Here is a 54,673-nt window from a genome sequence, read left to right as displayed (position 1 = left end):
CCAACAATAATCATAATTTTTTTTTTAACGTTTATAGTTTAAGAAATTGTTCTAAAAAATCACATTAAAATTTGTGTTCCTTCCTTGAAAATGGATGTGAACAATTAACATTGAATTATATTTTTTAAACCCATCGGTCATAGTCTTAAAAATTCTACAAAAATAGTTGAAAAATCAAAAAAAAAAAAACTATTAATGGGATTATGATTTTTTAAATATATTTCTTAAAATGTATTTTTTTATATATATTTTAATATACATTTTATTGTATATTTTATAATGAAATATATATTTATAATCAGCAAATATTTCCATTCTTGTCCCACAAAATTTGCTTCGCAAAATTTATTTAATGGCCATCCGCTATTTAAGTCCGGCAATTTTTATTCAAAATTAACTAAAAAATTATATTAATTTTGCTGAAAAAAATTTACATGTTGCTCGACACCATCATAACTTGTTAACAGTTTGTTTTGTGAAAAGTCATGTTTTTATGCCACCCGCTGACATCATTTTTTAACCATTTTTTTTTTTGCATCAAAACATGCAACAATTTTTAAAGTTAAATGAACGACGAACAATCAGACGTTGTCATGTGAATGGGAATTTGTAAAAATTCGAAGAGAGGATAGCGTCCAACAAACTATTTACAATTTGCGAAAATAATTGTTGACAATGCCAGCGGGAACCGACAGAGAATTCATATAATTGGAATGATGATGGAAATATGCACATGTTTTTTTTTTCATTTATTTGTTGGCTACTGCCAACGACCCTTCAAATAATTTTAAAATGTTCATACCTGAATAAAATAAATTTGAAATATGTATAAATGTGTGTAAAATCTTTTTTATATGTTGTCCTGCCAATTTATATTATGCTCGGCTTCAACATAAAACTCATGTGCCACAGGGGTTATGTGTGGCGTATGACTATTGTTGGCCTTTGACTTAATTACACATGTAATATTAATAATACGCACGGTGGGGCAAGAAAATCAAGGGAGGTATGAAATTCAGATTTTTTTGGGTCCTTGTAAATTTCTTTATAAATTTCACATTTCTTCTTTTCCTTTATGGATCCTTGAAAATTCTTTATAAAAATCCACGTTTCTGGTCCTTTATGGATCCTTGAAAATTTCTTTATAAAATCCACGTGTTCTGGTCTTTAGGATCCTTGAAATTTCTTTATAAAATCCATGTTTTGGTCCTTTATGGATCCTTGAAAATTTCTTTATAAAATCCACGTTTCTGGTCCTTTATGGATCCTTGAAAATTTCTTTATAAAATCCACGTTTTCTGGTGCCTTTAGGGATCCTTGAAAATTCTTTATAAAATCCATGTTTCTGGTCCTTTATGGATCCTTGAAAATTCTTTATAAAATCCACGTTTCTGGTCCTTTATGGATCCTTGAAAATTTCTTTATAAAATCCACGTTTCTGGTCCTTTATGGATCCTTGAAAATTTCTTTATAAAATCCACGTTTCTGGTCCTTTATGGATCCTTGAAAATTTCTTTATAAAATCCACGTTTCTGGTCCTTTATGGATCCTTGAAAATTTCTTTATAAAATCCATGTTTCTGGTCCTTTATGGGATCCTTGAAAATTTCTTTATAAAATCCACGTTTTCTGGTCCTTTATGGATCCTTGAAAATTTCTTTATAAAATCCACGTTTTCTGGTCCTTTATGGATCCTTGAAATTTCTTTATAAAATCCACGTTTCTGGTCCTTTATGGATCCTTGAAATTTCTTTATAAAATCCACGTTTCTGGTCCTTTATGGATCCTTGAAAATTTCTTTATAAAATCCACGTTTCTGGTCCTTTATGGATCCTTGAAATTTCTTTATAAAATCCACGTTTCTGGTCCTTTATGGATCCTTGAAATTTCTTTATAAAATCCACGTTTCTGGTCCTTTATGGATCCTTGAAATTTCTTTATAAAATCCACGTTTGTGGCCCTAAAATGTCCTTGAAAATTTCTTTATAAAATCCCCGTTTATGGCCCTAAAATGATCCTTGAAAATTTCTTTATAAAATCCACGTTTCTGGTTCTTTATTGATTCCTGAAAATTTCTTTATAAAATCTACGTCTGAAGACCTTAACCAAGGACAATCAAGGGAGGTATAAAATTCAGATTTAGTTTTTATTTTTTTGGATCCTTGAATTTTTTTTATGAAATTCATAATTAATGTCCTTTTTGGATCCTTGAAAATTTCTTTATAAAATCCACGTCTGAAGACCTTAAAAGATCCTTGAAAATTTCTTTATAAAATCCACGTCTGAAGACCTTAAAGGATCCTTGAAAATTTCTTTATAAAATCCACGTCTGAAGACCTTAAAGGATCCTTGAAAATTTCTTTATAAAATCCACGTCTGAAGACCTTAAAGGATCCTTGAAAATTTCTTATAAAATCCAAGTCTGAAGACCTTAAAGGATCCTTGAAAATTTCTTTATAAAATCCACGTCTGAAGACCTTAAGGATTCTTGAAAATTTCTTTATAAAATCCACGTCTGAAGACCTTAAGGATTCTTGAAAATTTCTTTATAAAATCCACGTCTGAAGACCTTAAAGGATTCTTGAAAATTTCTTTATAAAATCCACGTCTGAAGACCTTAAAGGATTCTTGAAAATTTCTTTATAAAATCCACGTCTGAAGACCTTAAAGGATTCTTGAAAATTTCTTTATAAAATCCACGTCTGAAGACCTTAAAGGATTCTTGAATTAATCGTCTGAAGACCTTAAAGGATTCTTGAAATTCTTATAAATCCACGTCTGAAGACCTTAAAGGATTCTTGAAAATTTCTTTATAAAATCCACGTCTGAAGACCTTAAAGGATTCTTGAAAATTTCTTTATAAAATCCACGTCTGAAGACCTTAAAGGATTCTTGAAAATTTCTTTATAAAATCCACGTCTGAAGACCTTAAAGGATTCTTGAAAATTTCTTTATAAAATCCACGTCTGAAGACCTTAAAGGATTCTTGCAAATTTCTTTATAAAATCCACGTCTGAAGGACCTTAAAGGATTCTTGAAAATTTCTTTATAAAATCCACGTCTGAAGACCTTAAAGGATTCTTGAAAATTTCTTTATAAAATCCACGTCTGAAGACCTAAAGGATCCTTGAAAATTTCTTTATAAAATCCACGTCTGAAGACCTTAAAGGATCCTTGAAAATTTCTTTATAAAATCCTCTTCTGAAGACCTTAAAGGATCCTTGAAAATTCTTTATAAAATCCACGTCTGAAGACCTTAAAGGATCCTTGAAAATTTCTTTATAAAATCCTCTTCTGAAGACCTTAAAGGATTCTTGAAAATTTCTTCATAAAATCCACGTCTGAAGACCTTAAAGGATCCATGAAAATTTCTTTATAAAATCCACGTCTGAAGACTTTAAAGGATTTTTGAAAATTTCTTTATAAAATCCACGTCCGAAGACCTTAAAGTATCCTTGAAAATTTCTTTATAAAATCCACGTTTATGATCCTTAAAATATCCTTAAAAATTTCTTTATAAAATCGACGTCTGAAGACTTTAAAGGATTCTTGAAATTTCTTTATAAAATCCACGTCTGAAGACCTTAAAGGATTCTTGAAAATTTCTTTATAAAATCCACGTCTGAAGACCTTAAAGGATTCTTGAAAATTTCTTTATAAAATCCACGTCTGAAGACCTTAAAGGATTCTTGAAAATTTCTTTATAAAATCCACGTCTGAAGACCTTAAAGGATTCTTGAAAATTTCTTTATAAAATCCACGTCTGAAGACCTTAAAGGATTCTTGAAAATTTCTTTATAAAATCCACGTCTGAAGACCTTAAAGGATTCTTGAAAATTTCTTTATAAAATCCACGTCTGAAGACCTTAAAGGATTCTTGAAAATTTCTTTATAAAATCCACGTCTGAAGACCTTAAAGGATTCTTGAAAATTTCTTTATAAAATCCACGTCTGAAGACCTTAAAGGATTCTTGAAAATTTCTTTATAAATCCACGTCTGAGACCTTAAAGGATTCTTGAAAATTTCTTTATAAATCCACGTCTGAAGACCTTAAAGGATTCTTGAAAATTTCTTTATAAAATCCACGTCTGAAGACCTTAAAGGATTCTTGAAAATTTCTTTATAAAATCCACGTCTGAAGACCTTAAAGGATTCTTGAAAATTTCTTTATAAAATCCACGTCTGAAGACCTTAAAGGATTCTTGAAAATTTCTTTATAAAATCCACGTCTGAAGACCTTAAAGGATTCTTGAAAATTTCTTTATAAAATCCACGTCTGAAGACCTTAAAGGATTCTTGAAAATTTCTTTATAAATCCACGTCTGAAGACCTTAAAGGATTCTTGAAAATGTCTTTATAAAATCCACGTCTGAAGACCTTAAAGGATTCTTGAAAATGTCTTTATAAAATCCACGTCTGAAGACCTTAAAGGATTCTTGAAAATTTCTTTATAAAATCCACGTCTGAAGACCTTAAAGGATTCTTGAAAATTTCTTTATAAAATCCACGTCTGAAGACCTTAAAGGATTCTTGAAAATTTCTTTATAAAATCCACGTCTGAAGACCTTAAAGGATTCTTGAAAATTTCTTTATAAAATCCACGTCTGAAGACCTTAAAGGATTCTTGAAAATTTCTTTATAAAATCCACGTCTGAAGACCTTAAAGGATTCTTGAAAATTTCTTTATAAAATCCACGTCTGAAGACCTTAAAGGATTCTTGAAAATTTCTTTATAAAATCCACGTCTGAAGACCTTAAAGGATTCTTGAAAATTTCTTTATAAAATCCACGTCTGAAGACCTTAAAGGATTCTTGAAAATTTCTTTATAAAATCCACGTCTGAAGACCTTAAAGGATTCTTGAAAATTTCTTTATAAAATCCACGTCTGAAGACCTTAAAGGATTCTTGAAAATTTCTTTATAAAATCCACGTCTGAAGACCTTAAAGGATTCTTGAAAATTTCTTTATAAAATCCACGTCTGAAGACCTTAAAGGATTCTTGAAAATTTCTTTATAAAATCCACGTCTGAAGACCTTAAAGGATTCTTGAAAATTTCTTTATAAAATCCACGTCTGAAGACGTTTAAGGATCCTTGAAAATTTCTTTATAAAATCCACATCTGAAGACGTTTAAGGATCCTTGAAAATTTCTTTATAAAATCCACGTCTGAAGACCTTAAAGAATTCTGGAAAATTTCTTTATAAAATCCACGTCTGAAGACCGTAAAGGATTATTGAAAATTTCTTTATAAAATCCACGTCTGAAGACCTTAATGGATTCTGCAAAATTTCTTTATAAAATCCACGTCTGAAGACTTTAAAGGATTCTTGAAAATTTCTTTATGAAATCCACGTCTGAAGACCTTAAGGGATCCTTGAAAACTTCTTTATAAAATCCACGTCTGAAGACTTTAAAGGATTTTTGAAAATTTCTTTAAAAAACCCACGTTTATGGTCCTTTATGGATCCTTGAAAATTTCTTTATAAAATCCACGTTTATGGTCCTTTATGGATCCTTGAAATCCACTGTGGTGTCATTTTACAACATTCAACCTTCTCACCTACCTACATACACCTGCAGATTCGTGTTTGGTTACCAATGCACTTTATACTCATTATATTCATTACAATCATCATCGTCTCGCTGATGATGATCTCCATCACAATCATTGACATCATTATCATTATAGATATCATTATTGCCGCCGCCGCTGTTGTTGTATGGCTGGGCAATTTGTAAATTGCATAAATTAATAGGCCAGGTATCATGGCCGACAACAATAACAACATCGACGGTCGCAATGTGTATCAAATTTAAATACAAATTATCGACAACCGACTACTCTCCGGCATTATAATGATTTATGGCAAATCAGCCAGCAATCAATTTTAACACAATTCCATCAGGATCAATACATATTCATTCGTAGCTTGATTCATCAGACAGATAACCATTTGTGTGAAATCTGATGAGGGTGTTGGTGAGGAATGCAATTAAACATTGTCATAAACGCCAAATAAACGTTGATTTTTTAAAGAATATTTTTTCAAGGACCAAATAAACGTGGATTTTTTAAAGAATATTTTTTCAAGGACCAAATAAACGTGGATTTTTTAAAGAATATTTTTCCAAGGACCAAATAAATGTGGATTTTTTAAAGAATATTTTTTTGAAGGACCAAATAAACGTGGATTTTTTAAAGAATATTTTTTTGAAGGACCAAATAAACGTGGATTTTTTAAAGAATTTTTTTTTTGAAGTTCCAAATAAACGTGGATTTTTTAAAGAATATTTTTTTGAAGTTCCAAATAAACGTGGATTTTTTAAAGAATATTTTTTTGAAGGACCAAATAAACGTGGATTTCTTAAAGAATATTTTTTCAAGGACCAAAAGACAAATAAACGTGGATTTTTTAAAGAATATTTTTCAAGCATTAAATAAACGTGGATTTTTTAAAGAATATTTTTTCAAGGACCAAAAGACCAATAAACGTGGATTTTTTAAAGAATATTTTTTTAAGGACCTATAGAGGCGTGGATTTTTTAAAGAATATTTTTTCAAGGACCTATAGAGGCGTGGATTTTTTAAAGAATACTTTTTCCAGGACCTTCAACAAACGTGGATTTTTAAAGAATATTTTTTCAAGGACCTATAGAGGCGTGGATTTTTTAAAGAATACTTTTTCCAGGACCTTCAACAAACGTGGATTTTTAAAGAATATTTTTTCAAGGACCTATAGAGGCGTGGATTTTTTAAAGAATATTTTTTCAAGGGCCAAATAAACGTGGATTTTTTAAAGAATATTTTTTCAAGGACCAATAGAGACGTGGATTTTTTAAAGAATATTTTTTCAAGGACCAATAGAGACGTGGATTTTTTAAAGAATATTTTTTCAAGGACCAATAGAGACGTGGATTTTTTAAAGAATATTTTTTCAAGGACCTATAGAGGCGTGGATTTTTTAAAGAATACTTTTTCCAGGACCTTCAACAAACGTGGATTTTTAAAGAATATTTTTTCAAGGACCTATAGAGGCGTGGATTTTTTAAAGAATATTTTTTCCGCATCCCTTCTAAGGAATGTGGGAGAGATAGCCTATGCAAGTTACTATATTTCACCACGATTAACCTTCTACCCACCTGACATACACATACCTGATAGAGACGCCTGGGCCCATAACAACCCACCTTTCCGCGGCGTAGCTGTTTATACCGATGGTTCAATGATGGAGTGTGGTACGGAAACTGGTGTCTTCTGTGATACCCTTAATGGTCATGAATCCTACAAGCTTGGAAACAACTGTAGCGTATTTCAGGCGGAAATTTTTGTGGTCAAAAGGGCAATAGACCTGCTGGTCACGAGGAGCATTGAGGTCAGCGGTCCGGTGACTATATATGTCGATAGTCAAGCGGCACTGAAGGCCTTAAGTTCCTTTACTATCAAGTCCAGGGCTGTTCTCAATTGCAGGGAAGCTTTGGAAAACGCTGGGTTGTCCATCAAGCTCTGTTGGGTTCCTGACCATTATAACATCCCAGGTAACGAGACTGCAGACGAATTAGCCAGACTAGGATCCGAATCAAATACAATTGAAGTAGACAACTCGGTTAAACTACTACTGTGCCATTTTCTACGGGTTATTCGCAGACATTACTCTGAGAGAATCCAACAAAAATGGCTGGACGAAAAGGGATGCACCATCCCCAAAAGAACACTCAGAACACACTCTCAGAGAAGAGAACAAAGTCGCTGATGTCATTGTCAAGACCTGATTTAAAACTTATGGTGGGTATCATCACAGGTCATTGTAAGGTGAGGGCTATGACATCGAAATGGGACAGCGACGACATTGACTACTGTAGGATCTGTCAAGATGAAGAAGAAATCGAGACAGTGGAACACTTGCTCTGCCACTGCCCAGCACTAATTAATGTGAGATACAGGCTAGTCGGAGAACTAGTATCACATGACCTGTCTTCTTTTTCTAACACTGACCCTATAGTAATCCTTCAATTAGCCAGAAGATTCAAGTGGCTAAAGACGACACGGCAAACTCCTCTGCCGTAGATCACATTCTACAACTTTATCTTTTATCTTCACCTCTTCTACCAACCACTTCTTCCTCTTTTCTTAACATTCTTTTAGGATGAACACAATGGACCTATAGGTCTCCGAGTGGAGCGGTTGCCATATGGTAACCGCGCGTCCTTTAACCAAACCTAACCTTCCAAAACTTTTCCTTGTTTTTCGTCTGGGATATATTAAATATAACTTATATGACAAAAAAAATTTACACATGTGACGATCGTAAGCTCAATAGAAATGGAACCAGAGAATTATCTTGGAAATTTTTCTAAATCTTACAACCGCACTTATAATATTTTTCAAAGGCCTTTGGACCAATAAACGTGGATTTTTTAAAGAACCGTCTCTACGAATATTTTTCAGAGGACCTTTAAAAAAGGACCTTTTTCAAAGTACCATTCCTACAATCAACGTGGATTTTTATTTAAAGAATATTTTTTTAAGGACTAACTAAACGTAGATTTTTTTAAAAATATTTTTTCAAAGACCAATAAACGTGGATGCTTTAAGAAATGTTTTTTTCAAGGACCTTCTCAAGAGAAAATTTAGATTTTGTAAAGATTTTCTTTCAAAAGATCGTTCACCAATGAACGTGGATTTTTTAACGAGAATCTTTTCAAGGACTAAGAGACGAACAAATGTGGATTTTTTAAATAATATTTTTCAAGCACCCAATAAACGTGAATTTCTTAAAGAATTTTTTTTCAAAAGATCTTTACACCAATAAAAGTGAATTTTGTAAAGAGTATTTTTTCAAAGACTTTAAGACCAATAAATATGGTTTGTAGAGATTTTTTACTAGGACCAAAAGACCAATAATCCTGGAATTTGCAAAGAATTTTTTAAAGGACCCAATGACAAATAATCCTGCATTTTGCAGGATCCTTCCATCCATCCGTTTCAGAGACTATTCGAACAATAAGCTTTTACCTTTAAAGAATTACTTTAATATACTCGTTTTCCAGGGGACTTTTCAACAGGGACCTTCCCCACAAGAAACCTGGATTTTACAGAATTATTTTCAAGGAACATCTCAAATATAAATCTTGATTTCTTACAGATTTTTTTTTTCAAAGGACCAATCCATAAATTTGGTTTTTTTAAGGACCATCGCTAAAACCATCTTAGATATTTTAATAAATTATTATCAGGGTCTATTCCAACACCTTGGACTTTTAAAGGATTTTTTTTCTCAAGGACTATCGCCCCATTATACATACAATTTTTCCAAGGACCGTTCCAATAAAAAAAATATGATTTTTTAAAAAAATTAAATTTCAGCGCCATTCCATGTATGTGTCCTCTTAAGAACTTTAAAAACGTTCTCATTGAATTTTTTCCTGTCTGCTTTTTTAAAGTTGTCCTGCTTCTAATTTCAATATTTGTTTTTAAGGATCTTTACCATTTCCCCTTTCTTGGATTGTGGAAAGTGGTCCGTTTGGAAACTTTAAAATTTTCCTTATCCCTCTTTGATCAAATATGTCTTTCTGACATCAAGGATCAAAAACGTTTTTCAGCCCTTGGAAATTCCTAATAAAATTCATATTTTCGTCCTCGAAAATTTCATTTCAAAACTCACATTTATTGGCTTTTATGGATCCTTAAAAATGTCTTTATCAACTCCAAGCTCAGTTTCATTTACAAATCCCTAAAAATAGTTTAATTAAAGCCACGTGTATCGTCCCTTATTGATATTTGAAAATTTCTTTCTAAAACCCACGCTTATTCCTTAAATTGGTAATCGAAAGGCTTCCTATGAAATCCATGTTATGGACCTTCAAGGATCCTTACCAATTTCTTAATATATTTCTTTCGTGGAACTTTGAAAATTCCTTAATAATTCCAAGTTTATATTCCTTTATGAATCATTGAACATTTCTCCATAAAATACATGTATAAAGACATTTAAGCATCCTTCAAAAATGTCTTCCATCAAAAATTTTTTTATCAAATCCACGTTTGTTGTCCTTTAAGAATCCTTGAAAATTTCATGATCAAATTCAGTTTGGTTGTCCTTTAAGGGTCCTTGAAAATTTCACCATAAACTCAGGCTGGTTGTTCTCTTAGGATTTTTGAACATTTCCTGAAAATATTCACGTTTATTGTCCTTTAGGGGTCCTTGAAAATTTCTTATAAAATCCACGTTTCTTGTCCCTTATGGTCCTTGATAATTTCTTTTAAAATCCACGTTAGTCGTCCTTTATGGGTCCTTGAAAATTTCTTTATAACATCCACATTTCTAGTCCTTTTTGGAACCCTGAATTTTTTATGTCTATCTTCCTTCATGGCTCTTTTAGGATTTGTTTATTTAATACACGCTTATTGTCCTTTATGGATCCTTGAAAATTTCTTTATAAAAACCACGTTTATTGTCCTTCTAGGATCCTTGAATATTTCTTTATAAAATCCACGTTTATGGTCCTTTGAAGATCCTTGAAAATTTCTCTATAAAATCCACGTTTATGGTCCTTTGAAGATCCTTGAAAATTTCTCTATAAAATCCACGTTTATTGTCCTTCTAGGATCCTTGAAAATTTCTTTATAAAATCCACGTTTATGGTCCTTTGAAGATCCTTGAAAATTTCTCTATAAAATCCACCTTTATTGTCCTTCTAGGATCCTTGAATATTTCTCTATAAAATCCACGTTTATGGTCCTTTAGGGATCCTTGGAAATTTCTTTATAAAATCCACGATTATGGTCCTTTATGGATCCCTGAAAATTTCTTTATAAAATCCACGTTTATCGTCCTTCGCAGATCCTTAAAAATTTCTTTGTAAAATCCACGTTTCTGGTCCTTTATGGATCCTTGAAAATTTCTTTACAAAATCCACGTTTCTAGTCCTTCATGGAACCTTGAAAATTTCTTTATAAAATCCACGTTTTTGGTCCTTTATGGATCCTTAAAAATTTCTTATAAAATCCACGTTTATGATCCTTTATAGATCCTTGAACAAAATTTCTTTATAAAATCTATGTTTATTGTCCTTTATGGATGCTTAAAAATTTCTTTATAAAATCTATGTTTATTGTCCTTTATGGATCCTTAAAAATTTCTTATAAAATCCACGTTTATGATCCTTTATAGATCCTTGAACAAAATTTCTTTATAAAATCCACGTTTATAGTCCTTAAAATGTCCTTGAATATTTCTTTATAAAATCAACGTTTCTGGTCCTTTATGGATCCTTGAAAATTTCTTCAAAAAATCCGCATTTCTGGTCCTTTGTGGATTCTTGAAAATTTCTTTATAAAATCCACGTTTCTGTTCCTTTATGGATCCTTGAAAATTTCTTTTTAAAATCCACGTTTATGGTCCTTTATGGATCCTTCAAAATTTCTTTATAAAATCCATGGTTATTGTCCTTCGAGGGCCCTTACAATTTTCTTTATAAAATCCACGTTTATGGTCCTTTATGTATCCTCGAAAATTTCCTTATAAAATCCACGTTTATGGTCCTTAAAGGATCCTTGAAAATTTCTTCGTAAAATCTACCTTTATGTTTCTGTTTGATTTCTTAAATATTTCAATATTAATTCCTTGGAGACCATTGGCAGTCCTTGATTTTCTTTTTAAATCCTCAGTGGGTCCTTGAATTTTTAAACGTTGTTTTATAATTCCCCTCTTTAAATAAATAATTCCCTTTGCCTTAAATCTCCCTAAAATCATGGCTTTAATCCAAGTTTATTAGCTGCCTAGGCAAACTATATCCTTGCTGGTTACTGCAACATCGAACTACAGGCGTGTAACCAATTTACATTACCGACCACATCGGAAACTAAACAAACTTCCTAGCATGGCCCATGGCGACTAGAAACCAGCTCAACACACTCACACACCTACACACACACAGACACACCAACATCCGCAGAACTGCAGAAAGAAAGTCTGTCTTTGAAGTTTCGGTCGAACCACTAAATATTTTGAGTAAACATTTTCGTGGTTCCGTTAACCGGAAGGAAACTAATAGTGTAAATACTTTGGTATTAGTAAGCACGCTCTGCGAGAGTGTAAGTGTGTGTGTGTGTCGGTGTGTTGGTGTGTCTGACTGTTGATAGCTTTTGGTCCGTTCGTTCACCACTCGTTGTCGAAGTTTGGGATTTTGCACTTGTTTTCCGCTTTTTCTCACAGCTGGCTGTTGGCAACTTGTTTTACGCGCTGGCCTGTTTTTAATTGGAAAAACACTGACTAATCAAGTGTTTATGGCAGAGGGAAAAAAAACTTTGTGTTCTCCCAAGTGTTTGTGGGTGTGTGTGTGCATCATTGTCCGGGTGAAGTAGTTGCTACTTGAACTGAAATTTCTTCCAATGAACCGGATGAAATTCAGAGCCACGTTAAAGGGTCTTAACGATACTAATCAGACACACTAAACGTTCGCTGCCATTAAATGGCTCAGTTAAAGCTTTAAGCAATTTGTCGGACAAACGAATTTAAGAAATTTAAAACTAGCGACGAAAAAGGAATTTCCTTTGATTTGCATTTCCTTAAATTGCCAATGTCTTGCTGGCCGGAATGCCCCCAGCTTCCCACCCCCTGACACTCAACCATAAATTGAGTATTTCCCATGTATGCTATAAATTTATTGCAACATGTTGCATACGACATATGTATATGTTGTATGAGTATTCTGCGAACATGTCTCCTTGTCATACATGGCCCGCCAGAGATTTCGTGGCAACAAGAAAGATTTGTTCAGAATGCAATTGCATGCAGTGTCTGTGCAAAAGGGCCAATGCGAGACAGTAGTCGGAATAAAATTCATTAATATCATGACATGACAAAAGACATAAAGGCTTACGACATGTATGGCAGGGAATAAAATAAACAGTGGTTGTATATGTATTTGAAAGGGATTAATAAAAAATAAAAAAAATCTTCATAAAATCCACGTCTGAAGACCTTAAAGGATCCTTGAAAAATTCTTTATAAAATCCCCATCTGAAGACCTTAAAGGATCCTTGAAAATTTCTTCATAAAATCCACGTCTGAAGACCTCAAGGAATACTTGAAAATTTCTTTATAAAATCCACGTCTGAAGACCTCAAGGAATACTTGAAAATATCCTTATAAAATCCACGTCTGAAGACCTTAAAGTATCCTTGAAAATTTCTTTATAAAATCCACGTCTGAAGACCTTAAAGGAGCGTTGAAAATTTCTTTATAAAATCCACCTTTATGGTCCTTTATGGATCCTTGAAAATTTCTTTATAAAATCCACGTTTATGGTCCTTTATGGATCCTTGAAAATTTCTTTATAAAATCCACGTTTATGTTCCTTTATGGATCCTTGAAAATTTCTTTATAAAATCCACGTTTATGGTCCTTTATCGATCCTTGAAAATTTCTTTATAAAATCCACGTTTATGGTCCTTTATGGATCCTTGAAAATTTCTTTATAAAATCCACGTCTGAAGATCTTAAAGGCTCATTGAAAATTTCTTTATAAAATCCACGTCTGAAGATCTTAAAGGATCCTTAAAAATTTCTTTATAAAATCCACATCTGAAGACCTTAAAGGCTCATTGAAAATTTCTTTATAAAATCCACGTCTGAAGATCTTAAAGGATCCTTAAAAATTTCTTTATAAAATCCACATCTGAAGACCTTAAAGGTTCATTGAAAATTTCTTTATAAAATCCACGTTTATGGTCCTTTACGGATCCTTAAAAATTTCTTTATGAAATCCACGTTTATGGTCCATTACGGATCCTTGAAAATTTCTTTATAAAATCCTCGTCTGAAGACCTTAAAAATATCCTTGAAAATTTCTTTATAAAATCCACGTCTGAAGACCTTAAAAATATCCTTGAAAATTTCTTTATAAAATCCACGTCTGAAGACCTTAAAAATATCCTTGAAAATTTCTTTATAAAATCCACGCTTATGGCCCTCTATGGATCCTTGAAAATTTCTTTATAAAATCCACGTTTATGGTCCTTTATGGATCCTTGAAATTTCTTTATAAAATCCACGTCTGAAGACCTTAAAATATCCTTGAAAATTTCTTTATAAAATCCACGTTTATGGTCCTTTATGGATCCTTGAAATTTCTTTATAAAATCCACGTCTGAAGACCTTAAAAATATCCTTGAAAATTTCTTTATAAATCCACGTTTATGGTCCTTTATGGATCCTTGAAATTTCTTTATAAAATCCACGTCTGAAGACCTTAAAAATATCCTTGAAAATTTCTTTATAAAATCCACGTTTATGGTCCTTTATGGATCCTTGAAATTTTTTTTATAAAATCCACGTCTGAAGACCTTAAAAATATCCTTGAAAATTTCTTTATAAAATCCACGTTTATGACCCTTTATGGATCCTTGAAAATTTCTTTATAAAATCCACGTTTATGGCCCTTTATGGATCCTTGGAAATTTCTTTATAAAATCCACGTGTGTGGTCCTTTATGGACCCTTGAAAATTTCTTTATAAAATCCACGTTTATGGTCCTTTATGGATCCTTGAAAATTTCTTTATAAAATCCACGTTTATGGTCCTTTATGGATCCTTGAAAATTTCTTTATAAAATCCACGTTTATGGTCCTTTATGGATCCTTGAAAATTTCTTTATAAAATCCACGTTTATGGTCCTTTATGGATCCTTGAAAATTTCTTTATAAAATCCACGTTTATGGTCCTTAAAATATCCTTTAAAATTTCTTTATAAAATCCACGTTTATGGTCCTTTATGGATCCTTGAAAATTTCTTTATAAAATCCACGTTTATGGTCCTTAAAATATCCTTTAAAATTTCTTTATAAAATCCACGTTTATGGTCCTTTATGGATCCTTGAAAATTTCTTTATAAAATCCACGTTTATGGTCCTTAAAATATCCTTTAAAATTTCTTTATAAAATCCACGTTTATGGTCCTTTATGGATCCTTGAAAATTTCTTTATAAAATCCACGTTTATGGTCCTTTATGGATCCTTGAAAATTTCTTTATAAAATCCACGTTTATGGTCCTTAAAATATCCTTTAAAATTCTTTATAAAATCCACGTTTATGGTCCTTTATGGATCCTTGAAAATTTCTTTATAAAATCCACGTTTATGGTCCTTTATGGATCCTTGAAAATTTCTTTATAAAATCCACGTTTATGGTCCTTAAAATATCCTTTAAAATTTCTTTATAAAATCCACGTTTATGGTCCTTTATGGATCCTTGAAATTTCTTTATAAAATCCACGTTTATGGTCCTTTATGGATCCTTGAAAATTTCTTTATAAAATCCACGTTTATGGTCCTTAAAATATCCTTTAAAATTTCTTTATAAAATCCACGTTTATGGTCCTTTATGGATCCTTGAAAATTTCTTTATAAAATCCACGTTTATGGTCCTTTATGGATCCTTGAAAATTTCTTTATAAAATCCACGTTTATGGTCCTTTATGGATCCTTGAAAATTTCTTTATAAAATCCACGTTTATGGTCCTTAAAATATCCTTTAAAATTTCTTTATAAAATCCACGTTTATGGTCCTTTATGGATCCTTGAAAATTTCTTTATAAAATCCACGTTTATGGTCCTTTATGGATCCTTGAAAATTTCTTTATAAAATCCACGTTTATGGTCCTTTATGGATCCTTGAAAATTTCTTTATAAAATCCACGTTTATGGTCCTTAAAATATCCTTTAAAATTTCTTTATAAAATCCACGTTTATGGTCCTTTATGGATCCTTGAAAATTTCTTTATAAATCCACGTTTATGGTCCTTTATGGATCCTTGAAAATTTCTTTATAAAATCCACGTTTATGGTCCTTTATGGATCCTTGAAAATTTCTTTATAAAATCCACGTTTATGGTCCTTTATGGATCCTTGAAAATTTCTTTATAAAATCCACGTTTATGGTCCTTTATGGATCCTTGAAAATTTCTTTATAAAATCCACGTTTATGGTCCTTTATGGATCCTTGAAAATTTCTTTATAAAATCCACGTTTATGGTCCTTAAAATATCCTTTAAAATTTCTTTATAAAATCCACGTTTATGGTCCTTTATGGATCCTTGAAAATTTCTTTATAAAATCCACGTTTATGGTCCTTAAAATATCCTTTAAAATTTCTTTATAAAATCCACGTTTATGGTCCTTTATGGATCCTTGAAAATTTCTTTATAAAATCCACGTTTATGGTCCTTAAAATATCCTTTAAAATTTCTTTATAAAATCCACGTTTATGGTCCTTAAAATATCCTTTAAAATTTCTTTATAAAATCCACGTTTATGGTCCTTTATGGATCCTTGAAAATTTCTTTATAAAATCCACGTTTATGGTCCTTTATGGATCCTTGAAAATTTCTTTATAAAATCCACGTTTATGGTCCTTAAAATATCCTTTAAAATTTCTTTATAAAATCCACGTTTATGGTCCTTTATGGATCCTTGAAAATTTCTTTATAAAATCCACGTTTATGGTCCTTTATGGATCCTTGAAAATTTCTTTATAAAATCCACGTTTATGGTCCTTAAAATATCCTTTAAAATTTCTTTATAAAATCCACGTTTATGGTCCTTTATGGATCCTTGAAAATGTCTTTATAAAATCCACGTTAATGGTCCTTTATGTTAATGGATCCTTGAAAATTTCTTTATAAAATCCACGTTTATGGTCTTTTATGGAGCTTTAAAAAATTTCTTTATAAAATCCACGTTTATGGTCCTTAAAATATCCTTGAAAATTTCTTTATAAAATCCAAGTTTATGGTCTTTTATGGAGCTTTAAAAAATTTCTTTATAAAATCCACGTCTGAAGACCTTAAAGGATCCTTGAAAATTTCTTTATAAAATCCACGTTTATGGTCCTTTATGGATCCTTGAAAATTTCTTTCAAACCACTGTGACCTATCATCCGCAACAAGTTAAGAATAACTACGACATTATGCACTCAAAATAATTTCGGAAGTGTGCGTGTGTGTCTGTGTGCATATGTGTGAATGCGGAAAAAGTGCTTACCACAACCGTTAACGAATCCATGTTGAATATCCAAGGCAACAGACAAAAATGAAAAAAAAAAAACGAAGCCAACAACGGCAGGACTTAACAAAAAGGCGACGAGACACATTAAATTAAGTAAATGTTTGTAACTGAAGCAAGGATGAAATGGAGAATATTGTCATGGCCTGGCGTGAATTGAGAACTGAAATGGAGCAATAAAATGTTATCCTTATGAAATTGAACATTTCCCGAAATCCACTCGATCAGCGGTGGGTGGGGGGTTAAATAAAAGGAATTCCTTGCCGAAAATGCGAATACTGCGACAATAAAGTAGATTAAAATTTCCAACTGTATTGACAGTATTAAACATATTTTTTAATAAATAATCCTCTTCGATGGCAGGGTATTAAAAGGAGAGAGAGAGAAATTTCGAAACGGGAAAAAAGAAAATCTCTTTAAAAATTGGAAAATATTTTAATGGGGAGTGCGATATGACTGTGAAAGGTTTTAATATTTTAACTCGGTTTATTCACCAGTCAGAAAAGGAAGGTATTGAATATCGAGAACGATTAAAAATAAAATGAGAGGAAGAAAATTGAAAGGATCCATAAAGGACAATAAACGTGGATTTATAAAGAAATTTAAAGGATATTTTAAGGACCATAAAAGTGGATTTTATAACGAAATTTTCAAGGATCCATAAAGGACCATAAACGTGGATTTTATAAAGAAATTTTCAAGAATCCATAAAGGACAATAAACGAGGATTTTATAAAGAAATTTTCAAGGATCCGTTAAGGTCTTCAGACATGGATTTTATAAAGAAATTTTCAAGGGTCCGTAAAGGACCATAAACGTGGATTTTATAAAGAAATTTTCAAGGATCCATAAAGGACAATAAACGAGGATTTATAAAGAAATTTTCAAGGATCCATAAAGGACCAGAAACGTGGATTTTATAAAGAAATTTTCAAGGATCCATAAAGGACAATAAACGAGGATTTTATAAAGAAATTTTCAAGGATCCATAAAGGACCAGAAACGTGGATTTATAAAGAAATTTTCAAGGATCCATAAAGGACAATAAACGAGGATTTTATAAAGAAATTTTCAAGGATCCATAAAGGACCAGAAACGTGGATTTTATAAAGAAATTTTCAAGGATCCTTAAAAGACCATAAACGTGGATTTTATAAAGAAATTTTCAAGGATCGATAAAGGACCATTAACGTGGATTTTATAAAGAAATTTTCAAGGATATTTTAAGGACTATTAAAGTGGATTTTATAAAGAAATTTTCAAGGATCCTTTAAGGACTTCAGACGTGGATTTTATAAAGAAATTTTCAAGGATCCATAAAGGACCATAAACTTGGATTTTATAAAGAAATTTTCAAGGGTCCTTCAGGGTCTTCAGACGTGGATTTTATAAAGAAATTTCCAAGGATCCATAAAGGACCATAAAGGTGGATTTTATAAAGAAATTTTCAAGGATATTTTAAGGACTATTAAAGTGGATTTTATAAAGAAATTTTCAAGGGTCCATAAAGGACCATTAACGTGGATTTTATAAAGAAATTTTCAAGGATATTTTAAGGACTATTAAAGTGGATTTTATAAAGAAATTTTCAAGGATCCTTTAAGGACTTCAGACGTGGATTTTATAAAGAAATTTTCAAGGATCCATAAAGGACCATAAACTTGGATTTTATAAAGAAATTTTCAAGGGTCCTTCAGGGTCTTCAGACGTGGATTTTATAAAGAAATTTCCAAGGATCCATAAAGGACCATAAAGGTGGATTTTATAAAGAAATTTTCAAGGATATTTTAAGGACTATTAAAGTGGATTTTATAAAGAAATTTTCAAGGATACTTTAAGATCTTCAGACGTTAATTTTATAAAGAAATTTTCAAGTATCCCTTAAGGTCTTCAGAAGGGGATTTTATAAAGAAATTTTCAAGGATCCGATAAGGTCTTCGGACGTGGATTTTATAAAGAAATTTTCAAGGATCCTTAGGGGTCTTCAGACGTGAGTTTTATAAAGAAATTTTCAAGGATCCTTAGGGGTCTTCAGACGTGAATTTTATAAAGAAATTTTCAAGGATCCCTAGGGGTCTTCAGACGTGGATTTTATAAATAAATTTTCAAGGATCCTTAGGGGTCTTTAGACGTGGAGTTTATAAAGAAATTTTCAAGGATCCTTAGGGGTCTTTAGACGTGAATTTTATAAAGAAATTTTCAAGGATCCTTAGAGGTCTTCAGACGTGGAGTTTATAAAGAAATTTTCAAGGATCCTTAGGGGTCTTTAGACGTGGATTTTATAAAGAAATTTTCAAGGACCAAATATAAATTTATCCTAAACCCAGCATAATATTCTTGTCTTTTTCCAATATTGCTCCATCTGAAAATTTTAACGAAAATTTTTCAAAATAAATCTGCTTATACAAAAGCGATTGGAAACAATTTTCCATTTCCGATTATTGACACATTTTCATCTTTTCCGCAATTAATGCAAATAATTATCCAATAATTTTGCCAATAGCCCAGCATGACCCCAGGTAACTCTTTTAACCTCAACACAAAGCCTTTTGAAGCTTTGGCTTACAAATAACAACAGCAATAACACCAAAAAAACATTGCGTTAATGACATGAAAATTGATAAATTCCGAAATTGATTTCTCTTTTCATGAATTGAACGCAAAAAGAAAATAATTATCACAAACAGCAACTGCAAGCCGTTTTTAACGAATCGCATTGCAATAATTTCCCGCAACTGCTACAGTAACAACACCACGAGCGCTTGCAAGTATTAATTCTCTCAATTTCATTTACGATTCATTTCAATTCATGGGAAATTCGTTGCCTGCATGAATGGAGGCTACAGACATACATACATATGTACTACAGACACACATACCTACCTACATAAATGTGTAATTATGCGGCAAGACGCATAATAATAATTTACAATAACATGCCAAAAGTATTAATGAATGTATATCATTATCAGGATGTAATATGCCCATAAAAACCTGAATCGTTAATGTCAATACACTCAACAGAGCGAGAGAGAGAGAGAGAATGCGTGAGGGGAAGAGAGGTCAGAATGTGAAAAAAGTGAAAATTTCCGATTCATGTTGGAAATAAATACAAATAAAGTATCTGAAGTTTTAAAATTGGAAAAATATTGAATTTCAAAAAAAAAAAAAATGCAAGATATCAGTGAGATATTTTAAAGACAATAAGCGTAATTTTTATAAAGAAATTTTCAAGTATATATGAAGGACCACAAACGTGGATTTTACAAAGAAATTTTCAAGGACCTATAAAGGACTATAAACCTGAATTTTATAAAGAAAATTTCAAGGATCCATAAAGGACCATAAACGTGGATTTTATAAAGAATTTTTCAAGGATTTTTTAAGGACTATAAATGTGGATTTTATAAAGAAATGTTCAAGAATCCATAAAGGACCATAAACGTGGATTTTATAAAGAATTTTTCAAGGATTTTTTAAGGACCATAAACGTGGATGTTATAAAGAATTTTTCAAGGATCCCTAAAGGACCATAAACGTGGATTTTATAAAGAATTTTTCAAGGATCCCTAAAGGACCATAAACGTGGATTTTATAAAGAATTTTTCAAGGATCCCAAAGGACCATAAACGTGGATTTTATAAAGAATTTTCAAGGATCCCTAAAGGACCATAAACGTGGATTTTATAAAGAATTTTTCAAGGATCCCTAAAGGACCATAAACGTGGATTTTATAAAGAATTTTTCAAGGATCCCTAAAGGACCATAAACGTGGATTTTATAAAGAATTTTTCAAGGATCCCTAAAGGACCATAAACGTGGATGTTATAAAGATTTTTTTAAGGATCCCTAAAGGACCATAAACGTGGATGTTATAAAGAATTTTTCAAGGATCCCTAAAGGACCATAAACGTGGATGTTGTAAAGAATTTTTCAAGGATCCCTAAAGGACCATAAACGTGGATTTTATAAAGAATTTTTCAAGGATCCCTAAAGGACCATAATCGTGGATTTTATAAAGAATTTTTCAAGGATCCCTAAAGGACCATAAACGTGGATTTTATAAAGAATTTTTCAAGGATCCCTAAAGGACCATAAACGTGGATTTTATAAAGAATTTTTCAAGGATCCCTGAAGGACCATAAACGTGGATTTTATAAAGAATTTTTCAAGGATCCCTAAAGGACCATAAACGTGGATTTTATAAAGAATTTTTCAAGGATCCCTAAAGGACCATAAACGTGGATTTTATAAAGAATTTTCAAGGATCCCTAAAGGACCATAAACGTGGATTTTATAAAGAATTTTTCAAGGATCCCTAAAGGACCATAAACGTGGATTTTATAAAGAATTTTCAAGGATCCCTAAAGGACCATAAACGTGGATTTTATAAAGAATTTTTCAAGGATCCCTAAAGGACCATAATCGTGGATTTTATAAAGAAATTTTCAAGGATCCATAAAGGACCATAAACGCGGATTTTATAAAGAAATTTTCAAGGATCCTTTAAGGTCTTCAGGCGTGGATTTTATAAAGAAATGTTCAAGGATCCATGAAGGACCATAAACGTGAATTTTATATAGAAATGTTCAAGAAGCCATGAAGGACCATAGACGTGGATTTTATAAAGAAATGTTCAAGGAGCCATGAAGGACCATAAACGTGGATTTTATAAAGAAATGTTCAAGATGCCATGAAGGACCACAAATGTGGATTTTATAAAGAAATGTTTAAGGAGCCATAAAGGACCATAAACGTGTATTTTATAAAGAAATGTTCAAGATGCCATGAAGGACCACAAACGTGGATTTTATAAAGAAATGTTTAAGGAGCCATAAAGGACCATAAACGTGTATTTTATAAAGAATTTTTCAAGGATCTATGAAGGAGTACAAACGTGGATTTGGTAAAGAAACTTTTAAGGAACGATAAAGGACAACATACGTAAATTTTATAAAAAAAAGATTTTCGAGGATCGATAAGGGATAACAAAAGTAAATTTTATGAAGAAATTTTCAAGGATCGTTAAAGGATAACAAACGTAAATTTTATGAAGAAATTTTCAAGGATCATAAACGTGGCTTGAATAAAGAAATTTTCAAGAATCCATTAATCCAATTTTTAAGGATTTAAAAAGGACAATAAACGTGGAATTTAAAAATCAATTTTATATGATTAAAAATTTAAGAACAAACATGGATTTTGAAAGGAATTTTCAAGATTCCAAAATTTTCAATCAACGTATATTTTATAAAAGCAATTTTCATGGACCCAAAAGCTTCAATGAACGTGGATTTTATAAAGGAGTCTTCATCGATTTATGAAGGATTTTATAAATAACTTTTTTCAAGGACCCATAAATTACTAAAAACGTAGATTTTATATAGACATTTTCAAAAAGAATGTTTATAGATCCGTTAAAGACAATAAACGTGAATTTTTAAGTGGAATTTTCAAGGATCCTAGGAATTTCAGGGATAAAAGGAAAGAGGACATGAAACGTTGTTTTTATAAAGAAATTTGCAAGGATACTTAGAGTACCGGATTTTATAAGGAATTTTTCAAAATGAATTTTGAAAGAATTATAAGGACAATAAACATGGATTTTCAAGCGATATTTTCAAGGGTCCTTGCAATTTCTAGGATAAAAGGAAAAAGAGACAATAAACGTGGATTTTATAAAGAATTTTTTAAAAGGAATTTTGAAAGAATTTTAAGATCAATAAACATGAATTTTCAAGTGGTATTTTCAAGTATCCTTAGACTTTCTAGCATAAGAGAAAAAAGGGACAAAAAAAGTGGATTTTTTAAAGAAATTTTCAAGAATTTTTAAGGACACAAAACTTAACGTTTTACTTTTAAAAAATATCCAATTTCAAGGATCAGAAAAAAAACAAATTTAAACGAGACGCAGATGACAAATTTCAAGAACCCAAAAGAGGACGTTTCAAAGATCCAAAAGTATAATTTTCAAATAACCGACAGGACAAAATTCGAGGATGTAAAAAAACATATTGTTGGGATTTAAAAAGCACATTTTAAGGATGAATATCGGCAGGTTTTAAGCTCCCAAAAATATCCAATTTGAAGTATCCAAAAAAACCTAATTTCAAGAATCCAAAAACGACCAACTTAACAAATTCAAATATGATAAATTTTAACTATCGAAAAATGACAAATTTCAAGGATGAAATATCAAATTAGAAGGATTTCAAAAACATAGTTAAAAATAGCGTGTTCTATGTAAACCAATTTCAAATTATCGAAGAGGACAAATTTCAAGAACTGTAAAAGGATCCCAAACGACAAATTTATGGGATGCAAATAACAGATTGTAAAATTATGTAAAATGCCGATCTCGAGGATCCAAAAAGGACAAATTTCAAAGATCACAGATGACAATTTTAATAATAAATTAGGACCAGATTTAAAATAGAACGACAAACAACAAGGATGCGTAGAGAGCAAAACATTACGAATTCAAAGAGGACCAATTTCAAGTATCCCAAAAAGAGAAGTGTCAAGGATCCAAACATGACAAATTACTAATTACCAAGGAAGGTCAAATTTCGAAGATCTACATACCCAAATAATACATTTCTGAAATATTTAAAAATAGATTTCAGAAATTTTAAGCCCACAGGGGACAAATTTCAAAGATGGAGAAAGACACATTTCAAAATATTCAAAGAATATAATTCAAGAATCCAAACAGGACAATTCTTAAGAATCTAAAGTGGACTCATTTCAAATAATCCCAAAAGACAAATTTCATGAATTTCAAAAAGCCAAATTTTCAATGCCTTAAAAATTTATGCCAGAAATTCTAAAGAATAATTTTTAAAAGTTATATAAGGATCAAAAGAGGAATCGAAAAAATCTTACATAACTAAAAATTTAAAAAAGAAAACATTTCCATTGTTAGCAAGGTCCTTGATCCTTTAAAAAATCCAAGTTCCTTGGTCTTAACGTCCTTGTAAAATATTTATTAAAAATTCAAAGATTATTTGTTCGAAGGTCCTTGGAAAATTTTTCTTTATGAGATCTACGTAAATTAATCTAAAGGTTCTTGCAAAATATTCTTTAAAAATCCACAGTTTATTGGTCCAAATTGGGAATGTCCTTGAAAAATATTCTTTAAAAAAACCCCAGTTTATTGGTCCAAATTGGGAATGTCCTTGAAAAATATTCTTTAAAAAATCCACAGTTTATTGGTCCAAATTGGGAATGTCCTTGAAAAATATTCTTTCAAAAATCCACAGTTTATTGGTCCAAATTGGGAATGTCCTTGAAAAATATTCATTAAAAAATCCACAGTTTATTGGTCCGAATTGGGAATGTCCTTAAAAAATATTCTTTAAAAATCCACGTTTACTTCTGGAAAGGTCCTTGGAAAAATATTCTTTAAAAATCCACGTTTATTTATCTGAAGGTCCTTGGAAAAATATTCTTTAAAAAATCCACGTTTATAAATCTGAAGGTCCTTGGAAAAATATTCTTTAAAAAATCCACGTTTATTTATCTGAAGGTCCTTGGAAAAATATTCTTTAAAAATCCACGTTTATTTCTGGAAAGGTCCTTGGAAAAATATTCTTTAAAAATCCACGTTTATTTCTGGAAAGGTCCTTGGAAAATTATTCTTTAAAAATCCACGTTTATTTATCTGAAGGTCCTTGTAAAAATATTCTTTAAAAATCCACGTTTATTTATCTGAAGGTCCTTGGAAAAATATTCTTTAAAAATCCACGTTTATTTATCTGAAGGTCCTTGGAAAAAATATTCTTTAAAAATCCACGTTTATTTCTGGAAAGGTCCTTGGAAAAATATTCTTTAAAAATCCACGTTTATTTATCTGAAGGTCCTTGGAAAAATATTCTTTAAAATTCCACGTTAATTTTTGTGAAGGTCCTTGAAAGAATACTCTTTAAAATTCCACGTTAATTTTTGTGAAGGTCCTTGAAAAAATACTCTTTAAAATTCCACTTTTAGTTTTGTGAAGGTCCTTGAAAAAATACTCTTTTAAATTCCACGTTAATTTTTATGAAGGTCCTTGAAAAAATACTCTTTAAAATTCCACGTTTATTTTTGCGAAGGTCCTTGAAAAAATACTATTTAAAAATCCATGTTTATTATTGAAATCCGCGTTTATTGTTTTTAAGTTCCTTGGAAAGAAATTAAAAATCCCACGTTTAAAGGTCTTTAAAAAATATTCTTTAAAAAACACGTTTATTGTTGGTAATGTCCTTGGATAAACCAAACTTCACGCTTATGGTTTGAAGGTGCTTTGAAATAAATCAAAGCTTATGGTCCGAAGGTGATAGAAAAAAATATTCTTTGAAAAAAACCACGTTTATTGTTGGGAAGGTTCTTTAAAAAATATTCTTTACAAATCCACGTAAAAATCCTTCCCAGAAAGGTCGTTGAAAAAATATACTTTACAAAAATCGACGTTTATAGGTATGAAGGTCCTTGGAAATAAATTTAAAATTCCACCTTTATAGGTCCTTGGAAATAAATTTAAAAATCCACCTTTATATGTCCAAAGGTCCTACGAAATAAATTTAAAAAATCCACGTTTATAGTTCTGAAGGTCCTTAGAAATAAATTTAAAAAATCCACGTTTATAGTTCTGAAGGTCCTTAGAAATAAATTTAAAAAATCCATGTTTATAGTTCTGAAGGTCCTTGGAAATAAATTTAAAAAATCCACGTTTGTAGTTCTGAAGGTCCGTGGAAATAAATTTAAAAACTCCACGTATATAGGTCTGAAGGTCCTTGGACATAAATTTAAAAAATCCACGTTTATAGCTCTGAAGGTCTTTGGAAATAAATTAAAAAAAATTCCGTTTATCGGCCTTGGAAATAAATTTAAAAAGTCCACGTATATAGGTCTGAAGGTCCTTGGGAATAAATTTAAAAAATCCACGTTTATAGCTCTGAAGGTCCTTGGAAATAAATTAAACAAATCCACTTTTATAGGTCTGAATGTCTTGGAAAAAAATTAAAAACAAAACACATTTATAGGTCTGAAGGTATTTGGAAATAAATTTAGAAAATCCAGGTTTATAGGCCGGAAGGTCCTTGAAAAAATTTTTTGGAAAATCCTCGTTTTTGGTTTAAAGGTATTTGGAAAAAATAATTAAAAATCCACGTTTATTGGCCTGAAGGTCCTACGTTTCTTGTTGGTATGGTCCTTGAAAAAGGATTCACATCCTATTGTCTGTGGGTCTTTAATAAAAATTTCCTTTAAAAATCCATATTTACTGATCTGATGGTCCTTTAAAAAATATTCTTTGAAACATCCACGTTTAATGCTGTGAAGGTCATTGAAATTTTTTTTTTTAAATCAAAGCTTATTTCTTTGGAGGTCCTTAAAACAAGGTTTTTTAAACACGATTATAGTTAATAAAGTCCTTTGAAAAAATAATCTTTAAAAAATCTTCGTTTATTAAAAGTCAGTCCCAAAAAAATATTCGTTAAATTATCCCCTATTTTTGGAAGGTCCTTTGTCCTTGGCACTTGTTTACTTGTGGGTCCTTCAAAACAATTACCTTTGAAAAATCCACTTTTGGTTCTTAAAAAACTATTCTTCAAAAAATTTCTTTAAAATATTAATTTAAAAAAAAACACGAATTTTTATTTGGGAAAGGTCTTTATAAAAGTGTTTTTCAAAAAATCATTTAAGGTCCTTAAAGAAATATTTTTTTAATAGTCCACATTTTTGGCTGGACAAGTCCCTCCAAAAATTTGACTTTGAAAATTAAATCTAAATTTCGTTCTTTAAAATTCTGAAAAATTAGGCACATGGCCTTGGTCTACCCTTTCCCTGTATCATTTCTTTTCGCAGTTCGTTCACACAAACACACTCCTATTAATAGCTTCAATAAACAAAACACAAAATTCTATTTTACATAAATATTAACACCTGTTTGATTACACACACACACACACAGAGACAAACACATGTACATATAATCGCATTCTAATATGTTTTCGCAAGCTTCTTCCCGCTTCTCCTCAAGCTTTCAGGCCATCTATACCTCAGAGGTTGTTTTACCTTTGCCTTTGAACTGTTTCTTCATCTCGAGTGAGGCACGAAACATAATAATAAAAGCAAAGAATGATAAATGAAAATAAGCCGGTTAAAATTTACACAACATTGACTGCCATATTTGTTCGCCTGTGGGGGGAGGGAAGGGTGAGGGGGGAATGACATTTACGGGTTCACACACACACAAACGCACTGATTCACATATTTTATCAGGGTTCTACATAAATTCTGCTCTATTTAGAAGAAAGCTATTCACACTTACAGAAGAAATAAATAATACACCTACAGACACAAACACACATACGCCCACTCTAGAGGCACAAAGCTCTAAATTATGTGTTAATGTGTATGTGCGTTCGCGTGTGAGTGAGTGTGCGTTGCTGTTGTTGTTACCTAAGCTCATATGTTAAATCAGGTGTACAACCTTAAGTAGTCTAATTTAGTTCGGTTGAGTTCATATAATTATTGTCAGCTCTTAACTAATTACTTGGTACGAGGTCAAAGGGGGTCCCCCAAAGAGGTGATGGTAATTCGAACATTACAAAATTGCTGATGAAATCTGGAAAATTGATTTGCGGCACCACAACCTCAAAATTATTTTTAAAGCAATTTTAAATATTTTTTAAATATCTTTAATGCCTTTCCAACAACACCCTTTCACCCAAAACACTTGTGAACAAATCGCTATTATTATGCCATGCCTATTTCTCATCCATTCAACTCTATTGTTATTTAACTTTTGAATAATAAAGGACAATTGTACGTTTGCATGCTTGCCAATGGTTAATCATGCCGATGGAGAATGAAGAAAAATGGAAATTAAACAAAAGCCTACAACAACAATAATTTTGAAAATATAATGGGAAAAATGAGGTGGAAATTATATGATTTAAATGTCAAATAAATGTTGACTGAATATTTATTAGGGAGAGCTACAATCGGGGATATATTAAGATATTTTTTCAAGCAGAACAAAAATTGGATTTTTCAAAAATATATTTATACGATAATTTCTGATTTTTCCAGTAATTTTAAAAAAGATTTTGGATTTTTAAAGAAAAAAGGACCTTTAGACCAATAAACGTTGATTTTTTAAAGAAAATTTTTCCGAGGACCAATAAACGCGGATTTTTTAAAAGAACATTTTTTTAATGACCCTTAAACGAGGATTTTTTAAAGAATATTTTTTCAAGGACCCCTAGTCCAATAAACGTGGATTTTTTAAAGAATATTTTTTCAAGGACCCCCAGTCCAATAAACTTGGATTTTTTTAAGAATATTTTTTCAAGGACCTATAAACGTGGATTTTTTGAAGAATATTTTTTCAAGGACCAAAAGACCAATAAACGTGGATTTTTTAAAGAATATTTTTTCAAGGACTAAATAAACGTGGATTTTTTAAAGAATATTTTTTCAAGGACCAAATATACGTGGATTTTTTAAAGAATATTTTTTCAAGGACTAAATAAACGTGGATTTTTTAAACAATATTTTTTCAAGGACTAAATAAACGTGGATTTTTTAAAGAATATTTTTTCATGGACTAAATAAACGTGGATTTTTTAAAGAATATTTTTTCAAGGACTAAATAAATGTGGATTTTTTAAAGAATATTTTTTCAAGGACTAAATAAATGTGGATTTTTTAAAGAATATTTTTTTCGTGGACCAATAAACGTGGATTTTTTAAAGAATATTTTTCCCAAGGACCAATAAACGTGGATTTTTTAAACAATATTTTTCCCAAGAACCAATAAACGTGGATTTTTTAAAGAATATTTTTCCCAAGGACCAATAAGGGTGGATTTTTTAAAGAATATTTTTCCCAAGGACCAATAAACGTGGATTTTTTAAAGAATATTTTTCCCAAGGACCAATAAACGTGGATTTTTTAAAGAATATTTTTCCCAAGGACCAATAAACGTGGATTTTTTAAAGAATATTTTTCCCAAGGACCAATAAACGTGGATTTTTTAAAGAATATTTTTCCCAAGGACCAAAAGAAACGTGGATTTTTTAAAGAATATTTTTCCAAGGACCAAAAGAAACGTGGATTTTTTAAAGAATATATTTTTCAAGGACCAAATAAACGTGGATTTTTTAAAGAATATTTTTCCAAGGACCAAAAGAAACGTGGATTTTTAAAAGAATATTTTTCCAAGGACCAAAAGAAACGTGGATTTTTTAAAGAATATTTTTCCAAGGACCAAAAGAAACGTGGATTTTTTAAAGAATATTTTTCCAAGGACCAAAAGAAACGTGGATTTTTTAAAGAATATTTTTCCAAGGACCAAAGACCAATAAACGTGGATTTTTTAAAGAATATTTTTTCAAGGACTAAATAAACGTGGATTTTTTAAAGAATATTATTTCAAGGACTAAATAAACGTGGATTTTTTTAAAGAATATTTTTTCAAGAACTAAATAAACGTGGATTTTTTAAAGAATATTTTTTCAAGGACTAAATAAACGTGGATTTTTTAAAGAATATTATTTCGAGGACTAAATAAACGTGGATTTTTTAAAGAATATTTTTTCAAGAACTAAATAAACGTGGATTTTTTAAAGAATATTTTTTCAAGGACTAAATAAACGTGGATTTTATAAGAATATTTTTTCAAGGACTAAATAAACGTGGATTTTTTGAAGAATATTTTTTCAAGGACTAAATAAACGTGGATTTTTTAAGGATATTTTTCCACAGACCAAAATGTCGACTTTTAAAGAATATTTTTTCAAGGACTAAATAAACGAGGATTTTTTAAAGAATATTTTTTCAAGGACTAAGTAAACGTGGATTTTTTAAAGAATATTTTTTCAAGGACCAACAGAAACGTGGATTTTTTAAAGAATATATTTTTCAAGGACCAAATAAACCTGGATTTTTTAAAGAATATTTTTCCAAGGACCAAAAGAAACGTGGATTTTTTAAAGAATATTTTTCCAAGGACCAAAAGAAACGTGGATTTTTTAAAAGAATATTTTTCCAAGGACCAAAAGAAACGTGGATTTTTTAAAGAATATTTTTCCAAGGACCAAAAGAAACGTGGATTTTTTAAAGAATATTTTTCCAAGGACCAAAAGAAACGTGGATTTTTTAAAGAATATTTTTCCAAGGACCAAAAGAAACGTGGATTTTTTAAAGAATATTTTCCAAGGACCAAAAGAAACGTGGATTTTTAAAGAATATTTTTCCAAGGACCAAAAGAAACGTGGATTTTTTAAAGAATATTTTTCCAAGGACCAAAAGAAACGTGGATTTTTTAAAGAATATTTTTCCAAGGACCAAAAGAAACGTGGATTTTTTAAATAATATTTTCCAAGGACCAAAAGAAACGTGGATTTTTTAAAGAATATTTTTCAAGGACCAAAAGACCAATAAACGTGGATTTTTTAAAGAATATTTTTTCAAGGACCAAAAGACCAATAAACGTGGATTTTTTAAAGAATATTTTTTCAAGGACTAAATAACGTGGATTTTTTAAAGAATATTATTTCAAGGACTAAATAAACGTGGATTTTTTAAAGAATATTTTTTCAAGAACTAAATAAACGTGGATTTTTTAAAGAATATTTTTTCAAGACCAAATGACCAATAACGTGGATTTTTTAAAGAATATTTTTTCAAGGACCAAAAGACCAATAAACGTGGATTTTTTAAAGAATATTTTTCAAGGACCAAAAGACCAATAAACGTGGATTTTTTAAAGAATATTTTTTCAAGGACCAAATGACCAATAAACGTGGATTTTTTAAAGAATATTTTTTCAAGGACCAATAAACGTGAATTTTTTAAAGAATATTTTTTCAAGGACCAATAAACGTGAATTTTTTAAAGAATATTTTTTCAAGGACCAATAAACGTGGATTTTTTAAAGAATATTTTTTCAAGGACCAATAAACGTGAATTTTTTAAAGAATATTTTTTCAAGGACCAAAAGTCCAATAAACGTGGATTTTTTAAACATTATTTTTCCAAGGACCAAAAGTCCAATAAACGTGGATTTTTTAAACATTATTTTTCCAAGGACCAAAAGTCCAATAAACGTGGATTTTTTAAAAAATATTTTTTCAAGGACCAAAAGTCCAATAAACGTGGATTTTTTAAAAAAATATTTTTTCAAGGACCAAAAGTCCAATAAACGTGCATTTTTTAAAAAAATATTTTTTCAAGGACCAAAAGTCCAATAAACGTGCATTTTTTAAAAAAATATTTTTTCAAGGACCAAAAGTCCAATAAACGTGGATTTTTTATGCTTTTATTATGCTTAAATACCCCTTTGAAAGCACTTATATATTCTTCTCCCAAAAATGGCATCCGCCAATCAAATTTTTATTTCCATTTGTTGTGAATTTTCAAAACATAATAAAGTGTAGGTATATGGTGTGTGTATGTGTTTTTTGAATATTGAATTTAGGGGAGGCTTTTCCAACATGGTTAAGTGTTTTTTGATGGCAATCTGTCAATAAAAAAATTCAATAGACAAAATCAAAGAAAAATACACCAATATCGGATCAGCTCCCTTTTATAAGCTCTAACAAAGGACATGAACATCGTAGAATATGCCAAATCAAAACATTCAATGTTTGACAGTCACACAAGTTGCCTCAGAGAGGATTATGCGAAAGTGGTTCTTTGTGTTGGGAGACAAACAAACATACACACATGACATGGAGTGTACAATGAAATGACTCAAATGGTACGTTTTTGTTGTTGTTATTTTTTTGTTATTGAATTTTGACATTATAAAGACATTATGCTGGTGTATTGTATTCTAAAATAGGCTAAATGGTGGTACAAATTGTTTGTTGATAGAAATTTGAATTATTTGGCCTTGAAAAAATTTTGTTAAAAAAATCCACGTTTGGTGGCCTTATGGTCCTTGAAAAAATATTCATTAAAAAATCCACTTTTTTAATTAGGGCTTGAAAAAATATTCTTTAAAAGATCCACGTTTATAATTAGGGCTTGAAAAAATATTCTTTAAAAGATCCACGTTTATAATTAGGGCTTGAAAAAATATTCTTTAAAAAATCCACGTTTATTGGTCTTTTGGTCCTTGAAAAAATATTCTTTAAAAAATTCACGTTTATTGGTCTTTCGGTCCTAGAAAAAATATTCTTTAAAAAATCCACGTTTATAATTAGGACTTGAAAAAATATTTTTAAAAAATCCACGTTTATAATTAAGGCTTGAAAAAATATTTTTAAAAAATCCACGTTAATGGGATTTTTTTAAAGAATATATTCTATAAAAAAATCCACGTTTATTGGATTTTTCTTAACGAATATATTCTACAAAAAATCAACCTTTATTGGATTTTTTTAAAGAATATATTATATAAAAAATCCACGTTTATTGGATTTTTTTTTAAAGAATATATTCTATAAAAAATCCACGTTTAATGGTCTTTGAAAAAATATTCTATAAAAAAATCCACGTTTATTGGTCCTTGAAAAACTATTCTTTAAAAAATCCACGTTTATAATAAGGGCTTGAAAAAACATTAAAAAAAAAATTAAAAGTAAAATGGAATTGAAAAATAAAACATTTAAAATAAAAAAAAAAAAAAAATAAAATAAAAAAAAAATTAAAAATAAAACGTTTATAACTAGGAATTGAAAAAATATTTTTAAACATTTTTTTAAAAATAAAACGTTTATAATTAGCGGTTGAAAAATATTAAAAAAAAAAAATTGAAATTAAAACGTTTATAACTAGGAATTGTTAAAATATTAAACGTTTATAATTAGTGCTTGAAAAAATATTTTTAAAAAACCCATGTTTATAATTAGGGTTTGAAAAAAATATTTTAAAAAATCCACGTTTACAATTAGGGCTTGAAAAAATATTTTTAAAAAATTCACGTTTATTAGAGCTTTAAAAAATATTTTCGTAAAAAATCCACGTTTATAATTAGGGCTTCAAAAATATTTTTAAAAAACATATTTCTTAAAATTAGGGCTTGAAAAAATATTTTTAAAAAATCCACGTTTATAATTAGGACTTGAAAAAATATTTTTAAAAAATCCACGTTTATAATTAGGACTTGAAAAAATATTTTTAAAAAATCCACGTTTATAATTAGGACTTGAAAAATATTTTTAAAAAATCCACGTTTATAATTAGGACTTGAAAAAATATATTTAAAAAATCCACGTTTATAATTAGGACTTGAAAAAATATTTTTAAAAAATCCACGTTTATAATTAGGACTTGAAAAAATATTTTTAAAAAATCCACGTTTATAATTAGGACTTGAAAAAATATTTTTAAAAAATCCACGTTTATAATTAGGACTTGAAAAAATATATTTAAAAAATCCACGTTTATAATTAGGACTTGAAAAAATATATTTAAAAAATCCACATTTATAATTAGGGCTTGAAAAAATATTTTAAAAAAAATCCACGTTTATAATTAGGGCTTGAAAAAATATTTTTAAAAAATCCACGTTTATAATTAGGACTTGAAAAAATATTTTTAAAAAATCCACGTTTATAATTAGGACTTGAAAAAATATATTTAAAAAATCCACGTTTATAATTAGGACTTGAAAAAATATATTTAAAAAATCCACATTTATAATTAGGGCTTGAAAAAATATTTTAAAAAAAATCCACGTTTATAATTAGGGCTTGAAAAAATATTTTTAAAAAATCCACATTTATAATTAGGGTTTGAAAAAATATTTTCCGAAAAAATCCACATTTATAATTAGGACTTAAAAAAATATTTTTAAAAAATCAACGTTTATAATTAGGGTTTGAAATAATATTTTAAAAAAATCAACATTTATAATTAGGGCTTAAAAAAATATTTTAAACAAATCCACTTTTATAATTAGGGCTTAAAAAAATATTTTTAAAAAATCCACGTTTGTAATTAGGTCATGAAAAAATATTTGTAAAAATCCAGGTTTATAATTAGGGCTTGAAAAAAAATTTTAAAAAAAATCCACTTTTATAATTAGGGCTTGAAAAAATATTTTTAAAAAATCCACGCTTATAATTAGGGCTTGAAAAATTAATTTTAAAAAATCCACGTTTATAATTAGGGCTTGAAAAAATATTTTTAAAAAATCCACGTTTATAATTACGGCTTGAAAAAATATTTTTAAAAAATCCACGTTTAAAATTATAATTACGGCTGGAAAATATATTTTTAAAAAATCCACGTTTATAATTGGGGATTGAAAAAATATTTTTAAAAAATCCACGTTTTTAATTAGGGCTTGAAAAAATATTTTTAAAAAATCCACGTTTTTAATTAGGGCTTGAAAAAATATTTTTAAAAAATCCACGTTTTTAATTAGGGCTTGAAAAAATATTTTTAAAAAATCCATGTTTTTAATTAGGGCTTGTAAAAATATTTTTAAAAAATCCACGTTTATAATTGGGGATTGAAAAAATATTTTTAAAAAATCCACGTTTATAATTAGGGCTTGAAAAAATATTTTTAAAAAATCCACGTTTTTAGTTAGGACTTGAAAAAATATTTTTAAAAAAATCCACGTTTTTAATTAGGACTTGAAAAAATATTTTTAAAAAATCCACGTTTACAATTAGAGCTTTAAAAAAAAATATTTAAAAAATCCACATTTATAATTAATGCATGAAAAAAATATTTTTAGAAATCCACGTTTTTAATTAGGGCTTGAAAAAATATTTTTAAAAAATCCACGTTTATAATTAAGGCTTGAAAAAATATTTTTAAAAAATCCACGTTTATAATTAGAGCTTGAAAAAATATTTTTAAAGAATCCACGTTTATTTTTTTTTTAAAATCCACGCTTATAATTAGGGCTTGAAAAAATATTTTTAAAGAATCCACGTATATAATTAAGGCTTGTAAAAATATTTTTAAAAAAATCCACGTTTATAATTAGGGCTTGAAAAAATATTTTAATAAGAACCTTATTGTTAGTAAACAAGTTTTCAATAAAACACTCAGGCGAATTTAAATGTTTCCGGCGAAAATCCTTCTGTTAACAAAATCTTTTGTATATTTTCTCTTCTTTAGAAAGTATAGACGAATTCTCTGTAAACTCTCTTTTCACACTTGTTTACAATTTTTTGATGCTCTTCTTCTCAATGAAAACATTATTTGCCAGCCAATAACACCAAAACAACCGAGAGCACACAGCTCTCTTTACACCACCATCTTCGTTTACCTTTTTTACTCTTAAGCCCAACACGAAATGCTTTCGTGTCCAACACAAAATACCAATAACAAACCATGATACCAATGCAACACCGACACACACACACACTCACACATTTAGCCGGCCATGTCGAGCACGGTAAAGCATTCGTTGCTAGGACCATTGTTATACGGCATCCTTAAATATCCTTTTGCAAACAGTTTCATAAAAACATTTAGTAACAATTTGTCTGCTAAGGAAAACGGTTGTGCGAAGCGGAATTACATTAGCATCGTTGTGGGAAGGAATAAAAATGTGTTTCAGGAATTCAGTCAGTCAGTTATTCTGTGTGTTGGTGAATTGTTTTGATTGAGGATTTGAAAAAGAAAATAATAAAAAAAGAAAAATATTAAAATAATGGAATTGATTTTTGAAAAAAAATATAAAAATAAATAAAATTAAGCGCCAAATGGAATAAAAAAAATTGAAAATCGAAAAATTAAATAACCAAAATTAAAAAAGAAGAAAAATAAAATAATAATGTAAAAAAAATGAAATAAAAATTGAAAAAATACAATTAATTGAAATTCATATTATTCGGATTACACCAACAATTCCCAAATATTAAATTCGTTTATTAAAAATTGAAAATAAATAAATAAATAGTGTATGATTGTATATTTGTGAAATTACAGCCTGAGGAATAAATTGCAGATTTCAATTAGACTATAAAAGGTAAAGCAGTTTTTAAGAATATTCAAATATTAGGTTGTGAAATTTTAAATTCAATAAAATGGGTTTCAATTGGAAAATATTCAAAAATTAGATTTTGAAAATTTTAAATCAAACGAAATATGTTTTCAAATTTAAAAATATTTATAAGCAATGGAAGTAAATAAAAGGAACTTCGAAGACAGCTTGAGTTACAAATATATTTGGCTTGAAATGTCCTGAAATTTGAATTGCATCTCCCACTAGATTACCACACCCGAAATTGGGAACCTTTTGGGATAGCATTTTTTTTTTCAAAATCGATCCCAAATAACATTGTTGTATAGTGCTTCGATATAGACTTCGATAAGAATTATATACACAAATATTTACTGGAGCATACAAATTTGAGCCGATCTCGATAAAATTTGGCAGAGGTATTTTCGAGCAGTAGCTGCTGCCCGGAATCAAATGTCATTCTTGTGGAGGGCACATTACGCATGTGAGGTACTTATAACCCCAAATCGGATGAAAAATATATATGGGAGCTATAGCTATATCCGAACCGATTTTCACCGAAATTTGATGCATTTTATTTGAAGCTAAATCCCATCGGAAGTGTCAAAATTCAGTCCATTTGGGCTGATATTAGCCATATATGGGAATTATATCCAAATCTGAACCGATCTTGATAAAAAATGACAGATGTATTTCAGGGCCGTAACTGATATCTGGTACCAAATATCGTTCTTGTGGAGTTCATATTACGAATATGAGGGACTTAAAACCCCAAATCGGATGAAACATATATATGTGAGCTATAGCTATATTTGACCCGATTTTGTCCAAATTTGATTTACTTGCTTCTAGACTGAAATCGCTAAGTTTTGCCAAAATTCAAGTCATTTAGACTAATATTGGCCATTTGGTGCACGATTCACCCGAAATCATTTGAAGATATATATGGGAGATATATCTAAATTTTAACCGATTCTCAAATATATAACAAATATTGTTTGCAAAATTTGGCAATTTGTGTAAATTTTGTAAGATTTTTTAAAGCTAATGTCTTAGGATGCTTTTGAGGATTTTAAGATCTCTTTTTCAATATTTTAAATTGAAAAATTTTCCAGTTTTTTTTAATTCCCGAGAGGGGTTTTGAGAACTAAACTGGATTTGTGAGTATTCAGTGTGAATTTTGTACCATTTTTTAACACCGATTTTTAAGGATGCTTATGAGACTTCGACGTAGATGATCATATTATCCATTTTTTCAAAATCGAAAATAAAAAAATTTTCCAGGTTTTTTTAATATCCTAGTGGGATTTTAAGTACTAAACTGGATTTTTGAGTCTTAAGCTTGGACTTTGTACAATTTTTAACACCGATTATTAAGGATGCATTTGAGGCAATTTCTTCTTAAATTTACTTTGTCTTTCAAATTTTAAAATTATTATATATTTTAATATTATTTCTAAGGCTGTTAAAAATTTATTTGAATACAATCTGAAGCATTTTTTAAAGAAATAGCATAAAGTACCAACCGGGTCAAGACAACTATTTAATTTATAATAGGTACCTTAAGAGACGATATGGAGGATGATTAAAAATTTTTTTCTGCCACATTGTTGGGTAAATTTTCTAAAGGATTTTTTCCAAGGACCTTCAGACCATTAAACGTGGATTTTTTAAAGAAAATTTTTCCAAGGACCTTCAGACCAATGAAAGTGGATTTTAAAAGAATATTTTTTCCAAGGATCTTCAGACCATTAAACGTGGATTTTTCCAAGGATAGCTATATTTGACCCGATTTTGTCCAAATTTGATTTACTTGCTTCTAGACTGAAATCGCTAAGTTTTGCCAAAATTCAAGTCATTTAGACTAATATTGGCCATTTGGTGCACGATTCACCCGAAATCATTTGAAGATATATATGGGAGATATATCTAAATTTTAACCGATTCTCAAATATATAACAAATATTGTTTGCAAAATTTGGCAACAATGGGCTGTTAAAAATTTATTTGAATACAATCTGAAGCATTTTTTAAAGAAATAGCATAAAGTACCAACCGGGTCAAGACAACTATTTAATTTATAATAGGTACCTTAAGAGACGATATGGAGGATGATTAAAAATTTTTTTCTGCCACATTGTTGGGTAAATTTTCTAAAGGATTTTTTCCAAGGACCTTCAGACCATTAAACGTGGATTTTTTAAAGAAAATTTTTCCAAGGATCTTCAGACCATTAAACGTGGATTTTTCCAAGGACCTCTGGTCCGTGGATTTTTTAAAGAATATTTTTTCCAAGGACCTTCAGTCCATTAAATGTGGATTTTTTAAACAATATTTTTTCCAAGGACCTTCAGACCATTTAACATGGATTTTTTAAAGATTTTTTTCCAAGGACCTTCAGACCATTTAACATGGATTTTTTAAAGATTTTTTTCCAAGGACCTTCAGACCATTAAACGTGGGTTTTTTAAAGAATATTTTTCCAAGGATCTTCAGACCATTAAACGAGTATTTTTTAAAGAATATTGTCTGTAAATTGACACTTTGCGTTCCATGTTGCAAATAGTTGTCCATATAGATCCAAGTTTAGGTGTCCAGTTTAGGTATAATTAGAGTCTTCTGTGGCATCCCGTTGGACTTTTTAAGAATATTTTTTCAAGTGCATTCGTGGCGTCATTGTCGAATATTTAATATTTGGACGTCGACTTTTGAGGCACTTTGGAAATATCAATATCGTTAATGTTCGAACAACCTTTTATGACATCAAGGGGTTTTTCGTCAGAAGACCATCGTTTGACATTATCCTTCGCTTAAACCTTTATTTTTATACTTTCATATTTATACCCATACGCTACAAAGGGTATATATCATTGGATACGATCAAAACGTGCCTAGTCGAAACATCGGTTTTAGACCCTAAGTCTCTTTGGACCAAATCCGTTTCAGAACATTTGGAGTCGATCTAGCGATGCCCGTCCGTCCGTCTGTCTGTCTGGCTGGTAACTCTCGAAGGGAGTATCCGATTTGGTCCAAACTTGGAACACAGTGATATTTTTGTCGAACTTATATCGAGTTCTGAGATGGTCAATATCGCTCCACTCCCCACAAATGGTCGAAATTTTCAAAAAAATATATTTTTTGCACAGAAAGAGAAACGATAATCCGATTTTGCTTCAAGTTTGCAAAGACATTTGCAAATTGACATTTTCGGTCTACTCCATCAAGTAACTCCCCACCAAAGATCAAAACTTTCATTAATTACAATTCTTATAAAATGGTACCTATATGTCCGATTTTCCTCAAATTTTGAACATCTCAATAATTCTTTCAACGCAGAACGGATAGATTAAACGACTACTTCTTGTAACTCCTCCACCACGTTTCAACATTTTGAATAATCACGAAGTTCATAAAATGCGAAAGGAATATCCGACGCCTTCCAAACTCGGCACATCCAAATATTTCTATCAATGCAAGATAGCTTGTGACAAAAGTTGCCTATGCAGGTCCATGCCGTCGTATAGACCCTAATATACGGCTACATTCGGTATTTTTAAGATTTTAACAGAATTTTTAACGGATTTTATTTTTTTTTTTGAAAATTGTTAAATTTTATACCAAATGGTGGAGGGTATTCAAAGTTCGGCCCGGCCGAACTTACAGCTTTTTTACTTGTTTTTACTGAAGAAAATTATCAAGCATCTTCCGCCAGCATCATGTCAGGTGTTTTTAAAAGACAATTTTTAGACCCACCATCTGAACCATAGGAGTGGATTTTCGAAGGATTTTTTTTAGTCCACCATCTGAACCATAGGCGTGGATATTTTAAAGATTTTTCTTCTCCCACCATCCAGACCATTCAACATCTGGGACATAGGCGTGTAAATTTTAAACATTTTTTAGCCACCAGCTAGACCATATTGTAAAGCTTTTTTCACCCAGTATCTGCTCTATAGGTGTGCATTTTATTTTTTTAACTCATCATCTTAACCCTTGCAGTAGATTTTTTAAAGATTTTCACTTCGCGTTTGCTCTGCAGCCGTGTATTTTTGAAGTATTTTTTCCCCCAATTTTTTGTAAGAAGTTTTTTTTTTTAACACAGCGTTTGCGCTATAGGCGTTTTTTAAATTTTTTTCACTCACCATCTAAACCATAGGGGCTAAATTTTTCTTTAAACAAGCGTCTGCTCTATAGGCTTGTATTTTTAAAGAATCTGTTTTTTTCGCCCACCATGTAAACCATTGACGTAGATTTTTACGATTTTTTCACTCAGAGTCTTCTTTATATGGGGGTACAATTTTTTAAAGAGTTTTTTTTCCGCACAGATTTTTGTACCTTCCACATTGGAAAAGAGGGTACATTAACTTTGTCATTCCGTTTGTAGCAATCCTAAATATTCGCCGTAGACCCCATAATGTATATATATTCATAATCAGCATAAAATTCTAAGACAATTTAACGATGTCCGACTGTCTGTCTGTCTATCTGTTGAAATCACGATACAGCTCACATTATTTGACGTAGAGCGTCAAAATTTAGCAGAACATCTTTTATTGTGTCTAGGATGGTTGGTATTGAAAATGAGATATATCGGTCCAAGTTTTGGTATAGTCTCCATATAACGGTGCCTCCCGATATTCGATATTTTGATGATTTTTGCCACATTTTTTCATTGATTTGGCTAATATTTGGTATTTGTTGGTCATAATGGTTTCTAGCTCCGGCGGCGGAAAATTGAACATTTAAGTCAACGTTTTCCATCCTCCACAACATCCATTATTGTGGTCCTACCATCTGTTGGGAGAGTTGATGTCTTCTGAAAACCTAAAACGCAAAAAAACCTAATTTAATGGGAAAGTGCATCTGTAATCTACAATAGAATTCGAACCGGGTGGTATCCATGCAAAAAAAAAAAAAAAATGGACCGATTAGGAGAAATTGTTGGGTAAAATTCTAAGATTGATCTAAAAACTCAACTATAGGGTTTATTTATTTGAAACCAAAAATTATTTGTTTTATCAATATTTAAAAAAATGATGGAGGTATCCGCAGCTAAAATGCGAGGTCCAATTTTTCGAGATACTAAAAAAAAATCTGCTCACCAAAATAACCTGATTATTTATTAAAAATTGAAAAATATCTGCTAAGGTAACATGTTGCGTATGATTTATGTCACAACGTATACGCCACTCCTAATATAGACATGATTTTGATATTTTGGAGACATTAACCCCACAGCCCCCTAGGAATTTATTCAGAAGCTTTGAAATTTAATTTCGAAGGTGTCATGAGGCAAAAATATGTCCATACAGCTCCTATTTAAGTCGTTAGGTCCACATTTTCCATCCTCCAAAACATCCATTATTGTGGTTCTACCATCTGTTGGGAGGGTTGATGTCTTCTGAAAACCTAAAACGCAAAAAAACCTAATTTAATAGGAAAGTGCATCGGTAATCTACAATAGAAGTCCGACCGGGTGGTATCCATGCAAAAAAAATTGGTTCGATTTGAGAAATTGTTGGGTAAAATTCTAAAATTGATCTAAAAACTCAACTATAGAGTTTATTTATTTGAAACCAAAAATTATTTGTTTTATCAATATTTAAAAAAAATGATGGAGGTATCCGCAGCTAAAATGTGAGATCCAATTTTTCGAGACACTAAAAAAAATGTGCTCACCAAAATAATCTGATTATTTATTGAAAATTGAAAAACATCTGCTAAGGTAACATGTTGCGTATGATTTATGTCACAACGTATACGCCACCCTAATGTGTATATGACTTTTGATTTTTTGGAGACATTATTACCATTTGAAATTTAATATCAAAGGAGTCATGAGGCAAAAATATGTCCGTACAGCTTCTATTTAAATCTTTAGGTCCACATTTTCCTATAGCGCACATATAACGATAGCCACCGATATTTCGCCATTTACCCACGAAAATCTTTAAAATTTGGCATTTAAGAATTTGGTAAAATACAATACTTGAAGTATAAAATTGCCCATGGAGGTTCCCGTTTTAGTATGGCCCCATACAGCGGCATCACCCATTTTTTTTTTTTTAATCCTTACCGTCTTACTGGTATTTGTAGTTTAAAGTAAAACACATTTGAGTCCGGATACTTTTATATAAAAATGCTTTCTTTACCCAAAGGTGGAGGGTATTGAAAGTTCGACCCGACCGAACTTAATGTCTTTTTATTTGTTTTTTTTTTCACTCCTCTCTGTAGGTGTGTATTTTAAAAACAATATTTTTTTTTTGCACTCACTACGCTATGGTCCACTTGTTTAAAGATTTTTTTCACCTACCTTTTAGGTCATAAGAGTAGATTTTTTTAAATTTCTTTTTTCACACAGAGTCTGTTCTATAGGCGTGGATTTTATAACTCACCATCTAAACAATAGGCGTGGATTTTTTTCACCCATCGCCTTCTCTATAGGTCCTCTCTATTTTTTTCTCCCTCCAACTAGACCATAGGGGTAGATTTATTTTAATTTTTTTTTCACCCAGCGTCTGCTCTAGAGCAGTGCATTTTTTACCCACCATTTAAACCATAGGCATACATTTTTTGTAAGATTTTTTTTCACACAGTCTTCTCTATACGAACTCTATTTTTTTTCTCCCTCCAACTAGGCCCCTATAGATTTATTTCAGATTTTTTTTTCACCCAGCGTCTGCTCTAGATCAGTGCATTTTTTTTACCATTTAAACCATAGGCATACATTTTTTGTAAGATTTTTTTTTTTTCAACACAGTCTTCTCTATAGACATAGATTTTTTCAAAAATTTTTCACTGAACCTCAGCTTAGAGGCATGGATTTTTAAAGATTTTTCTTCACATACATTTTAAGACACCTTAATTTAAGTGTTGATTTTTTTAAAGAATTTTCCTATATTTCAAGGATCTTGTAAACTATGAACATGGATATTTTTGAAGAATTTTTAAGAAGTTTTCAAGCTAAAAACCAGAATTTTTTAAATTTTTAAAGCCATCTATGCAGTAAGCTTGGATTTTTTAAGAATATTCTTCTAGGGACTTTTTAGGCTATTAATAAGTATTTTTTTATGAATTTTCTCTAAAAGCCCTTTCTTGCTATAAGGTAGGATAGTTTAAGCATATATTTTTAAGGACCTACCAAGCTGTAATCATTGTTTTTATACCCTCAGCCATAGTCGAGATAACGGTTTTAGACCCTAGGTCTATTTGGACGAAATCCGTTTCAGAACATTTGGAGTCGATCCAGTGATATCCGTCCGTCCATCTGTCTGGCTGGTGTGCAAGATAACTCTCGAAGGGAGTATCCGATTTGGTCCAACCTTGGTACATCGTAATATTTCTGTAAAACTTAGATCGAGTTCGGAGATGGGCAATATCGGTCAACTCCTTCTGATAACTCCCCACAAATTGTCGAAATTTTTAAAAATAATTATTTTTTGCACAGAAATAGAGACGATAATCCGATTTTGCTCAAACTTTGCAAATCTTAATATTTTCGTCAGAGCTAGGTCAAGTGTGAAAATGGACAATACCGGCCCACTCTTTCTGATACCTCCCCCACAAAGGGTCAAAATTTAAAATAATTACAACTCTCATAAAATGAGATGTAAGAGTCCGATTGTCTTCAAATTTCACACATTCCAATATCTTGTATTAACCCAAGGTCTGGTGTTAAGATGAAAAATACAGGTCCATTTCTTCTGGTACCTCCCCCACACAAGGTCAAAATTAAAAAAAAAAAAACAAGAAAATATTTTTTTCTTCACAGAAATAGAAGCGATAATCCGGGTTTGCTCCAACTTGCCAAATCCTAATATTTTTGTCAGTTCTAGGTCAGGTACAAAAAATACATAATATCGGCCCACTCCATCAAGTACCCCCCACAAAGGGTAACAATTTTGTATAATTATAAGTCTTATAAAATGTGATATAAGAATCCGATTGTCTTAAGATTTTACACATCCCAATATTTTCATAAACCCAAGATCTGGTGTTAAGATGGCATACTCCTTCTCCTTCTGATACCTCCCCCACAAAAGGTCGAAATTTTAAATATCTTTTAAGCTCTTAAAACACAAAATTTACATCCGATTCCATTTAGACTTGCTACATCTGAATATTTCTACCAATACAGGATCTGTTAAAAAACGGTGGAGATCGGACTATTCCTTCTACTACCTCCCCCCACATAGGGGCAAAGTTTTGAATAACTGAAACGTTGATAAAATCCGAAATAAGCATCAGGTTCTCTTCATATTTCACACATTCCATTATTTCTACTAACTCGAGATCTGATGTGAAGATGGGATATATCGGTCCACTCCTTCTGGCACCTCCGCCACAAAGGCTCAAAATTTTGAATATCCATGAAGCTCATAAAACCCAAAATTAACATCCGATTCTATTCAGACTTGGATGATGTAAGCGATCGATTTTCTTAAAATATCCCAATAATTTTATTAACCCAAGGTCTGGTGCCAAGATGGAATACATCGGTCCACTCCTTCTAGTACCTCCCTCACAAGGGTTCAATTGTTTGAGTATCCATGAAGCTCGTAAAATGCAAAATTAACATCCGATTCAATATTTTCATCAACACAAGATCTGTTATAAAGATGGTAGAGATCGGACCAGTATTTCTGGTACCTCCCCCATATAGGGTTCAAGATTTTTAAAAACAAAAGGATCAAGGAATTCGGAAAAAGCATTCGAAAATGCATCCATCCATCTCCTCAAATTTCCCACATACAGACCCTTTTTTCTTACGCAAGATCTGTTGTGAACATGATATACATCTGTCAACTTATAACTGTCATAACTTGCGAAACAAGTCGGCGTTTCTTTACAAATGAATGGAATACTTCGGTCCGCTGTATCTGTTACCTGACGCATATTTCCATTTTCCGGAAATGTGAACATATCTCATATAAAGTACAAGAAGTAGTCTTTATAGTCCAAATCTGTCACGTTCATAACTCAAGGCTGGGGGTATACATCTGTCGGCAAAACCGACTGATACTATTTTTATTTTTTAAAAATTTAATTCACCCACCGTCTAAACCATAGGGGCTAGATTTTTCTTTCAACCAGCTTCTGCTCTATAGGCGTGTATTTTTAATAAATATTTTTTTTTTCACCCACCATGTTAACCTTGGCGTAGATTTTTTACGATTTTTTCACTCAGAGTCTTCCCTATATGCGGGTACATTTTTTTAAAGATTTTTTCCACACAGATTTTTTTCTATAGGTCTGCTTACGGTTAAACCGTAAGCGTAGATTTTTTAATTTTTTCTTTTCAGTCAGCGTCTACTTAGTGCGTGTGTATTCTTAATTTTTTGTTCACCAACCTTTTAAACCGTCTAAACTATAGGCGTATTTTTTTTAAAGTTTTTTTTACCTACCTTAACCATATTCGCAGATTTTTTCTCCCAGCGCCATGTCTATAGGAATGTATTTTAAAATAATGTTTTCGCCAACATTTTAAGCTATAGGCCTAAAATTTTTTCACCCAACGTCTTGTCTATAGACTTGTATTTTTGACGATTTTTTTCACCCACCATCAGAATCAAAGATGAAGATTCTTTTATGATTTTTTTCACCCAGCGTTTGATCTATAGGCTTTTTTTAAATTTTTTTCACCCCCCATCTAAACCATAAGGGTTCGATTTTTCTTTTAACCGTGTTGCTCTACTCTATAGGTGTGTATTTTTAAAGAATCTTTTTTTCACCCACCATGTAAACCATTGCGATTTTTTTTTCACTCAGAGTCTTCTCTATATGCGGAATTTTTTTTTAAAGATTTTTTTTCCACACAGATTTTTTTTTCTATAGGTCTGCATTTTTAAAGAATTGTTTTCACCCCCATATAAACCGTAGGTGTAGATTTTTTTTAATTTTTTTTCAGCCAGCGTTTACTCAGTGGGTGTGTATTTTTAAATATTTTTTTACCAACATTTTAGACCGTCTAAACCATAGGCGTATTTTTTTTTAAGTTTTTTTATCCACCTTCTTAACCATATTCGTGGATTTTTTCCCCCAGCGCCATGTCTATAGGAATGTATTTTAAAATATTTTTTTCACCCAAATTCTAAGCCATAGGCCTAAAATTTTTTCACCCAACGTCTTGTCTATAGACTTGTATTTTTGACGATTTTTTTCACCCACCATCAGAATCAAAGATGAAGATTCATTTATGATTTTTTCACCCAGCGTTTGATCTATAGGCTTTTTTTAATTTTTTTCACCCCCCCTCTAAACCATAAGGGTTAGATTTTTCTTTTAACCGTGCTGCTCTACTCTATAGGTGTGTATTTTTAAAGAATCTTTTTTTTTTCGCCCACCATGTAAACCATTGCGGTTTTTTTCACTCAGAGTCTTCTCAATATGCGGAATTTTTTTTAAGATTTTTTTCCGCACAGATTTTTTCTATAGGTTCGTATTTTTAAAAAATTGATTTTAGTCCCATATATACCGAAAGTGTTGATTTTTTTAAATTTTTTTTCCAGCCAGCGTCTACTCTGTGGAAACATTTTTTTCCACCAGCCCTTTGGACCGTCTAAACCATAGGCGTATATTTTTTTAAATTTTTTTTTTACCCACCTTTTAAACCAGATTTTCGTAGATTTTTTCTCCCAGCGCCATGTCTATAGGAATGTATTTTAAAATATTTTTTTCACCTAAATTCTAAGCCATAGACCTGAAAATTTTTCACCCAACGTCTTGTCTAAAGGCTTATATTTTTAACAATTTATTCACCCACCATCAGAATCAAAGATGAAGATTCTTTTATGATTTTTTTCACCCAGCGTTTGATCTATAGGTTTTTTTTTATTTTTTTTTCACCTCCCATCTAAACCATAAGGGTTAGATTTTTCTTTTAACCGTGCTGCTCTACTCTATAGGAGTGTACTTTTAAAGAATATTTTTTTTCGCCCACCATGTAAACCATTGCGATTTTTTCACTCAGAGTCTTCTCTATATGCGGAATTTTTTTTTAAGATTTTTTTCCGCACAGATTTTTTTTCTATAGGTCTGCATTTTTAAAGAATTGTTTTCACCCCCATATAAACCGTACGTGCAGATTTTTTTTTAAATTTTTTTTTTTTCAGCCAGCGTTTACTCATTGGGCGAGTATTTTTAAATATTTTTTTTCCACCAACCTTTTAGACCGTCTAAACCATAGGCATATATTTTTTTAATTTTTTTTACCCACCTTCTAAACCATATTCGTAGATTTTTTCTCCCAGCGCCATGTCTATAGGAATGTATTTTAAAATATTTTTTTCACCCAAATTCTAAGCCATAGACCTGAAAATTTTTCACCCAACGTCTTGTCTAAAGGCTTATATTTTTAACGATTTTTTCACCCGCCATCAGAACAAAAGACGTAGATTCTTTTATTATTTTTTTTTTTTTCACTCAGCGTATAGATCAAATATACGCTTGTAATTTTAAAGAATATTTATCAATTTTTTAACAATATATTTTCAAAGACCCTCCCAACTAAAAAGGCGGATTTTTTTAAATATATTTTCAGAGACCTCTCATCGTAGAAACGTACATTTTTCCCTCACTCCACCCCAATAAATTTCCAATTTACCTTACATAAGGGTAGGAGTAAAGTCTAATTACATGCAATGGGTTTCCGTCCTCCATTAGGATTTTAAACTCCCTTGGAGTTTTCATTAAAATTACATTCGAGCTTAACATTTATTTGAAAAAAACCCCGAAAACCTCTTCCTAAGATAACGACATAATAATTGATTTTTTTTTCCAAATCTCAAATAAAACGTTTCCCATATTTATTGCACGAAGACCATGAGCAAGGATATGTTGTGTACTTCACTTCCTTCTGGAAATTGTTGTAAACTTTTTAAGCCTTTATCTATGTAGCTACTTAAGTATGCAAATGACTGAATATTGATATTGCCATTGAAATTACAAGAGAGCTCAGCCTCTCTCCCTCTCTTTTTTTCTGCTACACACACACAGATGGAATGGCAGGGAAACTAGACATAATTGCAGGATTTTACAGGGAAGGCGATTACAAATGTGTATCGCTGGGTCTAAATAAAAAAAATAAATGATAAAATAAATAAAAAATGTTGGAGTTATTATTTTCAAATTAAAAGCGATTTCAGGTCTCAGACAATGCTGGTATATTTTGGTACCGACGAGATTCATTTAGAAATTCATGTAGAAAGCATGGATAATTTCTAAGGAAATCTAAAATTATTTTTTTTTAAATATTTTGCCTTCAGATACTTAATATTTGGCATCTGGACCATATGAAAAATCTTGAAAAAAAATATTAAAATTTCCAATCATTTTCAAAATATTGTCAGCACCTCCGAAACATCCATTAAAGTGGGTCTACCATCTGTTGGGAGGGTTGATGTCTTCTGAAAACCTAAAACGCAAAAAAATAAACATATAATATAGTTGGAAAGTGCATCTGAAATCTACAATACAATTCGAACCGGGTGTCAACCATCCACAAAAAATTGGACCGAATAGGAAAAATTTTTGGGTAAAATCTTAAAATTGCTCTAAATATTCAATTTTTTTTTTATTTGAATTTGAGTTTTTTTTATTTGAAATCCAAAATTATTTGTTTTATCAATATTTAAAAAATTGGTGGAGGTATCCGTAACTAAAGACCGAGGCCAAATTTTTCGAGATACAAAAAAAAATCTGCTCGGTGGGAAAGTGCATCTGAAATCTACAATACAATTAAAACCGGGTGGCAACCATCCACAAAAAAATTGGACCGATTTAGAAAAATTTTTGGGTAAAATTCTAAAATTGCTTTAAATACTCAACCATAGAGCTTATTTATTTGAAATCCGGATTTATTTGTTTTATCAATATTTAAAAAAAATGATGGAGATATCCGTAGCTTAAAAACAAGGCCCAATTTTTTGAGATACTAAAAGAAATCTGCTCACCAAAATAACCTGATTATTTATTGAAAATTAGAAATTATCTGCTAAGGTAACATGTTGCGTATGATTTATGTCACAACGCATACGCCACCCTAATAAGGATATGGATTTTTATTATTTTGGAGACATAAACCTCACAGCAGCCTAGGAATTTATTCAAAGTTTTTGAAATTTTATGTCACAGGTGTCATGAGGCAAAAATATGTCCGTACAGCTCCTATTTTAAATCTTTCAAGTGGATCTATGGAGACCGACTTAAAGGGGTCAAAGGAGACCGCCTTAAAAATACAGAATTGTAGGAGACCGCCTTTAGGGGGTTCAAAGAGACCCTTCATGGGGACTATAGAGATCATAGACCCCTTTAAGGCGGTCTCCATAGACCCACCTGAAAGATTTAAAGTAGCAGCTGAAAGATTTAAGGCGGTTTCCTACAATTTTGTATTTTTTAAGGCGGAATCCATAGACCCACTTGAAAGATTAAAAGTAGCAGCTGAAAGATTTACAGTAGCTGAAATATTTAAAGTAGCAGACCGCCTTCAGGGGGTCTATAGAGAGGCCACCTCCAGCTGGTCTCGATAGAGACCACCTCCAGCTGGTCTCTATAGAGAGTCCACCTCCAGCTAGTCTCTATAGAGAGACCACCTCCAGCTGGTTTCTATAGAGAGACCACCTCCAGCTGGTCTCTATAGAGAGACCACCTCCAGCTGTAGCTCTATAGCTCAACTATAGAGGCGAGCTCTATAGCTCATCTACAGAGGCGAGCTCTATAGCTCACCTATAGAGGCGATCTCTATACCTGACCTATAGAGGCGAGTTCTATAGCTCATCTAAAGAGGCGAGCTGTAGTAGCTCACCTATAGAGGCGAGCTCTATAGCTCACCCATAGAGGCGAGCTCTATAGCTCATCTATAGAGGCGAGCTCTATAGCTCATCTATAGAGGCGAGCTCTATAGCTCACCTTTAGAGGCGATCTCTATACCTCACCTATAGGGGCGAGTTCTATAGCTCATCTAAAGAGGCGAGCTCTATAACTCACCTATAGAGGCGAGCTGTAGTAGCTCACCTATAGAGGCGAGCTGTAGTAGCTCACCTATAGAGGCGAGCTCTATAGCTCACCCAAAGAGGCGAGCTGTAGTAGCTCACCTATAGAGGCGAGCTCTATAGCTCACCTATAGAGGCGAGCTCTATAGCTCACATATAGAGGCGAGCTCTATAGCTCACCTATAGGGGCGAGCTCTATAGCTCACCTATAGAGGCGAGCTCTATAGCTCACCTATAGAGGCGAGCTCTATAGCTCACCTATAGAGGCGAGCTCTATAGCTCACCTATAGAGGCAAGCTCTATAGCTCACCTATAGAGGCGAGCTCTATAGCTCACCTATAGAGGCGAGCTCTATAGCTCACCTATAGAGGCGAGCTCTATAGCTCACCTATAGAGGCGAGCTCTATAGCTCACCTATAGAGGCGACCTCAGGCTCGCCTATAAAGGTGACCTCAGTCTCATCTATAGAGGCGACCTCAGGCTCATCTATAGAGGCGACCTCAGGCTCGCCTATAGAGGCGACCTCTGGCTCGCCTATAGAGGCGACCTCAGGCTCGCCTATAGAGGCGACCTCAGGCTCGCCTATAGAGGCGACCTCAGGCTCACCTATAGAGGTGACCTCCGGCTCACCTATAGAGGTGACCTCCGGCTCACCTATAGAGGTGACCTCCGGCTCACCTATAGAGGTGACCTCCGGCTCACCTATAGAGGTGACCTCCGGCTCACCTATAGAGGTGACCTCCGGCTCACCTATAGAGGTGACCTCCTGCTCACCTATAGAGGTGACCTCCGGCTCACCTATAGAGGTGACCTCCGGCTCACCTATAGAGGTGACCTCCGGCTCACCTATAGAGGTGACCTCCGGCTCACCTATAGAGGTGACCTCCGGCTCACCTATAGAGGTGACCTCCGGCTCACCTATAGAGGTGACCTCCGGCTCACCTATAGAGGTGACCTCCGGCTCACCTATAGAGGTGACCTCCGGCTCACCTATAGAGGTGACATCCGGCTCACCTATAGAGGTGACATCCGGCTCACCTATAGAGGTGACCTCCGGCTCACCTATAGAGGCGACCTCTGGCTCGCCTATAGAGGCGACCTCTGGCTCGCCTATAGAGGCGATCTCAGGCCCGCCTATAGAGGCGACCTCAGGCTCGCCTATAAAGGTGACCTCAGTCTCATCTATAGAGGCGACCTCCGGCTCACCTATAGAGGCGAGCTGTAGCTCACCTATAAAGGCGACCTCAGGCTCGCCTATAGAGGCAACCTCTAGTTCGCCTATAGAGGCGACCTCAGGCTCGCCTATAAAGGTGACCTCAGTCTCATCTATAGAGGCGACCTCCGGCTCACCTATAGAGGTGACCTCCGGCTCACCTATAGAGGTGACCTCCGGCTCACCTATAGAGGTGACCTCCGGCTCACCTATAGAGGTGACCTCCGGCTCACCTATAGAGGTGACCTCCGGCTCACCTATAGAGGTGACCTCCGGCTCACCTATAGAGGTGACCTCCGGCTCACCTATAGAGGTGACCTCCGGCTCGCCTGTAGAGGCGACCTCTGGCTCGCCTATAGTGGCGACCTCTGGCTCGCCTATAGAGGCGAGTTCTAGCCACTTTTTATGGAGGCCACTTCTGCCTCGTCCAGAGGCGACTCTTGGCTCCCCGGCCTCTGTTTTCGAAGTTTCTCCCCCATTCCTCAAAACTTTTGTTAGTAAATCAACCCTAACTACCTGATTTCCTGCAAAATTAACCGCAGTCGGTTTCTCAAATTCACCCAAAATAACAATCAAAGCCAACTTCAGTTCTCCTTGGTTTCACTGAATCTCTGCTTTGTTCTCTCCAACACCTTCTCTTTTTTTTCTCTCTCTCCCCCAACGTCTCATAAATAAGTCGTTTAAACTGGTTCTTTTCACTTTTCCACACGTAAATTTGGACGGTTTGACGGAGGTGTGATGTGATTGTCCAAAAACAAAGATGGAGAAAAACAAAGGCGGGAAATGAAACAAGAAGATGGGAAACGGAAACTGACAGACAAAGAAAGGTAAACTTTTTCGCTGCTTTCAGTTATTTCGTCGGGGACTGTAAAAAAAAATCCATTGAATGCAACAATGTTCGAAACAAAGAAACAAAGAATTTGTTACTTTGATGGAAAGGTAAGAACACACACACAAAGGAGGAGTAGAATGGGAAATCTTGAGAATGAGGAAGGAAGCAAATAAAAAAAGGTGGAAGGAATGAAAATAAAAGAAATTCAAAAGAAGAAAGTTTTAAATGACTTCTTTCTTCAGCTGAGCATTCAGCTGAGATCCAAAGATGTCGGAGAGAGAATATGTGTGTGGAGGTATGTGTGAATGTGTGTGGGGGTGCATTACAAAGCCAAGGTAACTGCTGAGAGCTATTGGCCTTCCTTTTTTTGCATTTCAATTGCGGATGAAGTTATTTGTGTATCCTTAGCCCGCTGTTCCCAAATATCCTGAGAGCAAAACTAAACTAAATAATCACCAGGAACACCGCACTCATTCAAATGCCACCATGCTCACTTGCGGGTTGCAACCATGGTAAGCTTCTTTTTCCCCATCCTCCTTCTCCGACAAACAAATTAAATAAAATGCCAGAAAGTGCGGGGCCGGCGAAACTTTGAAATGGTTCAAAGTTTCGGTTTTTGAAGGAAAGTAAAAATACTTTATTTTCTCATCAGGTTTCACCTACTGGCAATGTTTGTTTGGACTGGCCTTTCTTTTCTTCTGAGACGCATACTCGCGTCTTCTCTTCCGACCACTTCTCCCATATTTCCCTACTTCGCCTTTTGTTTTCCCACAAGTTGTCGAACTTGCCTCCTCTCCTCTCCGTTCCGCCATTTTTGCCTTTTTTTGCTTTGATATTTGTCTTTAACTCATTTACTTTGACTCGGTGCTAACAAACATTGTTAGTTTTTAAGGAGCATGGATATATCTGCTGTCATGCCAGCCAATTGTTGGTGTTGTTGTTGCTCTGCTCTGCTAGCTAAACATCGCAGCAAAAACTTATATTGTTAGTTAAAGTTTTAAGACGATAAGATGTCAAAAATGTTGCAAGGCAAACGTTGCAGTCGCCATCGCTGCCAAGGCAAATGCAACCAGTAACTTGGAAACCAGCAGCGAGTCAGCCAACCAACCGACCATCCGACCACACCATCAACATGCAGCAGCAGCATGAAGATTGAAGCTAAGATTTTAATAGGTTTGTTGTGCTGATGCTTGATATCGTTAGGGTAAAGCATTGAGGGGCTTAGAATGAACGAGGGAGGTGTGGTCGCAAAAAGAAATACAAAAAAGTTGAGTTTTTTTAATAAACGTGGATTTTTCAAAAATTATTTTTTGGGATATTTAAAAAACGTGGATTTTTAAACAAATATTTTTTTGGGATATTTAAAAACGTGGATTTTTAAATTTTTTTTGAGATATTTAAAAAACATGGATTTTTTACAAATCATTTCTTTAGGATATATAAAAACGTGGATTTTTTTAAAAATTATTTTTTGGGATATTTAAAAAATATTAATTTTTTTAAAAATTATTTTTTTGATATTTAAAAACGTAAATATTTTAAAAATAATTTTTTTGGGATATTTAAAAAATGTGTTTTCTTTTTTTATTTTTTTTTGGATGTTTAAAAAATGTGGATGTTTTAAAAATTAATTTTTGGGATATTTAAAAACTGTGGATTTTTTAAAAAATATTTTTTTTGGATATTTAAAAACGTGGATTTTTTTAAAAATTATTTTTTGGGATATTTAATAAACGTGGATTTTTTAAAAAATATTTTTGGGATATTTAATAAACGTGGATTTTTTAAAAAATATTTTTGGGATATTTAATAAACGTGGATTTTTTAAAAAATATTTTTGGGATATTTAAAATATTTGTTTTTTTTTTATTTTTTTTGATATTTAAAAAACGTGGATTTTTTAAAAATTATTTTTTGGGACATTTAAAAATGTGTTTTTTAAATAATTTTTTTGGGATATTTAAAAAACGTGGATATTTTAAAAATTATTTTTTGGGACATTTAAAAATGTGTTTTTTAAATTATTTTTTTGGGATATTTAAAAAAAATGTGATTTTTTTTTTAAATTTTTTTTTGGGATATTTAATAAACGTGGATTTTTTATTTTTTTGGGATATTTAAAAAATGTGGATTTTTTTTAAAAATTAATTTTTTTTGGATATTTAAAAAACGTGAATTTTTTTAAAAATTATTTTTTGGGACATTTAAAAATGTGTTTCTTAAAATTATTTTTTTTGGGAGATGTGGATTTTTTAAAATTTTTTTTTTGGGATATATAAAAAAACGGGGATTTTTCGAAAATTATTATTTTGGGATATTTAAAAAACGTAGATTTTTTTAAAATAATTTTTGGGTTATTTAAAAAACTTGGATTTTTAATGCACTTAGTGAATGTGGACTTAAAAAAATCATTTTTTTTTAATTATTTAATGAACGTGGATTTTTTAAAAGTCCTGAATAAACAAATTCAAGATCCGAGTCTCTTAAAAAGTATTTTTTAAAAGTTATTTTTTCAAGTCCTAAATAAACCAATTCAACTCTGAAGTTGGCTTTAAAAAATCTTCAAAAATCACTTGAAAATTCTCAAGAAGATCCAAGTCCTTGAAAATAGTATGTTTAAAAATTCTAAGTAAATTTCTTCAGAAATTCTATA

General features: G+C 31.6%; 1 protein-coding gene across 1 annotated transcript; it reads left to right on the top strand.

Annotated features, from left to right (window-relative positions):
• The first annotated feature begins 27,051 nt into the window (after window positions 1–27,051).
• LOC131806313 (deleted in azoospermia protein 2-like) lies at window positions 27,052–53,176 on the top strand. Its single transcript, XM_059130284.1, has 3 exons — window positions 27,052–27,151; window positions 50,444–51,573; window positions 53,063–53,176. Exons 1-3 carry the CDS (start codon window positions 27,052–27,054, stop codon window positions 53,174–53,176), a joined length of 1,344 nt encoding a protein of 447 aa, XP_058986267.1.
• Window positions 53,177–54,673: the final 1,497 nt, after the last annotated feature.

The sequence above is a fragment of the Musca domestica genome, unplaced genomic scaffold, assembly GCF_030504385.1.
Source record: "Musca domestica strain aabys unplaced genomic scaffold, Musca_domestica.polishedcontigs.V.1.1 704, whole genome shotgun sequence".
Taxonomy (NCBI): domain Eukaryota; kingdom Metazoa; phylum Arthropoda; class Insecta; order Diptera; family Muscidae; genus Musca; species Musca domestica.
Note: the sequence above shows the minus strand (reverse complement) of the source record. Positions and strands in the feature narration are given on the sequence as shown.

Coding starts and splice junctions, on each gene's coding strand:
- LOC131806313 (XM_059130284.1), top strand. CDS start 27,052: ATGTTTTCGCAAGCTTCTTCCCGCTTCTCCTCAAGCTTTCAGGCCATC. Junction 27,152..50,443: donor GAACTGTTTCTTCATCTCGA/GTGAGGCACGAA, acceptor TCTCATCTATAG/AGGCGACCTCAGGCTCATCT. Junction 51,574..53,062: donor CCTCTGGCTCGCCTATAGAG/GCGAGTTCTAGC, acceptor CAAACGTTGCAG/TCGCCATCGCTGCCAAGGCA.